At 37.3% G+C, this 66,850-nt stretch overlaps 5 protein-coding genes and 1 long non-coding RNA gene across 7 annotated transcripts; 1 reads left to right on the top strand and 5 right to left on the bottom strand.

Moving 5' to 3' along the window:
- Positions 1-38,879: 38,879 nt before the first annotated feature.
- LOC140886295 (uncharacterized) lies at positions 38,880-40,118 on the bottom strand. The gene is made up of 4 exons (XR_012151506.1): positions 40,018-40,118; positions 39,551-39,652; positions 39,395-39,460; positions 38,880-38,996 (listed from the first exon to the last, which is right to left on the bottom strand). It is a non-coding gene; the product is annotated as an uncharacterized lncRNA (long non-coding RNA).
- Positions 40,119-49,359: 9,241 nt separating this feature from the next.
- Positions 49,360-49,893, bottom strand: LOC140888294 (uncharacterized). Its single transcript, XM_073295978.1, has one exon. The coding sequence runs from the start codon at positions 49,891-49,893 to the stop codon at positions 49,360-49,362; it is 534 nt and encodes a 177-aa protein (XP_073152079.1).
- A 9-nt stretch (positions 49,894-49,902) lies between these two features.
- On the bottom strand, positions 49,903-51,430 carry LOC140888293 (uncharacterized). Its single transcript, XM_073295977.1, has 2 exons — positions 51,382-51,430; positions 49,903-51,155 (listed from the first exon to the last, which is right to left on the bottom strand). Exons 1-2 carry the CDS (start codon positions 51,428-51,430, stop codon positions 49,903-49,905), a joined length of 1,302 nt encoding a protein of 433 aa, XP_073152078.1.
- Positions 51,431-52,088: 658 nt separating this feature from the next.
- On the top strand, positions 52,089-56,250 carry LOC140887187 (protein PLASTID MOVEMENT IMPAIRED 1-RELATED 1). 2 transcript variants are annotated; one of them, XM_073294275.1, is made up of 3 exons: positions 52,089-52,153; positions 52,511-54,869; positions 54,982-56,250. In XM_073294275.1, the coding sequence occupies exons 2-3, from the start codon at positions 52,576-52,578 to the stop codon at positions 56,114-56,116; spliced, it is 3,429 nt and encodes a 1,142-aa protein (XP_073150376.1). In that variant the 5' UTR covers positions 52,089-52,153; positions 52,511-52,575; the 3' UTR covers positions 56,117-56,250. The 2 variants fall into 2 exon arrangements, with proteins under 2 accessions (XP_073150376.1, XP_073150375.1); XM_073294274.1 differs by lacking the exon at positions 52,089-52,153 and adding an exon at positions 52,213-52,378.
- A 70-nt stretch (positions 56,251-56,320) lies between these two features.
- On the bottom strand, positions 56,321-58,083 carry LOC140887188 (ankyrin repeat-containing protein BDA1-like). The gene is made up of 2 exons (XM_073294276.1): positions 57,368-58,083; positions 56,321-57,276 (listed from the first exon to the last, which is right to left on the bottom strand). Exons 1-2 carry the CDS (start codon positions 57,935-57,937, stop codon positions 56,446-56,448), a joined length of 1,401 nt encoding a protein of 466 aa, XP_073150377.1. The 5' UTR covers positions 57,938-58,083; the 3' UTR covers positions 56,321-56,445.
- A 2,266-nt stretch (positions 58,084-60,349) lies between these two features.
- Positions 60,350-64,469, bottom strand: LOC140887189 (PHD finger protein ALFIN-LIKE 5-like). Its single transcript, XM_073294277.1, has 5 exons — positions 64,244-64,469; positions 64,019-64,051; positions 62,755-62,983; positions 61,504-61,639; positions 60,350-60,856 (listed from the first exon to the last, which is right to left on the bottom strand). Exons 1-5 carry the CDS (start codon positions 64,338-64,340, stop codon positions 60,599-60,601), a joined length of 753 nt encoding a protein of 250 aa, XP_073150378.1. The 5' UTR covers positions 64,341-64,469; the 3' UTR covers positions 60,350-60,598.
- Positions 64,470-66,850: the final 2,381 nt, after the last annotated feature.

Below are 66,850 nucleotides of genomic sequence, written 5' to 3'. Positions count from 1 at the left end.
GAAGTCGAATCAGCATGTCAACCTAGTTATGTTTTGCGATCATGTTTAGTCATTCGAACTTCTCGTATATGTTTTGTAAGCAAGAAACGATGTAGGTGCTATTGAATTGAATGTTGCTCTTCCCTAAACCTTTCTTGTATTGTTATTGGAATGTCAAATACTCTTAATGCAAGTGTTTAGGTTTTGATTGAGTTTATTACAGTGCCTTAACCTTTCTGGGCGAGGGGACGGCGCGGGCGCGCGGCCTCTTTGCGAGGTATGAGCGCGGGCGCGCTTCCTTTGGTGCGGGCACGCTGGGTTTTGCGGGGCGTAGGCGCGGGCGCGCTGATGTCAGCGCGGGCGCGCGAGCCTCCTTTTAAAAAAAAATATATATATATATTGGGTTCTTGATTACTTATCGCTTGTTGTCTGATATTAGTTGTTTAGAAACGAGGTCTCACATTAAGTGGTATCAGAGCGTTAAGATTCTTGGTCAAACTAGAGTGAGCGGGTAGATCGAGTCTGCGTGTATTGACTCCTCGCATGTGTTTGATTTATATTAACTGTGTACTTAATTCCATGCGAGCATGCTTTATTATGAGAATTATTGAATTACATGGTTATGTGATTTAATTTATAAAGCATGATCTACTTGAGATATAACTGTTTCTGTTACCGACTGGTATCCGGTATTCCAAGCGGTTGTAAGGGCACTGATTGTAGCGATTGAGATATCTCGTGTCCTAACCTTTGATTATCAGATGGGTCCTCGTCGAGTGATAAACAGAAACACACCACCAGTTATCCCTGCGACTGAGCAAGCTAGCACTGAGGTTGATCAGTTGGATGCTTCAGCGACTCCTATGGAAACCTTGCTGAAGAGGTTTCAGTCGTTCAATCCGCCATTGTTGATGGGTTCAGAAAACCCAGTTGACTGTGAGAGTTGGTTGGATGATATGGATCAGTTTTTTGATTCCATTGACTACACAGATGACCGCCGAATCAGGTTAGTAATTCATCAGCTGCGTGGTGGTGCTAAGAGCTGGTGGATCATGACAAAGAAAGCATTTGAGAGTAGAGGTACAGAGGTTACTTGGACTCTTTTTAAATCTGAGTTTTATAAGCGGTTTTTCCCTATCTCGTATCGTAAGGATAAGAGAGCAGAGTTTGCAAATCTGAGGCAAGAGAATCTGAACATTGAAGAGTACGTGGCTAAGTTCGATAGTCTGTTGCATTTTGCACCGCTAATTGTCGGAGATAAAGAAGCTAAGGCAGATCAGTTCATCAACGGGTTGAACCCCGATGTCTTCACGTTGGTTAACACCAACAGGCCTAACAACTTTGCGGATGCCATGAATTACGCAAAGGGAGCAGAAGCAGGCTTGTGGAGGCAAAGAGGTAATCAGGGGGCACCTCAGTAGCAGAGGCAGTATCAGAACCAACCATCTCAGTATCAGAATCAGCCACCTCAACATCAGAACCAACAACAGAGGTATGAAGGTGGAAGCAGTGGGGGAAACAGAAAGGATCAGTACAAGGCAAGAGGTAAACAGTTCAAGAGACAGGGGAACAGTTCGTCCAGTTCCAGTGGTTCGAAGCAATTTGGTTCAGGACCGAGTTCTGGGTCATCATCCTTGTACTGCAGCAAGTGTGGAGGAAGACACTCACCGGATCAGTGTGTGGGAGTCTCCGGCAATTGTAACACATGTCAGCAACCGGGACACTTCTCTAAAGTGTGCCCTCAACGTAATAGAGATAGAGCTCAGAGTGGGAGTTCATCTAGACCTGCAGCTCAGCCGGAGAGGCAGTCGTCTGCAGTGCACTCTTTCCAACCCCAGCAACAGCAGAACAGACAGGGAGGTAGCTCTAGTGCAAATCAGCCTTCGAGACAGCAAGCACGAGTCTTTGCATTGACAGAGGATCAGGCTCAGGCAGCACCTGACGATGTCATAGCAGGTAACTGTTCGATTTTCGGTCATTCTGCTCATGTCTTGATAGATACAGGTGCTTCCCATTCCTTTATCTCTGAGAAATATGTGTTATTGCATGCTTTGCCAACTGAATTATTGCCTACAGTAGTAGCTGTTACTTCACCTTTGGGTGGAGGAATTGTTTCTGTCCGACTATTCAGGAACTGTGAACTTTGTTTCGAGGGGAATTTGTTAGAATTCAACTGTATTGTGCTTGGGTTGTCAGATTTTGATTTTATTGTCGGTATAGATGCTTTGACCAAGTACAGGGCAACAATTGATTGTTTTCTGAAAGTTGTCAGGTTCAGATCGGAAATGGCAGACGAATGGAAATTCTTTGGTAAGGGTTCTCGATCTAGAATTCCTTTGATTTCAGTGTTATCTATGACTCGTTTGTTACAGAGAGGTGCAGAAGGATTTTTGGTTTATGCGGTTGATGTACTGAAATCTAGCCCAGCTTTGGTTGACTTACCAGTGGTTAGAGATTTTGCTGATGTGTTTCCGGAAGATGTTCCTGGATTGCCACCCATTCGAGAGGTTGAATTCAGCATTGACTTAGTGCCAGGTACTCAACCTATTTCAAAAGCTCCTTATCGTATGACACTTGTTGAATTGAGAGAGTTGAAGGAGCAGCTTGAGGAATTGATTGCCAAGGGATACATCAGACCTAGTGTATCGCCTTGGGGTGCTCCTGTTCTATTCGTTCGGAAGAAGGATGGTTCTATGCGGCTCTGTATCGACTACCGTCAATTGAATCAGGCTACAGTTAAGAACAGGTATCCTTTACCCCGAATAGATGACTTGTTTGATCAACTGCAGGGTTCTTCTGTCTACTCTAAGATTGATCTGAGGTCAGGTTATCATCAGTTGAGAGTGCGAGAGGAAGACGTTCCTAAGACCATATTCAGAACGAGGTATGGTCATTTTGAATTTATAGTCATGCCGTTCGGTTTGACTAACGCTCCAGCGGTTTTTATGGGTTTGATGAACCGTATCTTTCAGCGTTTTTTAGATGAGTTCGTCATTATCTTTATCGATGATATTCTTATCTACTCGAAGAACCGTACTGACCATGCAGAGCACTTGAGGACCGTACTCCAGATTTTACGAGTTGAGCAGTTGTTTGCCAAGCTGTCTAAGTGTGAATTCTGGTTAGATCAAGTTGTCTTTCTCGGTCATATTATTTTTGAAGATGGGATTTTTGTCGATCCCAGCAAGATTGAAGCGGTTATGAATTGGCCTAGACCTACTTCAGTGCCGGAGATCCGAAGCTTCATGGGTTTAGCTGGTTATTACCATCGTTTCATCGAGGGTTTCTCGTCTATTGCCAAGCCTATTACCCAGCTGACTCAGAAGAATGCGCCTTTTGTCTGGACTGCAGATTGTGAGGCTAGCTTTGTTGATCTGAAGAGGAGACTGACCAGTGCTCCAATTCTTTCTATTCCGAAGGGTACTGGAGGTTTCACAGTCTATTGTGATGCTTCTAACCGAGGCTTGGGTTGTGTTCTGGTGCAGCATAAGCATGTGATAGCGTATGCATCGAGGCAGCTGAAACCGCACGAGACTCGTTATCCGGTTCATGATCTTGAACTAGCTGCGATCGCTTTGCTCTGAAGATCTGGCGTCACTATCTTTATGGTGAGTCCTTCGAGATATTTTCTGATCATAAGAGTCTTAAGTACTTGTTTTCTCAAGCAGAGATGAATATGAGACAGAGAAGATGGTTAGATCTGTTGAAGGATTTCGATTGTGAAATCAGGTATTATCCGGGGAAGTCGAATGCAGTTGCAGATGCCTTGAGCCGAAAGCTATGTTCTTTATCTCTTACTACTATTAGTGTTTCTCAGTTGATCGATGATTGTTGCACTTCTGGTTTAGAGTTTGAAACAGATATGGAGACTATCAGAGTGTTTGCTATTCAAGCCGAACCGGAGTTGTTTGTTGCAATCAGAGAAGCACAGAAGTCTGAGCCGAGCATTCAGGTTTCAGTAGAGAAAGTCAGATCTGGGCATCAGTCTGAATTCCAGGTTAGAGATGATGTACTGTATGTGAATAACCGTATTGTTGTGCCTGATATTTCGGATTTGAGGCAGCGTATTCTTCGAGAGGCTCATTGCAGTCGGTTTAGTATTCATCCTGGAGGTCGTAAGATGTACAATGATCTGAAGAACCAGTTCTGGTGGAAGAGAATGAAGAGCGACGTAGCGAGGTTTGTATCTCGTTGTTTGAATTGTCAGCAGGTGAAAGCAGAACGGAAGCGACCAGGAGGTCTGTTGCGCAGTCTATCTGTTCCTGAATGGAAGTGGGATCACATTTCCATGGATTTCGTCATGAAGCTACCACGATCCGTTCGAAGATGCGATGCCATTTGGGTAGTGATCGACCGATTGACGAAGTCTGCGTGTTTTATTCCGTACAGGATGACGTATTGTCATGATCAGATGGCTGAGTTGTATGTTAGCAATGTTGTGAGACTGCATGGTGTGCCGAAGTCGATCGTTTCAGACAGAGATCCTAGATTCACTTCTCACTTCTGGCACAGTCTTCAGGGGGCACTTGGTACTCGATTGCACCTGAGTACAGCTTATCATCCTCAGACCGATGGACAGTCAGAGCGGACTATCCAGACGTTAGAGGATATGCTGCGAGCGGTAGTGCTAGACTTTGGCACTAGTTGGCAGGATTCTTTGCCTCTTGTCGAGTTTTTTTACAACAACAGCTTCCAAGCGAGTATCGGTATGGCGCCTTTTGAGGCTTTGTATGATAAGAAGTGCCGATCTCCGTTGTTTTGGGATGATTTATCCGAGTCACCAGATTTGGGACCGAAGATGCTTAGAGATATGGCAGAGCAGGTTAAGATCATTCAGACCAGAATGAAGTCAGCTCAAGATAGACAGGCGAAGTATGCGAATGTCAGGCGTAGAACTCTGAGTTTTGATCAGGGAGACCGAGTCTTTCTGAAGATTTCACCTTTCAGAGGCACTGTCAGATTCGGTAAAAGAGGGAAGTTATCTCCGAGATTCATCGGGCCGTACGAGATTCTCGAGAAGATAGGCGATCTTGCCTACAGACTTGCACTTCCTCCGTCTTTATCTGGTATTCACGACGTTTTTCACATCTCTATGCTGCGAAAGTATCAACCAGATATTTCTCATATCCTTCAGCCTGACGAAGCCGAGTTAGATGAGACCCTGAGCTACTTTGAGCGACCGATTCAGATCCTTGATCGGAAGGAGAAGCAACTCAGAACCAAGTTGATTCCGTTGGTGAAAGTGCAGTGGAGCCGTCACGGCATAGAGGAAGCGACTTGGGAGACAGAATCTGACATGAGACAGCGTTTTCCAGAGTTATTCAGTTGACGTGAGTTCTTCTTACTGTCTTTAGTTCTTTATTCTAACTTATGAGTTGTGGTTCTTATTGATTTCGAGGACGAAATCTCTTCTTAGTGGGGGAGAATTGTAACGCCCCATTTTTATCTTAAATGAGTTTATTTGAGTTAATCGGAGATTACAGAGTTCACGAGCTTACTCGATTTTGATCAGGGTCCTTTTTGCAAAAATTGGATTTTTCAGGGACTAAAACGCAAATTGTGGATTTTATATATTATCTACTCTTAGAAATTGGTTGACAAAGTCTTCTTCATCCCCTCCAAGCCGTCTCCCTCCATTCTCACGCCTCCAAGCTTTTCCAAGCTTTGGGATTCCAGTCCGAGCACGATCCGGCCGTTGGAATTTATTTCTGAAGGCAGTTTAACGATCACTACAGCGAGAGCTCCGTTATATCGTAAGTTTTTCTACGATCGGATACATTCTAGTTTTTGGTTGTTGTTAGAATCGTTTGAGATTCGAGTATGTTGTTCTCTACAGAGTTCTGATCGTTTATTATCTGTCGGTTTTGAATTAGAGCGACGTTCGGATTTGTTATGATTTTTGGAAGCCATTTTCGAAAATGTGGATTTGAGATTGATGGGTTTGCTTTGTTTCGGTTGTCTTAGAATTTTTATGAGGTTATATCTCTATTGAACTGCTGTCTGCGTTGTCGGTTTGTTCAGTTATAGCCGTTATGCCGTCGGTTTGAGTTTTGGAGATTTGAACCGTTTTTGAAGTTGTTGAACTTGGCTTGTAAGTTGATCATGGTAATTGATCTTTGATTGTATCTGAACAGATTCATTTGGAGTTGTCAATCCCTGTGTTAGCAGCATTTGGTCGTCGAGAATTGGACGAAGAACGGTAAAGAGATTACCTTGAACCATTGCCTTTGTTGTGGATTGTTTAGTTGTTGATTAAAACTTTTGTTGTAGCTTATCCAGAGTTGAAACTACTGCATTGAAAGGTAAAAGCAGTCATCGTAGCGGGATAACATACTCGAGACTGTTGGTTCTCGAGTTTCCCCTTTTTAAATCACATATTGCATTGATACTTGTTCTAGCACGTGAAACTTGTAATTGTTGATTGATTGAGTTTTTGTTATGTGGCTTATGTTTATGTTTCTGTTATGCATTCATCTTGAGCCTACTTTGATTTCAGCGGGCAGAACCGCCCTTTTTGTTAGACGTTTGGGAACTATGATTGAGTGGCCTAGGTTGTAGTATTTCGCCTAGTGCTAGCATACTCATTATGGTTGCTCAAAGTCTAGAGGAGTGGGATACGTGGCACCACCTCGATTGGGAGAGTCGGTGAGTCGTTACGTGATCTCATCCTCGGGATCCCAAAAGCAGAGCAATACTCCCGTGTTTATCAGAATCGATATCCTAGTTTTAAATACATGCATATCATTAACTTCGACTTGAATATGTGGTTTGATAGCATGTTGTATATTCATTACTTGATATGTTGATTTTACTGGGATTATCATTCTCACCGGTTATCCGGCTGTTGCTTTGTTTTGTATGTGCACTTGGCAACAGGAAGGGCAGGATCAAGTCAGCATAGACCTGGTTAGCGTCCAGAGCAAGAGATAGAAGTGAGACTCGTTTAGAAGTCGAATCAGCATGTCAACCTAGTTATGTTTTGCGATCATGTTTAGTCATTCGAACTTCTCGTATATGTTTTGTAAGCAAGAAACGATGTAGGATCTATTGAATTGAATGTTGCTCTTCCCTAAACCTTTCTTGTATTGTTATTGGAATGTCAAATACTCTTAATGCAAATGTTTAGGTTTTGATTGAGTTTATTACAGTGCCTTAACCTTTCTGGGCGAGGGGACGGCGCGGGCGCGCGACCTCTTTGCGAGGTATGAGCGCGGGCGCGCTTCCTTTGGCGCGGGCGCGCTGGGTTTTGCGGGGCGTAGGCACGGGCGCGCTAATGTCAGCGCGGGCGCGCAAGCCTCCTTTTAAAAAAAAAAATATATATTGGGTTCTTGATTACTTATCGCTTGTTGTCTGATTTTAGTTGTTTAGAAACGAGGTCTCACAAATTTTTTTAATGTCAGTACTCATACGCTAAGGATTGGGAAGAGCTGATTAATAGGATGTCCTGAGAATCCTATTAGAGCCCAATCGATTGTATCGAAGATTGATTATTAACTTATTCGATACTAAGTTGCGAGAATAATGTTATGATCGAGTCTTACATAAATGATATATATTGGGTTTTATTATTAAAATGACTGGATGAGACATTATGAACTAAATCGTTTAGATGATATGATTTGAGAAATGTTCGAGGAGAACCTTGATTCCTCTAGAACAAGAGGATGAAATTGATGTTTTTGGAAAATATGATTGAGTTTTGCATGGTACTTGGTACCTTATTGAGATTGTATTTTGGAATTGATGTACTGACCAAGTACATGGCTACATTGGATTGTTTCCACAATGTTTTCAGATTTAGACCAAGGATGACAAACGACTGGAAATTCTATGGTAGGAATTCTAGAGTTAAGATCCCTTTGATTTCAATATTAGCTATGACACGTTTACTGCAGAGAGGTGCCGAGGGATTCTTAGTATATGCAGTAGATGTATTGAAATCTAGCCCAAAATTAGCAAACATTCCAGCTGTGAAAGAATTTGCAGACGTGTTTCCAGATGAAATTCCGGGTTTTCCTCCAACCCGTGAGATTGAATTCAGCATTGAATTGATGTCTGGCACTTTACATATTTCGAAGGCTCCTTACAGAATGGCACCACTGGAACTTAAGGAACTCAAAGAACAACTTGAAAATATGTTAGCCAAGTGATACATTAGACCGAGTGTGTCACCATGGGGTGCTCCAGTGCTATTTGTAATAAAGAAAAATGGGTCGATGAGATTATGTATCGACTAAAGACAATTTAATAAAGCCACGGTAAAGAATAAGTACCCTTTGCCCCGAATAGATGATTTATTTGATCAATTGCAGGGATCCTCTATCTACTCGAAAATTGACTTACGATCTGGATATCATCAATTGAGTGTCAGAGAGGCAGATGTGACCAAGACCGCATTTAGAACCAGGTATGAGGATTTTGAATTCCTGGTTATGCCTTTTGGAGTGACGAATTCTCCTGCTGTGTTCATGGATTTAATGAACAGAATTTTTCAGAAGTATGTTGACGAGTTCGTTGTGATATTTATTGATGATATTCTTATCTATTCAAAAAAATGAGATTGAACATACGGAGCACTTGAGAATTATCTTACAGATTTTGAGAAAAGAACAATTATATTCCAAGATATCCAAGTGCGAGTTTTGGTTGTTCCGAGTTGTATTTCTTGGCCATGTGGTTTCAGGAGAAGGGATTGCATTCGATCCCAGTAAAATTGAGGCAATGATTAACTGTCATAGACCTACTTCTGTTCCTGAAATACATAGTTTTATGGGTTTAGTAGGGTATTATCGCAGATTTATTGAGGAATTTTCTAGCATTGTGAAGCCAATTACCCAATTAACCCAGAAGAATGCTCCGTATGTTTGGACAGATGCTTGTGAGAAAAGCTTTGTTGAGTTGAAGAGGAAACTGACCAGTGCTCCTGTATTTACTATTCCATCAGGTACAGGTGGTTTTGTTGTTTATGGTGATGCGTCTCACAGAGGTTTGGGTTGTGTGTTTATGCAGAGAGGCCATGTGATAGCCTATGCATCAAGACAGTTGAAGCCACACGAGACCCGATATCCCGTACATGATCTTAAGCTGGCAGCCATTGTCTTTGTCTTGAAGATTTGGCGCCATTATTTGTATGGTGAGACCTTTGAAATATTTTCTGATCATAAGAGTTTGAAATATCTATTTTCTCAGGCTAAACTAAACATGAGACAGAGGCGTTGGTTAGACTTGTTGAAAGATTTTGACGGTGAGATTAAGATTATCCAGGAAATTCTAACGCAGCTGCCGATACCCTGAGTAGAAAGGTATGAAATTTGTCTCTGTCTACGATGAGTGTGCCTAGATTTATTGAGAATTGTTGTGCTTCTGGCTTGGATTTTGAGGTAGATATGCAATCGATCAGAATTTTTGCAATCCAAGCAGAACTAGAATTATTGATGAAAATTAAAAAGGCCTAGAATTCTGATCAGAACATCCAGAGTTCAGTTGAGAAAGTTAGATCTGGACAACAGTCAGAATACCAGGTCAGTGATGATGGAATCTTGTTTGTGAATAACCGTATTGTTTTTCCAGATGTTTCAGAATTGAGACAACAGATTCTACGAGAGGCACATTGCAGTAAATTCAGTGTACACCCAGGTGGGAGAAAAATGTATAACAACTTGAAAAGTCAATATTGGGGAAAAATATGAAAGCAGATATGACAGAATTTGTATCCCGATGCCTAAAATGTCAACAAGTGAAAGCAGAAAAAAAGAGACTGGGTGGTCTATTGCACAGTTTAGCAATTCCAGAGTGGAGATAGGATCACATCACTATGAATTTTTTCACGAGACTAACAAGATCCTCGAGAGGATGCGATGCAATCTGGGTAGTCGTTGACAGACTGACTAAGTCTGCTTGCTTTATTCCTTATCATATGACATACCGACATGATCAGATGGCCAGCATTTTCGTCCAAGATGTGGTGAGATTACATAGTGTGCCGAAATTTATTATTTCAGCTCGAGACCCTAGATTTACTTCGCACTTTTGGCACAGTTTGCAAGAAGCTCTTGGTACTCGTTTGCACTTGAGTACAACTCATCATCTTCAGACAGACGGACAGTCAGAGCGGACTATCCAAACTTTGGAGAATATGCTGAGAGCTGTGGTACTAAATTTTGGTACCAGCTGGCAAGATTCGTTGCCACTAGTTGAATTTTCCTATAATAATAGCTATCAGGCGAGCATTGATATGGCTCCTTTTGAAGCGTTATATGGTAGGAAATGTAGATCTCCGTTGTTTTGGGATAATCTTTCAGAAGTACCAGTGACTGTGCCAGATATGATCAGGGAGATGTCAGATAAGGTAAAGTTGATTCAGTCTATAATGAGAGCAGCACAGGACAGACAAGCCAAGTATGTCAATATCAGACGCAGGCCCTTGAATTTTGAGCAAGGCGACCGTGTATTTTTTAAGGTATCTTCTTTCTGAGGTGCAGTTCGTTTTGGAAAGAGAGATAAGTTATCACCAAGATACATTGGGTCATATGAGGTTCTAGACAGAGTTGATGACATAGCATACAGATTATCTCTCCCTCCAGCTCAATCAGATATTCTTGACGTATTCCATGTGTCTATGTTAAAGAAGTATCAACCAGATCCCTCTCACGTACTTCAACCAGATGAGGCAGAACTGGATGAAACTTTGAGCTAGTTTGAACGACCGATAAAGATTATGGATAGAAAAGATAAGAAGCTCATAAATAAGTCGATTCTTTTGGTTAAAGTACAGCGGAGCAGACACGGCGTTGAAGAAGCAACTTGGGAATTAGAGAAGGATATGAGACAGAAGTACCTTGAACTTTTTGTATGAGATTTGTTGCATTGTAATTCAGTCCAATGTAATTTCTTGGGATGTACTTGAGATTTCGAGGATGAAATTTTTTATTAGAGGGGAAGAATTGTAACGCCCCAAAAAATACCCAATTAAATCATTTATGAGAATTGGAATTAAATTTCTAAGTTTCATAAATTAAAGGACTGAAATTGAAGTTTAGAGATAATCATGGACTAGATTGCAATTTTGGAAAAGATCAAGGACTAAAATGTAAATATGGGTTGACCTATTAATTGCATCAATTATTAAGATTATATGCATGTGATATGTATTCACCCCATTTTCAGAAGAAAAACCGTGAGGGAGAGAGAAATTCATAGCCAAGGCTTTTCAAGCTTTTCAAGCCCCGATCCAAGGAAATCCAACCGATAGAATTTTGATTTGAGCATGGTTTTGCGATCCTCGCAATAAGAGCTACGTTTCTACCTAAGTATGATTAAAGTCTACCAAGTTATAATTTTGAGATGTTGTTGGATTCGGGTTTTTATGGTATAAATATGTTCTTGAGATAATGGAGATGGTATATCTAAGACAGTTTGAGAAAATACCATCGTTTGAACATGTTTTTGATTTTTGAAGTATTTTCTGAATTTTTGGAAATTTTGGATGATGGATTTCAAAATTTAAGGATGATTTTTGATGATGGTATTATGATGGAATTGTAATAATATTGATGTTAAGAATTTTGGAAATACTCGATTTTTAGACGTTATGCCGTCAGGTTGAATTTTGAAGAAATTGTTAAATGATTATTTTAGCAAGGATGGCAAGGAATGATATTGAAAAATAATGTTGTCCATTTCAGATTTTGAATTGGAATTTATTGAATTGGAATCGCAAGAAATCGAGTTGTTTAGAGTTAGATCAAGATTGAGATTGATTATTGTTCGAAATGCGATTTTTGGATCGAACAAGAAATTGATATGAATTTCATATGAATGTAGCTTTCAAGACTTTAGCATTTCCGGACTTGGAATTGAGGTATGTATAGGCAATGAAGAGCTTGGGATTAAATCCTCGAGAAGATTTGAGATTCTCGAGCCCAATAAATCACACACTTATTTGTTATATTATTTGAATTATATGAATTGATTGAATAGCAGGAAATTATTAATTTGATTTTTATTCGATGCTTATCGATATATGATTCATGCTAATGATTTGATATATGAGATGAGATGCTCAGATTGAGCAGAGATTTTGATATATTGAATTTAATCATCTCATTCATATTGAGCCAGACTTTGTTCAGATTTGATGGCAGACTTGCCTAGATTGCAGCGAACGTTTGGGTCTATATTTGAGTGACATGGAATGTAGAGCAACTTCCATGACCAGAATACTCTATATAGGAGTGCTGAAGTCCGGGGTTGAGAAGCTCAACGTCCACCCCGATTGGGAGAGTAGGTGGTGACGTTGTGTTTTCTTTTCCCTTGGGATCCCTAAGATCAAGATTGAGACTGAATCAGAGAACTGATAACCCCACATTCTTGAGCATGCATTTCTTCCATGCATTATCCATTTGAGATTACTTATGGATTTATATTGATATCTTCGAAATGTTTAAATGCTCTTTGTTTCTGTCATTCATACTGAGTTTTTATACTCATCGGTTTTCCAGCTGTTGCTTTGTCTTGTGTGTGTGCATTGCAACAGGTGGTTCGGGGTCAAGCTTTAGAGAACCTTAAAGATTTGACATGAGAGTAGAAGTTGAGCTCGGGTCTAGCAGACGAATAATTTTAAATATATATTGAAAACATGTTGAATTTTGGAGCTACAATCATTGTCCAAGCCCAGATGGAGCTACAATCTCATTTAACCCGCAGACTTAGCTATGAAAAATTGGTTAGGATTTCAACCATTTTCCACGCCCGGATGGAACTGTAATTTTAAAAAATTAGTCGTTTACCCCATGGAATCCGCATAATTAGTCAAAAACAAGGAATTAGGATTTCAATTCCTCGCTCGTAACCCGGATGGAGTCAACTTAAACAACCAAAATCAATTTTCAAAAACTTTAAAGGTATGCCCAAGATTATACATGTAATGTCTAAAATCATCAAGAATCCAAAGACACTATCATGATTAACAAACATCTATTGCAGTGCAATGGTCAAACAAACACAGGCTTCATCACTTACATCGCTACACTACACCGGTCTAACATGCGTGCTTAATAGTATTCACGAGGCAACCGACAGCTTTTCATGTGCAATCTAAAGCAAAAATTTAGCAAAAATTTTCCAACACAAATTTTATTTTCCACTCAATCATCATTGGCTAACATATTTCATTCAACTTGCACCGACAATACAAACAACACATGATATGCATGATTACGACGAAACATAAAAACTAAACAACTAAACCGAATGATATGCAACAGAATGAACACAAAACACGACAACTAATACTAAACACACACCCCCCCCCCCCATACTTATCTAAAGCATTGCCCTCAATGCTTCAGAATACAAACAATGACAACAGAAACAAAATGCAAATGAAACAACAAAAAGTGAAACAAGAAGACTCCCCTGGTGAATAATCTTCGTCCTCGTCGTCTGGAATGGAAGGATCTTGCGGTGCCACCTGAGAAAACTGGGCCGGCATGTCAGATTGGAAAGGGAATGGAGGTGGATAATGAGGTGCCGCTCGGAAGCCCGAAGTATCAAGTCCCAACTGCATCGCCATGTTGCGCATCATGTCTTCCACATTCTATAGATGAGTGGAAGTGGCATGAAAATAATCCATGGCATAGTGGTTGAAAGCGGAGCTCTCAACGGCCAAGTCCTGAGCGGTGCGGCGAGGAGGGGTGGTCTGAGGCGGTGGTCAACTGCTAGAGGAGCTCCCAACATGATGCTGACCGCTATAAAATTCCAAATTGCGCTTCGCTTGCTTGGAAGTGGCAAGCTTCTCATCCACGGTCTTGAAAGGCGGAAGCCACTCCTCATCAGGACTAAACTGCACACCCGCCTGGCGACAAAGTTCTATGATGGTGTGGGAAAATTAGAGGCCCACCATCGGAGTCCGCATCGAATAAAGAATGGAATTGTGGACAAGAGTGCCCACATCAACCGGCCACCGCTTCGTGATAGCATACACAAGAATCGCCCTATCAGCCTGCATTTCAACTGTGTCGAGCACTGGTAAAAGTCTCCGGGCTATGAAAGCATACCATAACGCCGGCTCAAGTTTCAGAAATCGCTTCGAAAAATGAGTGAACCGGAGGGGATCGTGCCACTGAACACCTGAATAACAACTTTCAAAATCAAATTATAGTCCGGATTCACCTTAAAATTCCTAAATTGACTACCATCCACAGCAGGAGTATCAAATAACCTATTCAAGGTTTCAGCATCAAACGACACAAGTTTTCCTCGGACAAACACTTTAGAGTCCTCTCGGGCAGGGGCATTAGCATAAAATTCTAGAACCACCGGAACAATGGCGGGTTCGGGCACTTTGCAAAAGACATTCCATTTTCTCTTATTTATCCCCAAGGCCACAAAATCATTACAATCCAAAGACAAACCACGCTCAGCAATAGAATTGCGATTGAGTCGAGCATGTTCGTACCTTTCTTGGGCTTCCCGAGAGACGAACCGATGGGATAGTTCTACGGAGGAAGAGGCGCTAGCAACGATAGGGCCAGACGAACGGAATCGCTTGGCTGGCATGGTGGTGGTCGGCCGGAAAAGAGGTAGTGGTGGGCGGCGGTCGATGGTGGTGAGTAGAGGCGTGGCGGTAAGGAGTGCGAAATATGAGGATTCTGACAGAAATTGGCGGATCCGAACTTGAATTGCGACGATAAACTCCAAAGATCTGCAAAATACGGGCAATTGTCAAGAATTTATGGAGGAATTAGAGAGTAGGGAATTGGGGATTTAGGGTTTATGGGAGAGGAGAGGGAAGAAAAGAGAAGAGAATGGGAGAAAAGAAAAGAAAAGAAGAGAAGCCCGTTTTTTTCTGTCTGCGTTACTTGCGCGCGCGCGAGACTATATTTACGGGTCTCTTTGTGCTTGTACTGCGCGAGCGCGAGGTATGAGCTCGCGCGCGCGTGTTCCCGTTTGCGTTCCTATGGATGAAGAGCCTGCACGCGCACAAGGAGGGGTCCTCGTGCGTGCGCAGTGCAAAAACACAGCAGCTTCCGGCCTGCAAAATAAAACCAAACAAAAACTTAAACATTAAAAACGAAAAAAAAACCAAAAACAAAACTAAAATAAAAATGAAAACCATAAAAATAAACACTGGGTTGCCTCCCAGAGAAAGCTTAATTTATAGTCTATAGCTCGACTGTACCTCTCTTTTTAATTTATCGGGTCTTGCAAGTCGACGGTGGTCTGTGTTTGATCCACGATACCACCTCGATAAACTTTTATCCTTTGCCCATTAACTTTGAATGCTCCTGTGGCAGGACTATAAATTTATACCGCACCATACGACATCACTTGCTTGATAGTAAATGGTCCTGACCATCTTGAACGCAGCTTTTCTGGCATGAGCCTCAAACGTGAGTTATATAATAAAATAGTTTGGCCTGCCTCGAACTCACGTGAGACAATGCGCTGATCATGCCATTTCTTGGTTTTTTCTTTGTAAATTCTGGCATTTTCATAGGCATCCAACCTAAGCTCCTCAAGTTCATTCAACTGTAGCAAACGTTTTTCACCTATAGCCTGCACATCAAAATTCAGAAATTTAGTAGCCCATAGTGCTTTATGCTCAAGTTCAACAAGAAGATGACACGCTTTGCCATATAACAACCTAAAGGGAGAAGTTCCTATAGGTGTTTTAAAAGCAGTACGATAGGCCCATAACGCATCATCTAATTTATTCGACCACTCTTTCCTGTTTGAATTCACAGTTTTTTCCAAAATTCTTTTCAACTCCCTATTAGAAATCTCAAATTGCCCACTAGTCTGGGGATGATAAGGTGTTGCCACCTTGTGAGTGACCCCATATTTTGTCAAAAGTGTATCAAATTGCTGATTACAAAAGTGGGTTTCTCCATCACTAATTATGGCTCTAGGGGTACCATATCTAGAAAATATGAATTTTTTCAAAAACTTCACAACCACCCTAGAGTCATTTGTCCTACATGAAAGTGCTTCAACCCACTTAGACACATAATCGACTACAGCCAAGATATATTTGTTTTCTTCAGATGCAGGAAACGGTCCCATAAAATCTATACCCCATACATCAAAAACTTCACAAACAAGAATATTATTTAGGGGCATCTCATGTCTCCTAAAAATATTACCAATTTTCTGACAAGCATCACAAGTAATCACATAGGCATAAGCATCTTTAAACAATGAAGACCAATAAAATCCCGACTGAAGTACTTTAGCAGCGGTACGACCCGCGCCGAAGTGACCTCCAGTCGGACCTGTGTGACAATGTGAGAGTATATATTTTACCTCTTCCGCTGGAATACACCTACGAATGATACCATTTGCACAGATCTTAAACAGAAAAAGATCTTCCCACAAAAAATATTTTAACTCTGAGAAAAATTTCTTTTTCTGTTGATAAGTTAAATGCGAGGGAAGAAACTTACTTGACAGATAGTTAACGATGTCTGTATACCATGGTAGTTTCGTTACCTCAAACAACTGCTCTTCTGGAAAATCATCATGAATTATTTGCGTTTCAGCTCCTTGATTTTCCAAGCGTGAAAGGTGGTCTGCAACTTGATTCTCTGATCCCTTCCTGTCAATAATTTTCAGATCAAACTCTTGTAATAATAAAACCCAACGAATTAACCTGTATTTAGCATCCTTTTTGCTCATCAAATACTTCAACGTCGAATGATCTGTGTGAACGATGACTTTCCTTCCCACCAAATAAGATTTGAATTTATCCAAGGCAAACATTACTGCGAGAAGTTCTTTTTCGATGGTTGCATAATTCAGTTGGGCGGCTGACAGGGTGATACTGGCGTAGTAAATCACATGAAGTACTTTGTACCTCTTTTGTCCAAGCACGGCTCCCAATGAAGTGTCACTGGCATCACACATCAACTCAAATGGTAAATCCCAGTTAGATGCTACTATCACTGGTGCAGTTATCAATTTCTGCTTCAAAATCTGAAAAGCCTGTAAACACTCAGCAGAAAAATTAAAAGGCACCTCTTTGATTAACAGATTAGTAAGTGGCTTAGCAATAGAAGAAAAATCCTTAATAAATCTCCTATAAAAACCCGCATGCCCAAGAAAACTCCGAATTCCTTTCAAATTCGTGGGAGGTGGAAGTTTTTCAATTACTTCAAGTTTTGCTCTGTCCACCTCCACACCTACCTCAGACACTTTATGTCCCAAAAAAAATGCCCTCTCTCACCATAAAGTGGCATTTTTCCCAATTCAACACAAGATTACTCTCCTCACATCTCTGCAACACCTTTTTCAGATTAAATAAACATGCATCAAACGACGATCCAACCACAGAGAAATCATCCATAAACACTTCAATAAATTTTTCAACCATATCATGAAAAATAGTCATCATACACCGCTGAAAAGTGGCAGGGGCATTACACAAACCAAACGGCATCCGTTTATATGCAAAAGTACCATAAAGACATGTTAAAGTGGTTTTTGGTCCTCAAGTGCTATAGGAATTTGCATATATCCGGAATAACCATCCAAAAAATAATAAAATGCATGCCCTGCAAGTCTCTCAACCATCTGATCAATAAAGGGAAGGGGGAAGTGATCCTTACAGGTGACATCATTCAATTTCCTATAATCAATACAAACCCGCCACCCCGTAACAGTTCTAGTAGGAATCAATTCATTATTTGCATTTGCGATTACAGTCATCCCTCTCTTTTTAGGCACTACTTGAATTGGACTCACCCATTCACTATCAGATATAGGATAGATAATACATGCATCAAGGAGCTTGATTACCTCCTTTTTCACTACTTCTTGCATAGTCGGGTTGAGTCGCCTGTGTGGTTGAGTAGATGTCTTGTGCTCCGCTTCCATCAATATTTTGTGCATGCACATGGTTGGACTAATCCCCTTGATATCGGCCAAGCTCCATCCGATGGCTCTTACGTGTTCTCGAATCACCCCCAACAGTTTTTCCTCCTCACAACCTGTCAATGAAGATGAACAAATTACTGGCAGTTTATCATTTTTTAATAAATACAAATATTTCAAATGAGAAGGGAGTGGTTTCAGTTCAAGAGTAGGGGGTTCCTCGGTGGATGGCTTCAATGGTTTTGGAGTATGGTTAAGTTCCCACATCTTGGTATTGATGAGTCTGTCAAAGGGCAAACTCCAATCCAAATACCGTGATACTTCATGAACTTCCTCACTAACATGTTCTTCATAAGTTGTACCTGTCAAACATATTTCTAATGGATCTACGGACAACTGTTCCTACAGAGAACACTCAACCAAATCATCAGTAATATCAATTCTGAAACAATCAGAATTGTCTGCAGGATATCGAATGCCCTGAAAAACATTAAATATAACTTTCTCATCATTCATACGCAACATCAACTCTCCCTTATGCACATCAATCAATGCTTTTCCAGTGGCTAAGAATGGTCTACCCAAAATAAGAGGTATCTCACGATCCTCTTTCATATCAAGCACAACAAAGTCCACTGGAAATATGAACTTATCAACCTTAACTAACACATCCTCTACAATCCCCCTTGGATATTTTATAGATCTGTCAGCTAATTGCAAGGAGATAGTAGTTGTCTTTACTTCACCAATTCCTAGCTTTTCAAAACATGAATAAGGCATAAGATTAATACTTGCACCTAAATCACATAAATCCTTGTTAAAAAATGATTTTCCAATAGTGCATGGAATTGAAAAGCTACCGAGATCCTTAAGTTTTGGAGGGAGTTTATTTTGTAAAATAGCAGAACATTCCTCCGACAACTTCACATTTTCAAAATCCACAAGTTTTCTTTTGTTAGAAAAAATCTCTTTCACAAATTTTGCATAATTGGGCATTTGAGCCAAAGCGTCTGCAAAGGGAATATTAATATGAAGCTTTTTGAAAATCTCTAAGAATCTTGCAAATTGATTATCCAATTGTAGTTTCTTTGCTCTTTGGGGGAAGTGAAGTTTACTCAAATAAATATTCTCATTAATAATTGGGTGAGAGGACTTACCTTTCTTGCCCATAGGCGTCGAGTCTGACTGCTTTGGTGCTTCCTCTAGCCCTTTTTCCTTGATTAGTTCACTTGCTTCCTCATCCTCAGTATTCTTCTCCACAATATCTGCTTGCAATCTAGTCACCGCTAGAATATCATTGACATCATTGGGATTCCTCTCAGTATTGCTAGGAAACGATCGTGCTGGCCTAGTTGACATCTGTGTTGCTATCTGGCTCATCTGTGTTTCTAAATTCTGCAACATTGCCTCCTGATTTTGTAGACGATTCTCAGTACCAGCTACATATTTCATCATGATTTCTTCAAAGAAGGGCTTCTTCTCGACTGGCTTCGATGTATTAGCTGTAAGATCTGCAGCTTTCCATGAGAAGTTTGGATGGTTCTTCCAGCCAGGATTGTAAGTATTGCTGTAGGGATTGTACTGTTGTCTCCCTTGATTCCCCATAAAATTCGCTGCATCAACTTCAAATACTTGCTGTTCGTCAGGTTGTTGACTTTGCACTTGATTGGCTGAAGATGTCTGCATAACTGTCATCTGATGAGTAAGAGCATCGATCTTGGCATTCAGTGTTGTTAGTGCATCAAATTCTAGTACTCCAGCCTTTCTCTCCTTTTTAGCATCTGGTCATCCAATGTTGCTTTCAGCCATATTTCCAATGATTTCCCATGCTTCCGTCGGTGTCTTCCTGAATAGGCTTCCGTTAGTTGCGGCATCCAACATGGATCGAACAGATTGATCAGCCCCATTGTAGAAAGTCTGAGTCTGCTGGCTCTGAGTAAGATTATGTTGAGGACACATCCTCAATATCTTTTTGAATCGAGTCCAAGCAGCATGTAAAGATTCAGCTTCCTTCCGCCTGAATGAGATGATATCGGAGAACAGTTTTGCCATCTTCGTGGGAGGAAAATATTTATTCAGAAAAGTCTGAACAAGTTGGTTCCATGTAGTGATTGAACCAGCAGACAGATCATCTAGCCACTCAGCAGATTCTCCTTGTAGAGAGAATGTGAATAACCGTAGTCGCACTGCATCAGATATTACCCCATTCACCTTGAATGTGTCGCAGATCGACAGAAAACGCTCCAGATGAGCGTAGGGGTCTTCCACAGATGTGCCCCCAAATCTAGCTTGCAGTTGGATCAACTGAATAGTAAAGGGTTTCAGCTCAAAATTATTCGCCTCAACAGTGGGGCGAACTATGCTAGATCCATAGCCTTCAGTTGGCGGACGGATAATATCCCAAATAGTACGGTTGTCTGTCATCTCTATTTCAGATTCAGATTCTGACTCTAGTTCAAGATTGATAGATTTCTTGGCTTTTCGGATCCTGCTAAGAGTGCGTTCGATCTCCAAATCAAGTGGTACTAATTTCCTTGATCGAATGCTATGCATGCACAATAGAAGGTACCTGAAAATCACCAAGAAATTATAGTCAAAATTTAAGAAAATAAATAAGGTCTAATCTCAAGCGAAATAAAAATTCTGATATCAAACAGTCCCCGACAACGACGCCAAAAACTTGACCGGCTAAATCGGTATGATTAAAAATCAACTGGCAAGCGTACCAGGTCAAATTATAGATAGTGAATAAAATTCAAATGTCGAACCCACAGGGACTGTATAATTATGACTACTAGAATATATTTATTTTTACTTAATCTAGACTAATCAAAAATAGCGATTCAGATTTTAAACTAAAAATTAAGATTGCAACTAAAATTAAATTAATTAAAATGCAGCAGAAATTTGGATTAATTCAAATATGGGAAAAAGTTCGATCAAGGACTCACGTAGGTACCAGACAATTCATGTAACAAGAAGTCGATCTAAGACATCAGACTTAATCCTAATTCACGGGAATTTTCCTAATTTGTTCGAAGGACTTTTTCTAGAACAATCAAACCTATTCAAATATTGATGAACTAATCTTTCGTAATTCTAATCAAATTTGAATGCATGAATAACTGTGAAAATTCAGTAAACACCTAAACCGCATAATGAAACCGAATTCTATTTCTAGTCGGTTTTACACTATGTTGATTATCGAAGTGATCAAAATCGAAACCTCCTCTGTCGAATTGGAATCAATTAACATGCAAGCAAATAACTGGCCAGAAAATTCACAAGACAAATATAAATTCGATAAACAATAAAATCAAATCAAGTCTGAAAATCTCAAATAAACAAATCAAGTTTTATACATAAATTGTCTGACCCAATCACGTGGCCTTGATCGAATAAAAACTACTACTCACTAATAAAAATAATTAATTAAAACAAAGTCTAAAATCATAAACTAAAGAAATACGAGAGTAGAATAAAAACTGGAGAAATTTGTTCAGCAGCCGCCGTAAGCTTCGCGCGTACTCAAAAAGACAAAAAGTTCTCAAAAATATTAATAAACTTCTATTTATAGGTTCCTCGGCAATTAGAATCCTCGTTGACCTATAAATCTCGAATACCACGCATACAACACGCGCGCGCGCGCCCTTTTGAAAAACAGTGATCTCTCAAACGCCTCGCGCGCGCAAGGAAGAAGCTCTCGCGCGCGAGGAAGAAGCTCGCGCGTGCGCGGCTTCCTTGCAACTCTCTGGTCATATTTTTTTTGCGCGCGCGGGGCAGGAGCTCGCCCGCGCGCGCCTTGGCTTGAATGTCTTTGGGAATTGCTTCTGCGCACGCGCGAGAAGTAGACCTCGCGCGCGCGTGCCTTGTCCGCACAGAAAGTTCCGAAATTTCTTATTTTCCTACAAAATTCAACCAGGAGAGTGTAATGCATGCAAATAAAATAAAATACTAACAAAACTCACGAAAATAAAATAAAAGCATGCGAAACAAATATAAAATAACACAAAAATAATGCATACTAAACACAATTATCAAGTACCATTTGAGATTCAATCGGTTGGGTATATCACACACTTGTCTATATCACCGCAGCCTTGGTCTCTGTCATCACGGTAGCTCCTGGTGTCAGATCATATTGAGAGTGTAGGGCTGAGCAACCTTATTAGAATGATTATCTCGAAGAGAATACATGCTCAATATGATATATGCACATGTAGCATATGTATAAAACATTAAAACATATATCATGTCATATATATACATGCAACATATAAGCATGCATACTGATCGAGCTCTTATAATACAAATAATTCAAAAATTAAATCTCTCAAAGCTGCTCGATATTACAGCAAATGTATGTGTCAAGTTTTAATATAATGTAATAAGTACGAGTATCGTTCCACATAGATTGATTTACGACAAACTTACCTCAAGTACAATTCTTTAGTTAGCTAAAACGATAAGTGAATAAACTAATAAATTATATTGAAATTTAAATAAAATGATGAAACAAAGACAATATAAATAAATTAAACTCAATTCATAAAAAAACGATTATTAGGATCTCGGTCTACCTGTCTCTTAATCTTCTCTAATGATTTAATTCAAATCTTAAGTCATGATTTTGAAGGGATTTCCTAATCTATCAATATACTCTGTCGAGCTATATTATTCTAATTGAAAAAATGTAGTAACCAAGTGTCCTTGTGTTATTTAACAATTGCAATCGTATTAACGAACCGTGGAATTTCCTAACTTTCGATCCATTGGACTATGACTATCAACATGTACTCAACCTCATATGTCTATACAAGTTTTAGATCCATGGTTATGGTACTCTATCATGTTATAAAATCTCATTTCGCTCTCAATTATAACACATAAAATCAATTCGAAGTTGACCACGCTCCAAAGATTCAATAAACAGACTAACATAATCAAGTATGCTCAAGAAATATAAAATTCAATCTTAAAACAAAAATAATGTCAAACATGTTCCGGGATGGTATCCCCTAAATCCAAACAAACAAACTTAAACTAATTAGAAAAGAAGAAAATCTCTTCTCTATGGTTCTTGTTCCTTCTTGAGTTTTTTTCATGGGCGGTCATTTTTGTGCGCTAAGGCGCAACTTCTTCTGCCTCTACACATAATTTTTTGTGAAAGGGCTCAGGGTCCGTGCAGGTTCTGGGTGTGGTCAGTGTCTGGTCCATACAGGGTGTGGAATGGGTCCGGGTATTTGTTTTCGTAGCAATTTTCCGGACAATTTTTTACGAAGCAGCACATATCATATTCCAGAACCGACACAAGGTTTGGGAAATTATTTCCGATAATTTATTTGTCTTATTTCTTATGATTCCTCCTCATTTTTTGGAAAAATTTCAATGTGATATCGTAGTATTTGATTTTTTCTTCCATTTCAAGCTTTATCCAAATTTTAGTAAAACCTTGATTTCATATTTTTGCCTCTTTCTCCTATAAGAAAAATCAATTCAAGTGAGTTGTGACACATATACAAAGACTGAAATAAATGAATAAAATACGGACTCGGCACAATAAAATCATGCAATAATGGACTCAAAAAGCATTTAGGCATGTAAAATCAACAGTTATCACATACTCGCTGGATATCTCAATCAGTACTTACGTACATCTACCATACAGGTTGAGTGCATACAATGTCTATGGTTCGAGCCTACATTTAAGTGATTATCATATCACTATAAGTCTATTACACGTAAAAGCTTTAACAAAGCTAATATCTACTGGACAACTATTTTCGAACTGTCCTAACTCACGATCGGATGGTTTGATCCCCCATTTGTCCGTGCAGTTTTGTAATCTTAGTAATCTACATGGCCTAACTTCAATAGGACGTTTTGATCTATGTTCGGTGCTTCTGAACTCAACATCGGTGGATCAGTACTTTTCGAATGATTTGAACTCAAATCATTTGATTTCAAACTCTAATGATCCCTTAAATAATTTTTAACATTTTAATGGCCTAAAATGGTAATAAGGTCACTACAAAAGAGCTGAAAATTTGAAATGGATATTAATAAATACCGTTCTTTAAATTCAAAATAATTGATTATGATTATTAGATATAAAATGATGAAATTTTTATATTGATCTATATCATATTAATTATACAAAAATGTAAGGAAATAATGATAATGTTTTTTTACAAATAGATCTTACTAAAATATATATAAAAATATAATTTTCTTTCGTTGAAAAAAAATAATACAAGTTACGTGTAAGAAATAATGATGATAAAATAGGGAGATTTTTCTATTTACTGAGATAATTAATTTTGAGTGTTGTAATTGATATTGTTGAGTGGAACAATCGAAATGTGGTGTTTGAGCTGAAATATAGTTTAAGATATTTAAGTTTCACTTACGATAAGATATAATTACTTCGGTTCTACAATTGATATCAAATTTAAGATCATGTGTTCGATTGTCGCCAATAACAAAAATTGTAACAAAGTATATTTTTTTAAATAAAAAGAAAAAGAAAAAGAGAGAGAATACGACCCCTTATTGCCGTTTCGAGTATATTTGTTTATTATTTCGATTTGAAAAATATTCCTTTCTTTGTGCTTATGTTTATCCCTCTTACCCTCTTTTTATTTATTTTATATTATTTTTAATGATATTAATCCAAATTTTTTAATCTTAATTTAATGATATATAATGACCAATTTTTTTTATAAAAATAATATACGATTGCTTTTGAATGGATCCATTGTCATATCACTAGGTGCACAAACCTGTTGCAACTATATGAGTTAATAATTGGCATTTTATAATTTATTATTTCACGAGATCCATATGAGGCCAACCCTGCCAAATAATTGGTCCCATAAATAGGTATGATATTTGATTTATAAGCAATGCTACATATATAAAAAAATTTGTACAACAAATCTTACAACACAATGTAAAAATTATATATATCAAAATCTCACGATAAATTGAATACAAAATCTTACGATAAAATAGCAAATCTCACGATATAATTGTTGTAAATATCGTTGTACACGATATTTGTTGTACCTTTAGCATTATTCTTGATTTATAGAACATTGAATCACATTCAAATCATTTCAAAAAAATCCTTCGAAGGAATTTCAATATAAAAAAAAAATCATTGTCTTCTAATTACTCTATATTTATGATGAGGGTAGGCGCATATTTTAATAAAATTTAAGATTTAATCATATTTACACGCAAATATAGAAAAGATTTGGTCTCGAGTAAGACTTAATTATATACCGAGGTGAGCAGAAACTAGAGTAGATCGAACCAAACCTTTGGCGTTTGGATTGACTTTAAAATTAACCAAACCGTAGGTTTGGTTCAAAGTTTTGAAAAAAAAATAATCCAAATCAAACGAACTCAATTGATATTTTTTTTATATGTATACAATATCTTTAAGTATATAAATACAAATTATTTGATCATTATGAGAAATCGATTATGTTATTATGTATCCAGTATCTTATTTTTATAAATTTCAAGCTTTCTAATTATTTAAACTGAAGTAAAATGGCTAGAAATATGTATATTTCTTTTTCGGAGTATGTATGATAAAGGATGATGGTGACAAATTTTTTTTGGAAGTTGAAGTATTTCATTTTGAGCGTATATATTTTGATATGGGAAAACTAGCTAAAATGGTCTTGTAAATTTGCCAATTTTGTATTTTGTTTATATAAGTTAAGTTATGTTTTGGTTTTTAGTTTTTTCATCATTGAGGGTTGACATGACATGAGAAAATACTGAGTGATAGCTAAAAATGTTTATGTGGCACTGAAAAATGATAATGTGTCAATCGATATATCAACACTCAAAGAAAAAAATGACTAAAAACCAAAACATAACCTAACTCACAAGACCAAAACTCAAAATTGAATACTTACGGGACTTAAAACCCAAAATGAGCAAACTAACATAATTATTTTGGCTATTATCCAATTTTAAAAACTAAATTATGTTTATAATTATTCAAAACATTTTTTTGGAAGTTGAAGTATTTTCATTTGAGAGTATATAGTTTGATATGAAATCCGTGATGTCATAGTCATACATTATGATGTATTGAAGTTGAATAATTTAATATTTTTATGAATTATCTATTTATTGTAGCTAGTTTTAAAAACTAAATTAGGTTTGTAATAAGGGGAAATTGCCTTTAAATCCCAATTAGAAACTTAAAGTTGTTTGTCAGTCCCTCATTCAGAATTTCTCCCTTCCAGCTCCCTGACACAAGCCTGCCATTTGTTTGGACTCCTTAATTGAAGTGAAATTATGAAATTACCCTCAAATAATATGAAAACTCACTAATACCCATTGACCAATAAATATTTATTTAATATCTCTTTTTCTCTCTTTCCAATGCAACGTTTTCCCAATTTTCTTTTTACTTGAATCCTTCATTAACAGCTAAATCAACGACGATCAATATATTTGTGTCGATGTTTTGTGCAATAAACTGGGGCAAAATGAGTTTAAAGCGAAGAATCGTTAGATTTTGAACATCTTCGCGAAGAACCAACATCAAAACAACAAGTTCAAGGTAATTTTTTCTGAAAAATTAAAAAAAATTTAGATGCAATTTCATCTGGATGATTGGGTTTTTTTCTGTTCCAATTGAGTGATTCTTTGAGTATTTTGTATGTTGCGTTGTGGTTATGTTGAAGTTCCGTACATCATGTGAATTATACAAATTTGATGAACAACATTTAGATTTTACATATATAAGTGGGTCTGTGGTTTATCTCAACCAATTATGTATTGATTATCTAAAATTTTTAATTGTTCTCGATTATAATGATTTCATTGTCAATTTTCATAGTTTAGTACTGTGTTATAAATATTATGTGGATATTCCTTGTAATATTCAAATCAGTTGCCTAAAAGTGTGATCTAATTATTATTTTTGTTATTGTGGAATGCGTTATAAATAAAACCCCGATCTTTATTTTTTAGTCTTATTGTATTAATTGTGATTATTTTTCTTGTCTAAATTATTTATTTATTTTATTTTATTAATTGTTCGAAATTCTTGAATGATTATGCAGACGTTCGTTTCACTCGAAATCCTTCAATAATATTTTAAGGTTCATAAATTATTTTTTAATTATTTATTTTCATGTGTTTATCTCTATTTTTATGTTTTTGTTCTTGAATTTGTTATGTGGTTTCTGTTTATATTGTTTGTCGTTTCAGTTGAATAATTATTTATTTGAAATGATTGAGTGATGATGGTAAATCATTTATTTTGGTTTTTGAATTTTTTTTGAAGCTGCTTGTTAATTCATTTTGTAATTTCATTGGAGTAGCTCGTGAAACATAAGAAATTAGTACAAATAAAAATACAGTGAAGATGGATACTAATCGAGCTTGTGTTGTTGCGAGTATATTATCTGAAGAAATGAGTATATCATCTGATGAACATGCATCGCTGGAAAACAAGTTTGAATGATTTTTATTGTATGGTTATGCTTTTGGGGTTGCTGTAAGTACGGAATTATTAATTATTAGGAAGACATTTTGTAAACTTAATGTAGTTCAATCTGTTATTTAAGCTTAAATAAAATCAATTTTTATGTGTGTTCTGTATTTTTTGTACAAAAATTTAAGATAATAGTACATAACTTGTATAATTTCGTATAATTCTTCGTCTTTCCAAGTTGATAAATTGTTTTACTAAGATTGAATATATATGCCAACCGGCTAAAATAAATTAGGTTCGAATTTTTCTGAATTCAGAATAAATCCAAAATAATTTGGAACAAATTCGGATGAATCGTCATCCAATTCATGAATTTTGGTCATCTTATGTCATGTGTATTATTTGAAAATATATAAGTGAATACATCATTCATTATTTAGTGAGATCACGTGTAACAATATTATTCATTGCTCAATATTTACAATTGTGTAATTAGGTGTATCAAATTTGTAAGACGCCACGTGTATTTGAACTTCATTATTAAAATATCATACATAATATTTGGATCTGACACAAAACATGAGCAAGAAGAGTACATATGCGACTTAATTAAATATATAATGTTCTAATTTTTGGGATAAAATTGTGAGTCACAAAGATCGACCTTGACAAATAAAATTAAATTAGATTTGAATTGTCCATGATTTTGAATAATTCCAAATATATTTGGAATAATCTTGGAAATTTATCGCACAAGTATATATGAAATAGGAACGATGTACTCATTCTTTGCACACAGACAAATATGTTATGATTTGGTACTTAACACACATCGTGATCCTTATGATGAGTTTTCATTGTCATTTGAATAGTCACTCAATTCCATTAGTGTTGGTTATCTAATGTCATGTGCACTACTTTGACAAATATATAAGGAAAATTCTTTGTTCATTGTTTAATTAGATCACAACTTGTGATATCATTCATTGTATAATGTCTACCATTGCATAATTAAATATATTTCTAAAGCTCAAATAATGAGGGGTAGGTGGTTGTCAAAGTTTTTGATTGGTCAATGTCCACTAGGAGAGTGTGATTCTCATGGCCCAAAATGTTTGTCTTACAATCGGAACACATTGTTCTCAATTCAATAATATTTATCTCATATATGCGTACTAGTTGTGCTCGATCTCGCACTCACATGTTCTGAAAGATGAGTGGAATTAGAGTAAAAGATATTCTTCAAAGATGAGAAAACATCATATTAAACAAGTTACGAATTTGGATTTTGAAAAATATACCCCTATTGTATACATTGGGTGGTAATGGACATCCACAAATGGTGCTCTCATTGGGTCATTATCAATGTTTTCCTCCTACACCTTAGACAAAAGTGGGGCAAGTGTAGTGACCCGTAATTAATCGAGGTAATTAAGGTAATTAATTACTAAAATGTACCTAAATAGTCCAAGGTAGACCGGACGGTCCGAAGAGGAGTTCGGAGGATCCGAAGTGGATCGGAAGCTCCGATCGGACTCAGTGTGCACGTCATGGCTTACGTCAGCAAGGTGACGTCATGGCTGACGTAATATCGGGCGATCGGAAGCTCCGAAGAGGGGTTCGGAGGCTCCGAACTGTGTCTATAAATAGGGGATCCGAAATTCATTTTTCTTCGCACCAGTTCCTCTCTTCTCTCTGATTCCTAAGCCTTCTAACTCAGATCTAGGGAGATCTAGGCATCCTATCGGTAATCCGGAAGTGGCTTAGTGATCTAGGCGTCGTCGCGGAGCTATGGCCTAGTTTTGAGGCTATCGACAGCAAAGGGCTAACGACGGACGCAGGTATGGCTTTGGCATCCTAAAAATATTTAGGAGTATGCTTTAGCTTAGTTAAGGCTTTTAGAGCTTTATTGTTGATGCATGGATATTTGCATTGTAGTAGCAGTAGACTGGACTAGTAGGCTTGGAGTATAGGCCAGTGGAGCTAGGTTTGTCCAGCAGTGTTAGAGGTACGTAAGTACTGACCGAGATAGCCGACATGATATATTTGCATGTATGTTGCATGAGCATGTGCTATATTTTTATCATATTTTATCGCCTTAGCACATGCATGATTTTACGTATGACTGCATCCGGAGAGATGTGAGTCATTGACAGTCTCCATAGGGAACTATGATCTCATTTTGGACTCGAGTCAGGTATGACAGTTTCCATATGGGGCTTGTATCCTGTTTTGGATTCGAGTCAGGATGGGGTTGGCTCAGCCCAGATATGGAGTATATGAGTACCCCGCGGAGTCGCTCTCTAGCCGGTAGTGTATATTCTCGGCACCATGAGCAAGTGTTTTCACTTGAGTTTTAAATCATCTGTGTGCGCATATTTGTATTTATATCATTGCTTCGTATTGAGCGTTCTAGCTAACGTCTCTATGTTTGGGTATTCGTTGTGTACCTTGTGGCGGGGCAGGTTTGAGGCTGGACGGTCCAGGCGGCTCTCAACAGGATTGAGCTTGGGAGGGTGTGAGGTTGTAGAGGGTAGGGATTTATTTACCTTGAACCTTCGATTTGGTTGTATAACAGTACTTATACACTTGTGATATCGTCGGTTGTACTCTGCCGATTGGAATTGTTGTATTTTAATTATCCGCACTTTACGCTTTAAGCTTTTATTGCGTGCGCTTTTACTGTAACTCTGATTAGGTAGTGGATCAGGGTTGGGTCACTACACTTTATAAATAGGGAATCCGAAATTCATTTTTCTTCGCACCAATTCCTCTCTTCTCTCTGATTCCTAAGCCTTCTAACTCAGATCTAGGGAGATCTAGGCATCCTATCGGTAATCCGGAATGGCTTAGTGATCTAGGCGTCGTCGCGAAGCTATGGCCTAGTTTTGAGTCTATTGACAGCAAAGGGCTAACGACGGACGCAGGTATAGCTTTGGCATCCTAAAAATATTTAGGAGTATGCTTTAGCTTAGTTAAGGCTTTTAGAGCTTTATTATTGATGCATGGATATTTGCATTGTAGTAGCAGTAGACTGGACTAGTAGGCTTGGAGTATAGGCCATTGGAGCTAGGTTTGTCCAGCAGTGTTAGAGGTACATAAGTACTGACCGAGATAGCCGGCATGATATATTTGCATGTATGTTGCATGAGCATGCGCTATATTTTTATCATGTTTTATCGCCTTAGAACATGCATGATTTTACGTATGACTGCATCTGGAGAGATGTGAGTCATTGACAGTCTCCATAGGGAACTATGATCTCATTTTGGACTCGAGTCAGGTATGACAGTTTCCATATGGGGCTTGTATCCTGTTTTGGATTCGAGTCAGGATGGGGTTGGCTCAGCCCTGATATGGAGTATACGAGTAGGTTTGAGGCTTGACGGTCCAGGCGGCTCTCAGCAGGATTGAGCTTGGGAGGGTGTGAGGTTGTAGAGGGTAGGGATTTATTTACCCTAAACCTTCGATTTGGTTGTATAACAGTACTTATACACTTGTGATATCGTCGGTTGTATTCTGCCGATTGGATTTGTTGTATTTTAATTATCCGCACTTTACGCTTTAAGCTTTTATTGCGTGCGCTTTTACTGTAACTCTGATTAGGTAGTGGATCAGGGTTGGGTCACTACACTTTTGGTATCAGAGCACGCATTGCACTGGGAATATCGTAAAGCAGATTAAGTAATTATCTGTTCTTATGCAACAGATGGCAGATTACGATGAGAGCCACGATAGCGGAAGCGGCGATCGTTGGGGCGATCCAGATGATCGTAGACGTCATCGTGGTCAGACAGAGGAGCGCAAGCGAGTGAGTATGCGCAGATTCAAGGAGGTTAGCCCGAAGCCTTTGACTGGAGGTGAGACAGCTGAAGAGGCGGAGGATTGGCTTGAGAGGATGGAGCAGTGCTTCCAGGAGTTCCGTTGCACGGCTGAGGATAGGATGGAGATTCTTGCCTTTATGCTTGAGGGCAGAGCAAGGAAGTGGTGGAGATCTACTTCCGCATCATTCATAGCAGCTAGAGGTGCAGCTACTTGGGTTGAGTTTCGTACTGCTTATCAGAGACTGTATTTTCCTCCAGCTCTTCGTTAGGCGAAAGCCAGTGAGTTGTTGAGTTTGCGACAGGGGATGATGACGATCGAGGAGTTCCAGCAGAAGTTCTTTGATCTGCTACCTTTTTGTCCTCATGTTGCTGATAGTTCTATGGCAAAGTTTGATCATTTCCTTCAAGGGTTGAACCCTGATATTCATCGGATGGTTGCTGTGGGCGGCGATGGGACTTACGAGGATTTGGTGGACCGTTGTCGCCAGGCTGAGGACAGTATTCGGAAGAACGGGGGACTTTACTCTTCTTCTTTCAGGTCAGCGAGTGCTAGTGCTTTGGGCCCTAGGGGGCAGTCCTTCAAGAAGCTAGGAGGTACTTCTTCTTCTTCCTCTGGATCTGGTGGAGTGCATAACTTTGGTGGTCAAAGGCCGAACCGTTGTCGTCAGTGCAGACGCAGACATCCGCCAGGGCAGTGCAGTCGATCGACCAGTGCATGTTTCCAGTGTGGCCAGGAGGGTCACATGAAGAGAGATTGTCCTATGCTGATTGGGGCAGTGAGTGGTTCCGGAGGTTCTCAGGCATCTGTTCAGCCACCTCAGTACCAGCAGCCACCTTTCCAGCAGCAGTATTCGCAACAGCGCCAGCAGCCGCAGGAGTCTCAGAGACAGCCTACTCAGACTCCTTCTCGGGGTCATTCTTCTTTGAGGCCACGTGCGTAGGGTCAGGTCTTTGCGCTTAATCAGGAACAGGCAGAGGCTGACAGTGATCGGATGATCGCAGGTACCTGTATTTTGTGTGGTTTTCCTGCATTTGTTTTGATTGATACCGGTGCATCGCATTCTTTTGTCTCAGCACGTTTTGCTAAGAAGTATAGATTGCCATTTATTCCTTTAGACGTGTTGCTAGTGGTTTCTACTCCTATGGAGAGCGAGGTTTTAGCCAAGCGTCTAGTTGTGGGTTGTGTTTTGGATTTCGAGGGACATCAGCTTAGTGCTAACCTGATGATTCTAGCAATAGTGGATTTCGATTGCATCATTGGGATAGATGTCTTAACTACCTACCGAGCGATAGTGGATTGCTATCAGAGGTTTGTTCAGTTTCGTCCAGAGGATGACGAGTCATGGTATTTCTATGGTGAGGGAGCGCGACCCCCGATGCCAGTGGTTTCAGCTCTGAAGGCCCGGCGTGCTTTAGAGTCTGGCGGGGAAGGATACCTTATCTACGCCATTGACGCATCCTTAGGAGAGCCAGATATCCGAGAGATACCAGTGTTTTGTGACTTTCCAGATGTATTTCCAGAGGAGATTCCAGGTTTGCCACCAGTAAGGGAGATTGAGTTTGGCATTGAGTTAGTGCCAGGGACTGCACCGATTTCAAGAACTTCTTACCGATTGGCACCATCAGAAATTAAAGAGCTGCACAAGCAATTGCAAGATCTTCTTGATAAGGGTTATATTCAACCTAGTGTTTCGCCGTGGGGAGCCCCAGTACTGTTTGTCAAGAAGAAGGATGGGTCGATGTGGTTATGTATTGACTACCGTCAGTTGAATCAGGTGACAGTGAAGAATAAGTATCCTCTTTCACGGATAGATGATCTCTTTGATCAGTTGCAGGGTACTTCTGTCTATTCGAAGATTGATCTTCGGTCTGGGTATCATCAGTTGCGAGTTCGACAGGAGGATGTTCCTAAGACAGCATTTCGTACGCGGTATGGACACTATGAGTTTCTAGTGATGCCGTTTGGTATGACGAATGCTCCAGCTGTTTTTATGGATCTGATGAACAGAGTTTTCCGCGACTTTCTGGATAAGTTCGTGGTGGTGTTCATCGATGACATTTTGGTGTATTCTCGCAGCATGGATGAACATGCCTACCATCTCTATACTGTACTGCAGGTCTTGAGGGAGAGACATTAGTACGCGAAGCTGAGTAAGTGTGACTTCTGAATTGACCGAGTTGTGTTCCTTGGTCATGTCATTTCTCAGGAGGGCGTATCTGTTGATCCTAGCAAGACAGAGGCTATTTTGAATTGGTCACGTCCGACTACAGCTTCTGAGATTCGTAGTTTCCTTGGTTTAGCAATATCGTCATTTTTTGGATAATTTCTCTCAGATAGCTAAGCCTTTGACTCAGTTGACGAAGAAAAACGTTTCTTTTGTTTGGTCTGATGCTTGTGAAGATAGTTTTCGTGAGTTGAGATGTCGTCTGAAGACAGCTCCAGTTCTTGCTTTACCGTCTGGATCAGGTGGTTTTGTAGTCTTCACTGATGCTTCTCTCCAGGGTTTGGGGTGTGTGTTGACTCAGAATGGCCACGTGATCGCTTATGCCTCCAGACAGCTGAAGACTCACGAGGAGAACTATCCCGTACATGATTTAGAGCTTGCAGCCATTGTCTTTGCTCTTAAGATATGGCGTCACTATTTGTACGGAGAACGATTTGAGATCTTCACCGATCATAAGAGTTTAAAGTATCCGTTCACTCAGGCTGAGTTGAACATGCGGCAGCGTCGTTGGATGGATCTGTTGAAGGATTACGATTGTGAGATCAAGTACCATCCAGTTTCTTCAAATCCTGTTGCTGATGCGCTTAGTCGCAAAGTCTATGCGAGTTCCCTTCATATCAATTCGGTACGGAAGGCAGTGGAAGAGTGTTGTTCTTCAGGATTCACATTCCATCATAAGAAAGAACAGCAAGGGATTCGTGTTTCTTCTTTGCTTGCAGAGCCAGCGTTGTATCGACGAATTCGAGAAGCTCAGAATTCTGATCTGAAGACGCAGAATTTAACCCGTTTGGCTGAGGGTGATAATAATTTTGGTTTCCATTTGCAGGGAGACGGTCTGTTGTGTCTTTCTGGTCGAGTTGTGGTACCCGAGGATTTTAATTTGAGGGATGAGATCTTATCGCAAGCTCACCGCAGTCGATTCTCTGTACATCCAGGCAGCATGAAGATGTATAAGGATCTTCGCACTCGATTTTGGTGGAAAGGGATGAAGCGCAGTATCTATCAGTTTGTGTCCCGATGTCTTGTGTGTCAGCAAGTCAAGGCAGAGTTTAGACGACCCGGAGGGTTACTTCACAGCTTAGAGATTCCTGAATGGAAGTGGGAGCATGTGACGATGGACTTTGTCACCCACTTGCCTATGTCTTCCAGGAATTGTGATGCTCTTTGGGTTGTCGTGGATCGGTTGTCGAAGTCAGCGCATTTTCTTCCCTATAACCGCGATTACACCTTTGATAGGATGACGCAAATGTATGTGCGGGAGATTGTTCGATTGCATGGGATTCCGTTGAGCATTGTCAGCGATAGATATCCGAGGTTCACCTCAAGATTTTGGGGTAGTTTCCAGCGAGCCCTTGGTACTACTTTGAGCTTGAGTATGGCTTATCATCCAGAGACGGACGGACAGTCGGAGCGTACTATTCGCACTCTAGAGGATATGCTTCGCACGATGGTGATGGATTTTGGTCCAGCGTGGCATGATCATTTACCCTTGGTGGAGTTCGCCTACAACAATAGTTTCCATCGCAGCATTGACATGGCACCATTTGAGGCTCTTTATGGAAGTCGTTGTCGTACATCTTTGTTTTGGGACGAGGTTGGCGTGCGTCAGGTTGAGGGTCCTCAAATGATTCAGCAAATGATTAGTGCAGTAGAGTTGATCCGACGTAGAATTAAGGCGGCCCAGGATCGACAGGATAGCTACGCGAACACTCACCGGAGGCCGTTACACTTTGAGGTGGGAGAACATGTTTTCTTGCGTGTGTCACCTTTCCGGAAGGTGATGAGGTTTGGTCGCAAGGGTAAGCTGACACCTAGATTTATTGGTCCTTTCGAGATTCTCGAGAAGGTTGGGGATGTGGCTTATCGTCTGACCTTGCCACCCGATCTTTCGGAGATCCACAATGTGTTCCACGTGTGCTTGTTAAGGCAGTATGTGGCGGACGAGTCGCATATTTTGCATCCGACCGAGGTAAAGGTAGATCGGGATCTATCGTATGTGAAGAAACCCCTGCGGATTCTTGACAGGAAGAACAAGGTACTTCGTAACAAGCGTATACCGTTGGTGATGGTACAGTGGCAACGCAGAGGGATAGAGGAAGCTACTTGGGAGTTGGAGAGCCGGATTTTAGCCGAGCACCCCGAGTTATTTTGAGATTTTGTATTTCATTATATCAAGCTGTACTTGTTCAGTTGTAATAAGATTATTTGGTTGAATATTCCTATTTTTCTCTAAGACTTAAATTTCGAGGACGAAATTTCTTAAGTGGGGGAGAATGTAGTGAACCGCAACTAATCGAGGTAATTAAGGTAATTAATTACTAAAATGTACCTAAATAATCCAAGGTAGACCGGACGGTCCGAAGAGGAGTTCGGAGGATCCGAAGTGGATCGGAAGCTCTGGTCGAGATCGGAAGCTCCGTCGGCGAGATCGGAAGCTCCAATCGGACTCAGTGTACACGTCATTGCTTATGTCAGCAAGGTGACGTCATGGTTGACGTAATATCGGGCGATCGGAAGCTCCGAAGAGGGGTTCGGAGGCTCCGAACTGTGTCTATAAATAGGGGATCCGAAATTCATTTTTCTTCGCACCAATTCCTCTCTTCTCTCTGATTCCTAAGCCTTCTAACTCAGATCTAGGGAGATCTAGGTGTCCTATCGATAATCCGAAAGTGGCTTAGTGATCTAGGCGTCATCGCGGAGCTATGGCCTAATTTTGAGGCTATCGACAGCAAAGGGCTAACGACGGACGCAGGTATAGCTTTGGCATCCTAAAAATATTTAGGAGTATGCTTTAGCTTAGTTAAGGCTTTTAGAGATTTATTGTTGATGCATGGATATTTGCATTGTAGTAGCAACAGACTGGACTAGTAGGCTTGGAGTATAGGCCAGTGGAGCTAGGTTTGTCCAGCAGTGTTAGAGGTACGTAAGTACTGACCGAGATAGCCGGCATGATATATTTGCATGTATGTTGCATGAGCATGTGCTATATTTTTATCATGTTTTATCGCCTTAGCACATGCATGATTTTACGTATGACTGCATCCGGAGAGATGTGAGTCATTGACAGTCTCCATAGGGAACTATGATCTTATTTTGGACTCGAGTCAGGTATGACAGTTTCCATATGGGGCTTGTATCCTGTTTTAGATTCGGGTCAGGATGGAATTGGCTCAGCCCTGATATGGAGTATACGAGTACCCCGCGGAGTCGCTTTCTAGCTGGTACTGTATATTCTCGGCGCCATGAGCAAGTGTTTTCACTTGAGTTTTAAATCATTTGTGTGCGCATATTTGTATTTATATCATTGCTTCGTATTGAGCGTTCTAGCTCACGCCCCTGTGTTTGGGTATTCGTTGTGTACCTTGTGGCGGGGCAGGTTTGAGGCTGGACGGTCCAGGAGGCTCTCAACAGGATTGAGCTTGGGAGGGTGTGAGGTTGTAGAGGGTAGGGATTTATTTACCCTGAACCTTCGATTTGGTTGTATAACAATACTTATACACTTGTGATATCATCGGTTGTATTCTACCGATTGGATTTGTTGTATTTTAATTATCCGCACTTTACGCTTTAAGCTTTTATTGCATGCGCTTTTACTGTAACTCTGATTAGGTAGTGGATCAAGGTTGGGTCACTACAACAAGACACATTACTAGACAAACACTTGGGTGATAGTTCTACCAATCTCTAGGGATTGAAAACTCGTCTCCACTTGTGTCATGTTGTGTATTATATGATATTGGTGCATGTTAACATGAGCATGACTCTGTGTACCGCAAATCAAAAAGATTATTCTGCATAATTATGAGATAGTTCCTAATACATGACATTTTGATCCAAAGCCACTTTCACTAGGAGAGTGTGATTCTCGTGTCCCATAATGTTTGTCCTACAATCGGAACACATTGTTCTCGATTCAATAATACTTATCTCATCTATGCGTACTAGTTGTGCTCGATCTCGCACTCACATGTTCTCAAAGATGAGTGAAATTAGAGTAAATGATAGTCCTCAAAGATGAGAAAACATCATATTAAACAAGTTACGAGTTTGGATTTTGAAAAATATACACCTATTGTATACATTGGGTGGCAATGGGCATCCACAAATGGTGCTCTCATTGGGTCATGATCAATGTCTTCCTCCTACACCTTAGACAAGAGTGGGGCAAGACATATTACTATACAAACACTTGGATGATGGTTCTACCAATTTCAAGGGATTGAAAACTTCTCTTCACTTGTGTCATGCAGTGTATTATAGGATATTGATGCATGCTAACATGGGCATGCCTTCTTGTTCCGCAAATCAAAAAGATTATTCTACATAATTTTGAGATTGTTTCTAATACATGATATTTTGATCCAAAGCCACTTTCACTAGGAGAGTGTGATACTCATGTCTCACAATGTTTGTCCTACATTCGGAACACATTGTTCTCGATTCAATAATATTTATCCATTCTCTGCATACTAGTTGTGCTCGATCGTGCACTCACATGTTCTGAAATATGAGTGGAATTAGAGTAAATGATAGTCCTCAAAGATGAGAAAACATCATATTAAACAAGTTACGAGTTTAAATTTTGGAAAATATACACCTATTGTATATAATGGATGGCAATGGACATCCATAAATGGTGCTCTCATTGGGTCATGATCAATGTCTTCCTCCTACATCTTAGACAAGAGTGGGGCAAGACATATTACTAGACAAACACTTGGATGATGATTCTACCAATTTCAAGAGATTTAAAACTTCTCTCCACTTGTGTCATACAGTGTATTATAGGATATTGGTGCATGTTAACATGGGCATGCCTTCTTGTTCCGCAAATCAAAAAGATTATTCTACATAATTCTGAGATTGTTTCTAATACATGATATTTTGATCCAAAGCCACTTTCACTAGGAGAGTGTGATACTCACGTCTCACAATGTTTGTCCTACATTCGAAACACATTCACTACAACAAAAAAGGCAAACGACAACGGATATTATCCATTGTCGTAGGGGGTCAAAAACCGTTGTAATTGACAGTGTTGTAAAAAGTCTGATCTACGACAACGGTTTTCAATCCGTTGTCATTTCCTTCAACGGCAACAGATTTGCCTTCAACGACAACGGTTTTTATCCGTCGTCGTTGCCTTCAACGAAAACAGATATTATCCGTTGTCTTTTCTCTCAACGACAACGGATATTAACGGTTGTCTTTTAACGGATTTTTAATAACACAGTCATTTACAACGGTTTTAAAATGACAAAAACAATGGATTTTATCCGTTGTCATTTCTCAAATAAAAAACCAAAAAAATTAAATTTTAATATACAAATTTTTAATATTATAAATAAATCAAAATTTAAAATTTTTACAATAAAATTTAATATACAATTTTTTAATATTACAAATCAATAAAAATTCTAATTCTAATCCAATTCCAAGATAGAGATCTTTATTGTCGGTGACTATTCCGATTCTTTCTTGACACCGGCTGTGCTTTTGTTTTATCCGTTGTCGGAACGGAATTCATACTCTGAAGCAGTACGGATATTAGGCAAGAAATCGACAGCATCCACCACAAATACTACTCCAGCTGTTTGAGGTAATAACTCATCTAATTTTGGGTTGAAGCTATGAATGGCCAGGAACATCAACAACATGAATAGGGAAAGAGATCTTTAGTCAGGGATCAAACAAAAAAATGTACATCTGTAGTAAAGTAACAACACTTTATAATCATTAATCACCCTATCTACTTCTTCAAATACATGCAGCCATCTGGTTGGTAATATGAGTATGTTTTTCCAATAGAAATACAAATGCATAAATCAAACAAAACATTGAGCAATTGATTACAGCAATTGCCAATATAATCATTATCATGAAATTATTTAACCATTGTTACTGTCCACCACGTGTTCAGTTTAAAAATGAAATGATGCTCTGTTTGACCAATTTATTTCATATTTAACTGGCTATTTAAAACACAGAGATGCAGTTATTAACAACACAATGATTTCATAGCTTACCAACTGAAGAATGACCTTCACAGCACCTTTTCCATCATTAAGGGCCCCATCAATTTCATCAATAATCTACAAGAATAGTCCAAATTTTGTTTCAGATAATGCCAATATCACTAGACGAATTAGTGAGATAACAAAATTTGCACATTTTGAACCTACCAAACACTTAGGCTTTGAATCAGCAACAACATAGTTCATTTGAACCACATAAATAATTTTAGCTTCAATGGCTGCCGATGAACGATCATCACTGGCATTAATCTGCCACAGGAATAAATGTGCTATAGCATTAGATATATAGATACCATATGAATCACAACTTGTATGCATGAACGGACAAACACAACTCAACAATTTACTCAAAGGCCAAAATTTTGGTGTTTGAGTACCATGGAGTCTATTTTAGCGATAAAATGGAAAAGTTACTCTACAAAATTTACAAAATTGGATCTGACAACAGAGATTGGAGAAGTATGTCCCAACACCTAATATTATATTTACTCAATTTGTTCTGTATTGGTGCTCCACAATGACAAGACTTTTTCTCTTCAAATATTTCATTAACAGCAACTTTAATTTCTTTAGTACTTAAATTATATGGAAGAAGATGTGAATCATATTCATACCAACACCACAAGCAGCTTCAAAATCAGCAACTTCAAAGCTATCAGAACCAGTAGCAGCAAAAAATGAGAAAGCAGCGTCCAATTGAGTAGGATAATTAACCTGCACAAGAAGTAGGAAATTTTTTTTTCCCACAGGAAACTGAAAATATTTTTAAAAAATCGACATTTTGGACATATGGCTGCAAATATGAAGGATTACAGAGAGACAAAATACAAACCTTTGATGAGAAGATATATTTACAGTGTGGGTCGATGAATAAGAGCATTTGTTGGGAATTTTGTATCAACCTGCCAATAAAAAAAGTTAACTTTGTTCAATTGGTTAACCAAGATTAGCCCATGTACGTGGATAAATTCAGATGCACTAGTTCAAAGATTAACATATTATAAATGATACTCTAACAAATACCGTGTAAAGTAGATTCCCAACAGCACGATCACAACATCAGTTACAGCTGCCAGATAAACAGTTTCCAGATCAGATATAAATTTTTCATCTTAATCCATCAATTTTAGAAATTATAAAAACACTACAAATATCCCCCGGGTGATAAACCAGAGCCATACATATTAACAGAGTAAATCAATTTTCTAGCCAAAAGCATGTTTCTGCACGTATTTAACATTAAGTTCCATTGAAAATATCCAATATCAAAGTTTATAACCCCTCAACAAGTACCACACATATTTCTAATTTGAAAGAATCTTTATACTAAAAAAGAATGAATCAAAAATAAATAAAGATGCTAAAAGAAAAATAATGCATGCATAACTTAAGTTGGTTGCCTATGAAATAATCTGAGGTACCCTTTTGAGATGATAAAAGAAATGATAAACATGAAGTGATTTAAAAAATCATACATGAATGATGGGTTGGTTGCATGAGAAATAATCAAACCCAAGGTTCCAAATATCCTTTACTTTATATCAAGTTTAACTCATAATGCTATGCAAGATAACTGATCAATTCTCCGAGTGCAAAACACTGTTCCAAATTTAAAACCAATAAAATAACATCCACCATTAAAAATCCAACAAGTCACATGAATCCACATGCATCAATTTCACTCTGAAAACACAAACATAATCCAATCAAGTAGAATTTCTACGGTAAATTTTGCCAGAAAACATTCCAAAAGATTATTAAATTTTCAGAAACGACAGCAAAAACCAACATATAGCATACTCATGCCCGGAGATTAACTGAAATTACTTCTATTCGTGCAAACAAAGTTCTCTATATATATACTCATGCCCAAAAATTTTCCTCTGCAAAATATATAAAAAATAAAGTGATGCTAACAAACATCAAACATACTCACTAAACATTGTTTTTTAACATATAAATTTATCTGGATTAGGAAGAGGCTTGTAGAAGAAATACCATAGTACAGCTGTAGTAGTTGTCAATCCTTTTGAAAGTCAATCATGCTAATGACTTACCAATTCTGCTAGAGTCACAGGGCCTTCAAGATTTTTGAAGCTGTTGTTTCTCTGTTATAAGAATTCCAAAAATATAGATATCACATTTGACAGAAAGTACCTCGTTTCGCATACTCAGGAGACATGTATCTGCTGTCAAATACTAGTTTTAGTCGTTATAAACATTTGTAAATTCCAGATCAGATACAACATAAATAAAAAATATAAAATTCAAATAATAATTTTCCAGATCTGAAAATCTATATTTTCTATAATTTCACCAAAAATATTTGTCGATCTATTCTCATAAATCAACAAAATCAACAGACCAACATGAATTCGTATACTTTCACAATTAAATATACAAGAAAATAAACAATACATATTTGATTAACATACTTTTTCACATGCAAATTACAAAAACTCACATATTCATGTATCTAATTAAAAAATAACAAAATAAAAAAATATCAAATAGGAAAAACCAAAACAAATAGAAATACACACTTACATCAAAATTATGATTTACTTGTATCAACTATCACCAAAAAGAAATCCAATCAGTCTCAAATTAATATTCCTGCGTACAAATCAAACAATAAAAAGGGAATGAAAAATCTCTTCTGAAAACGATTCCGTAAGACTATATCTGTGAAACACCTATCTTAAAGATGAGAAAACATCATATTAAACAAGTTACGAGTTTGGATTTTGGAAAATATACCCCTATTGTATACATTGGGTGGCAATAGACATCCACAAATGATGCTCTCATTGGGTCATGATCAATGCCTTCCTCCTACACCTTAGACAAGAGTGGACAAGACACATTACTGGACAAATACTTGGGTGATAGTTCTACCAATCTCTAGGGATTGAAAAATTATCTCCACTTATGTCCTGTTGTATATTATATGATATTGGTGCATGTTAACATGAACATGCATCCTTGTTCCGTAAATCAAAAAGATTATTCTGCATAATTCTGAGATTATTCCTAATACATGACATTTTGATCCAAAACCAAAATGTAGATGATGAATATATTATTCATTGTTCAAAGAGATCACATGTGATGATATAATTCATTGTCTAATATATACGATTGCATAATTAGATGTACTTCTAAACTTTTACATTCATTGAATATGATATTTAGACATCAATTAACCGAAAAAAACAACACTATATTTGAACTTCATTATTATAAAAATATGTGTGCTCTTGGGGTCTGGCACAACATATGAGCAAAAAGAGTACAAATGTGGCTTAGTTGCGCATATAATGTTATATTTTTTAAGGATAAAATTTTGGGTTACTAAGGTAGTCCTTGCCTAGTAAAAGTAAATTAATTAGGTTCAAATTTTTCACGATTTGGCTAATCAATGCATAAATAATGAAATTCATATACTAGCATCGTCTTACAAATTTAGCTAGTCAATGCATAAATATTGTTTGAATTTAGAAATACATCTAATCACGTAATTGAAAATTTTGAGCAATGAATAATATTGTTATACATGATCTCATTGAATAATGAAAAAGATTTATTCTCTTATATATTTGCCAAAATAATACACATGACATAAGATGACCAACACTCATGTAATTGGATGATGATTCTCAGATTGTTCCAAATTAATTTGGATTTATTCCAAATTCAGAAGAATTCGAACCTAATTTATTTTAGTTGGTTGACATGTTCATCTTAGTAAGATTACTCGAATATATATTTATATGTTCCATCATAAAATTTATATATATATATATATATATATATATATATATATATTCGATCATAAATGTTTTTACTTGGTTGACATATTCAGTCTTAGTAAAACAATTTATCCACCTAGAAAGAGGAAGAACTATGTTAAATTATACAAATTATGTACTATTATCTTAAATTTTTGTACCAGAAATACAGAACACACGTACAAATTAGTTTCACTGAAGTTAAATAACAAATTGAATCACCTTGAGTTTACAACATGTTTTGCTACTAATTAATTATTGTCATACTTACATCAACCCCAAAAGCATAACCATATAATAAAAATAACTCAAAATTATTTTCCAGCGATCCATGTTCAACATATAATATAGTCATGTCTTCAGATAACATACTCGCAGCAACACAAGTTCGATTAGTGTCCATCTTCACTGCTTTTTTTATTTTTCCTTATTTTTTCTGTGTCACGGGCTACTCCAATGAAATCACAATATGGATTAACAAATAGATTAAAAAACATTCAAGAACCAAAATAAAGTTTAAGAAAAATTGGATTTACCATAATCACTTAATCATTTCAAATGAATACTTATTCCAGTAAAACATCCAACAATATAAACAAAACCATATAAAAATTCATGAACGAAAACATAAAAATAGAGATAAACACATGAAAATAAATAACTAAGAATAATCTATGAACTTTAAAATACAATTGAAGGATTTAGAGTAAAAAAATGCACTGTGAGAACCAAATAAATAAATGAGTATGTTTTTTTTTATCAAATTAAATAACAAAACGCTCGCAATTGTCGATAACGAAATCAAAGTCAAGCATTTATAACAAAATTTATGAACTTCTGAATAATTATTTAACGATTTTGAACAATTAATCAAAGGAAACAAACAAATAATTTAAAAAATAAAGTGATTACGTATAATCAACACTAGAACACTACAAATTTGGGACAAAGGGACACAATCGAGAATTACAAAAAAAAAAAAAAAAAAAAAACCTACCAAAAATCAACACCAAAACGCAGAAACCTTCAAATACTTGCAAAAAAACGATATTAAATCGATTTCCAAGATGAAAACATATTTTGAAAAAAAATCATCAAATATTTTTTGGGTTTCATATCTGTCTTCACCTACGACCATTTATAAATTTCATTCTCAACCCAATCAATAACAAGAATAACATTCAATACAATAAGATTAAAAAATGAAGATCGGGGCTTTATTCATAACACATTCCACAACAACAAAAATAATAACAAGATCATACTTTTAGACAGCTGATTTGAATATTACAAGGAATATCCACATAATATTTATAATCAAGTACTAAACTATGAAAATTGACAATAAAATCATTATAATCGAGAACAATTACAAATTTCAGATAATCAATATACAATTGGTTGAGATGAACCACATACCCACTTATATATGTAAAACCTAAATGTTGTCCATCAAATTTCTATAATTCAAGCGATGTAAAAAACTTCAACATAACCACAACACAACACAACACAACACAAAACCCTCAAAGAAGCACTCAATTGGAAAAGAAAAAAAAAACCAACCATCCAGATGAAATTGCATCTAAAAATTTCTTAATTTCTCAGAAAAAAATATACCTTAAACTTGTTGTTTTGATGTTGGTTCTTCGCAAAAATGTTCAAAATCTAACGATTCTTCGCTTTAAACTCATTTCACCCCAATTTGGTGCACAAAACATCGACACAAATATATTGATTGTCGTTGATTTAGCCATTAATGAAGTATTCAAGTGGAAAGAAAACTGGAAAAACGTTGCATTGGAAAGAGAGAAGAAGAGATATTAAATAAATATTTATTGGTCAATGGGTATTAGTGGATTTTCATATTATTTGAGGGTAATTTCATAATTTCACCTCAATTGGGGAGTCAAAACAAATGGCAGGCTTGTGTCAGGGAGCTGGAAGATAGAAACTCTGAATTAGGGACTGACAAATAACTTCATGTTTCTAATTGGGATTTAAAGGCAATTTCCCATTGTAATTATTCAAATGCATTGAAACGGGCCCCTTTCATTAAATGGCATCCGGTCAAATTAAAAATAAATTAACTTCTCCCTATATTCCTCAAAAAATTTTTTTTTGATCCTCCCCGTTGCATTTTCAGACACGGAGGGTTAAAAATTTTGACCACTCCCCTATCCCTAATTCTTCCCATCGATGAATTGATGCTGCATTTTTTCCTCAAAAGAGGTGCATGGGCTTAAAGGTGCTCAGGGATCATGAAGGAAAGTATGTTAGTTGCCAATCTAAGATAAATCTAAGGTTTATCCAACGTGAAAAGAGGAGAAGTTATGGCACTATGCGAAGCAGTCGCTTGGATCCGTGTAATAAGTCTCCACCAAGTGATATTTGGGATGAATGTTTGGTTAGTTCTGAAGAGTATTAACTACTCGAAGAAAGATGAATCTAAATTTTGGATCCCTAACAGATGAGTGTCGAATTATTTTGCAACAAGAATATTATTTTTATTTTGAATTTATGAGTCGATTAACAAACGGGATTGCTCATATTTTAGCGAAAGAGTTCCGTTCTTATACTAATCCTCCCCACTAGTCGATTCTACGGTTGTACCAAATCATATTGATGATCTTGTAGCTCGTGAAACATACATTTCATAATAAAATTTATTTGTTTTAACTAATAAACCATTTGGACGAAAAATAAAATCGATCATTCACAGCTAGGGATGGCAATGGGGCGGGGCGGGGACGGGTTTGCCAACCCCATCCCCGTCCCCGAATCAAAAACCCATCCCCGGTTCTACATATTCGGGGAATCCCCGTCCCCGAACCCGTGGGGACTAAACCCCCATCCCCAAACCCGAACCCGAACCCATTGTAGATATGAAAATGAGATTGTGATGGGGTGGATCCCCGAACCCGTGGGAAAATCCCCAAACCCGTCCCCGTAGACATCAAACTTAAATTATTTAATTTTCCAACAATTATCTTTTACATTCCAAAAATCATTAATATTACATTTTTGTGTACTGCCTTAGAAAATGCTCAAACTCTAACTCTAAAATTTTGACAAATATTCATAAATTCTTGATTTATATAAAAAATTTGAGACATTCCAAGTCTCAAATATAAAATAATTCAACTTAGTGATTCAAATATCTTTAACATATATACGCTGAAAATTCTAAATAAATTCAAGAAAAATTTATTATATGATGATGAGTGTGTGTCTTTTATTATTATTATTATTATTATTATTATTATTATTATTATTATTATTATTATTATTATTATTATTTATTTATTTTCGGGGATATCGGGGCGGGTTCGGGGGTGGGGATAGCATCCCCATACCCGCCTCACTCCACTTCGGGGATTTTAAAAAAATCCCCGAACCCGAAACTCTCCCCCGAACCCGTCCCCATTTCGGGTTTTCCCCGCGGGGACCCGAACCCGCGGGAAAAATTGTCATCCCTATTCACAGCCACCAAAATCTTAATATAGATACTATTGATTTAGTTCAAGTTTTTATCATAAGTCGAACCAATTCAATTTTGATCCCTTCATATTATAATTTTATAACACACACCCCACCAATAATAATAATAATAATTTAAATATCTCAAACCCATTAAGGTAGGCGGCTAAATTTAAAGTTTGGGGATATGGCCGAAGTACAGTGGCAACACGCTCCAAAAAGTATGCAAAATGGTTTTAAAATTCGATTCAAATTTCATGATTTTTTTAAAGAAATTTACAACTAAAAATGGAATCGCTTTAAATAAATGTTCACAAATGTTTTTTCACCTCATTTGATAGTTATTCTGTGAAAATTTGATGCTACTCTTCGGATAGCTATTCGAAAGATGCATCAATATAATTGATTTTAGGTCATTCGATGTTGGTAGACACGGGCAATACTCATCTACCAACATCGAGCCTTCCATTATTTTGTTCAAATATATTATAAATACCCGAAAATAATTTGTTCATAATCTAAGATAATTTGTTAAGCGTCTCTCATTATATTCATAAATGTCAAATGATCGCACAACTCAACAAAAATAAATATTTTAAAATAATAATTATTAAATTTTATTTAACCTACCAAAAAATATTATATAAAATTGGGAAAAAACCCATTTGCGTCCTGTAATTTTACTTGTTTTCTATTTTAGTCCTGTAACTTATCAAATTTTTATATTAGTCTTCTAACTTTTAAATTTTGATTATTTTGGTCCTACTTCACCGGAATATTTAATTTTGACCGGAATTTGTTGACTAAGCCGATGATGTGGCAAAAAAATTGGAAAAGTTTCAATTTTAAAAAAAAATCATCACACGTCACCTATCTTTAACATTATTAAACCAATTAATAAATAATAAAATATTAAAAAATATCATTCAAAAATGAAGGTGAAAAACACGACTTCTGCCCAAATCAAGATCCCCAACTACTGATATCGCTTAATCCCTCGATAAACCCTAAGCGATGAAGACACTGGGTGGCCCATTCACAATGAACAAAAAATAATTCTCACAATAAAATTGCAATGAGGAATCAGCCATTGAAGGATGCTATACAACCCCCCACTAACTACAGTTTGTTTCGTTTCCAAATTTGCATTATTCTGTTAATTTTGTTCACATTAGATTTTTTTATTTGATTTGTTCTGAAAGTTTTGGCATAACACATTTGTGAGTCATTGTTCTAATATGAGAATGATGGGTCTACTTATTTTAAAATTAATAATTTGTCTTTGTGAATTAAGATTACATCCCTTTTGACGGTTCATGTTCACATTCTAGTTGCCACATTTACTCATCTGCTCTATTTTAATGCATGCTTTTTTGGCCTACTCAGTGTATTATTACTTTTATCTGCACATTTTTTCTTTATATATATTTTTATTTTATGAAACTTGTGTGCAGATTGGACGAAAGAGAATGAGAGTGATGGAAGAAAAGGTAGACTTTGATGATGCTGGGAATGAACAGAATGAAAGTGATGATAAAAGTGATTTTGATGAAATCTTGTATAGTGATTAATCTTGTGAGGAAGATGATTTAAACTAGGAAGATTTTGTTTTTGTGTTATGTTGAATATTGTACAAACTTAGAATATTTCATTTTTCGTGTATTTTATATAATCAATTTGGTGGTTTGTGTACTGATTTAAAAAAAAAATTGATTCATTGTCCAATGAATATACTTACATTTCTGTTAGACAAGTTCATAGTAGTATTCCTTTTTAAAATTAAAAGCTTGTAGGTTGTAGCAGCAATGTATAAAAGGAGAAAATATGATTGCCTATATTTCTGATGAAAACCATAATCATTAAAGAAAAAACTTGGAATGAAATATGCAAGCAGGTACAAAATAATGTTAATGAGAATTTAAAACATGATAAAAAGAACAGGGCATGCTCCATTTAATTAAGCACGAGGACTTGCAACAAGATACATGCTTTTGGACATAAAACATGACTTCTCCCTTGCAGCAAGATACATGCTCCAAAATGTATTACTTATTTCATTGTTTCAAGCAAAATATAAAACACAAACAAACACATTTCTGATCACTTTCAAGGCTAATTTACGAACATAAGGAGTTAGGTCATCAAAACACATTTATAAAAAAATACTTCAAGTTCACAAAATTGATGAAAACAGTCCCATAAATTCATTCTTCGGTCCCTTTTCCATTTCCTTGATCTTCACCTTTATTTGCTGCACGTTTAACTTCTGCTATAGTTGAAGAGAGGCTGGAAAATGACACGAACTTTTTTCCTCCTTTTATGATTGGCTTAGAAGTTGTGCATGATTTTGTGATGCAATTTTCAATGCTTTGAATGAAACACCCTCCAAGGAAAGGATCAGGTTCCTGATATTCACTTGTACAAGATTTTGGCATTCTTGGAATTGTTGATACATTGATGGAGGAGCTGCCACTGGTTGCTCAACTTGTTGAACATGAACTTCATCACTGCCTTATTATCATTATTAAACAAACATTCATGTCATTATTAAAATACTATCAGAATAAAAAAAAGTTATGCTATGAAGTTCATAAAATAAAGTAACCACAAGTTTGTTTTTGTTTCTTTTGATGGGTGCTGCTTTCGAACCACCCCATGTGTCTTCTTGGAATGATGTCTTTCTCCTCACTTATGTGTGAACTCATAGTAATCTAAACGTTGTGCATCAATGGCACTTAAGGTATGCTTGCAAGGGATTCCACTAAGATCCCATTTTCTACAGCCACATGTTCCATTTTTTAAATCAACACTATATTGTCTCCCCTCGTGACAAGAAACTTGGTAATGAAAATTATCAGACTTAATCGGAATACAATCTCCAAGTTCGGCAAAGTTTTGGTCTATCACTTTCTGAATTTTGGGACAAAAAGAACCTGTCCATCGCTGCTCAGCTGTATCCCTATTAACTTGCATCCTATTCATTAGATATTCAATTATCCACTCGCACATTGATAATATTGGCTTGTCCCTTGCCTCCAAGATACTGCTGTTGAAAGATTCACATCCATTGTTGAGTAGCATGTCACATTTTGAAAAGTCAGTAAAGTGTGACCTACTCCATTGGTTTGGTGTCTTATCATTAAACCAATCTGCTGCACATTCATCGAGATCCCTCATTTCTTTCACATTCCTTCCAAATTCATTAACTGTTGTGGCCATTGCACATTTTCATAAAGCACATTTAAAAGCTTGACCTCGAAACCCAGCATTTTTGAGATTGGAATGAAGGTGTCTAACACAAAACCTATGATCAGCATTAGGAAAAATTTCATTAAAGGCTTGTATTAACCCCTTTTGTTTATATGACATAAATGTCCACTCATAATCCCTCTCAATATTCAAATCCATCTTAAGTAAAGTGAGAAACCAACCCCATGTATCCCTTGACTCGCTATTCACAACAGCAAAAGAAATAGGGAAATTGTTATTGTTAGGGTCAACACCTACAGCAGACAATAATACTCCCCCATAAGGACCTTTAAGATGACATCCATCTACTCCAATGAAATGCCTACAACCTGCTCGAAAACCAACTTTTAATGCTTGCAAGCATAAGTAAAACCTATCAAATCGATTCTCACAATTTGAGTCGTCTGTGCCTATTATAACTGTACTTCCCGGGTTGGTTCTTTTTATTTCTTCTGCAAAGTCCCAAAGCAATGAGTATTGATCACGTGCCACACCTTCAACTAATAAAATAGCTTTCTTCTTAGCCTTATAAGCTTGATGTTTCGAAACATGACATTTTATTTCCTTCATGACATCAGTCCTAAAACCTTTCACATTTCTCTTAGGGTCAGATCTAAATTTGCTTTCGTACTTCATGGACAACCATCCGGACTTTAAGTTTTTCACATGAAAATATGGTGCACAAGTGTGTTTAGGCTCGTATATCCTAACTTGAAAAGTGCACTCATCTTGTAGCTTCAATGCATGAAGCTTCCACCCACATTCCATATTAGCACACTTAGCATACAATCTAATCTTGTCATTTTTTGTTATGTTAATGCTCCTCTGAGTTTTTATGGCATGTGAGTGAACTGCATGCCTCAACTCTTTTTTTGTGCTAAATAGCATCCCCATCTCAAAAGTTGGATCATATAATTCTACAGGATTGAAAACAGGAAAACTCTCATCATCGGACCCATTATCACGTATGATCAAATCATCATCACTATGACCCATTTTCTTCTGAACAAACATGATATCCCAAGATTTACTTAGCTCCCCTTGTGATTCAAATTCCTTCCTAAACCACTCACTTTCATTGTCAATGTTTTCATTGAAAAGTTTGTCATCTTCACAAGATTCATCACCATACAAGCTTTCATCAAAATCACTTTCATCGTCACTTTCGTCCTGCTCATCCCCAGCATCAAAGTTTACCCTTTCCCCATCACTCTCATCCTCACTCGTCCAATCTGCACACAAGTTTTATAAAAGACAAAAATTATTAAATTTAAAATAAGTAGACCCATCATTCTCCTATTATTTATTTTCATTTTTTAGAAGAAAAAAAATGACACACAAATGTCTTATGCGAAAACCTTGAGGTATACAAGCTACCAAAATTTCAGAACAAACCAAATAAACAAATCTAATGTAAACAAATTAGCATAATAATGCAAATTTAGAAATAAAACATACTGTAGTTAGACAGGGGCTGTATAGCATCCTCCAATGGCTGATTTCTCATTGTAATTTTTTTGTGAGAATTAATTTTTGTTCTTTGTGTATGGGCCACCCAGTGTCTTCATCGTCTAGGGTTTATCGAGGGATTAGGCTATATCAGTGGTTTGGGATTTTGATTTGGGCAAAAGTCGTGTTTTCACCTTCATTTTTGAATGAGCTTTTTAATATTTTAATATTTTATTATCTGGTTTAATAATGTCAAAAATAGGTGACGTGTGATGATTTCTTTTAAATTGAAAGTTTCCCAATCTTTTTTGCCACATCATCGGCTTAGTCAGCAAATTTCGGTCAAAATTAAACATTCCGATGAAATAGGACCAAAATAACTAAAATTTAAAAGTTGAAAGACTAATATAAAAATTTGATAAGTTACAGGACTAAAAAAGAAAACAAGTAAAGTTAGAGGACGAAAATAGCTTTTTTCCCTATAAAATTTTACCACTAAGTGATATTATTTAAGAGAACATGTCTAAATTGAATTTTAAAAATCAAAACATGTTTAAATTTTAGTAATAAATGTCAGTGGCCATCACAATCATGATTCGTGCCAAATTTAATAAATAAAATGTGGCACAAAGTGAGAAAATTGAATAGTTGAGAGGCTAAAATGAAAATACTGATTTATTCCGTCCATGTTTAAATTTTGAATTCAATCCTGTCACGCCAAGAGGGAGAGAGAGACAATCTGAGAGCGGAAGAATCGGCCGAAGTTTCGTATGATTTTCTTGTAAGATACCTAAATTTTTCCACTCTTTCCTATTTATTCCTCGATTATCTTGAATTTATTGGTGTTTTTTGCATGTGAAATTGGAATGCGGTGGTTAATTAGCGTTTGTGGATTAATTTAATCTATCCGGACGGTAAAACCTATGACTTTGATGTCGAGATTTTTCGTTTCGAGTTTTCTTCGTGTTTTCTGAAGTCGAATTCCCCAAACGAAAACCATTTTAAGGTATCCAAAGAGCTGGCTTTGTTTTAGTCTACCCAGACGCGTTCAAATTTTAGCATTTTCGATCTGAAACTGGTGCTGCTGACTAATTTTTGGGTTTTTAGTGATTTAATTTTGGGGGGTGTTGTTTCGCAGGTGATTTTGGAAGGATTTGCCGTGTTGGGAAAGTTGTGCTGGAATTTGAAGTTATTGAGAAGATAATGTTGTCCAAAGCCAATGATAGGAAGAGCGCTTTTGAGAATTCCGGAGGGGGTAAGTTTCTTAATGACCTTGAAACGTTAAATAAAGCCCTGCATGCGGATAAAAAACTGCAGAGGCTGGCCTCTTCCACGGCCAGTAGCCGATCCAAGTCCGTGGGGAAATCCAATTTGCCAGATTCAAGGGTGAAGCCAGGGGATGTTAAGAATAACGGTAAAGATTCTTTTGAGAAAGAGAAGAGGTCTCTTTGGAGTTGGAAGGGTCTAAAGGCCTTGACTCAGGTTCGAAACCGCCGGTTCAGTTGTTGTTTCTCGCTCATAATCCACTCCATTGAGGGATTACCAGTGTTCTTTGACGATGTTTCTCTTGTTGTTTATTGGAAGAGGCGGGATGATGAGCTGATGACTCGTCCTATTAGGGTTCACCAAGGAGTAGCTGAATTTGAGGAACAGTTGACACATCGTTGCTCTGTTTATGGTAGTAGGAGTGGTCCCCACCATTCAGCAAAGTATGAGGCGAAGCATTTCTTGCTGTATGCTTCTGTGTGTGATGCCCCAGATCTTGATTTGGGGAAGCATCGAATCGATTTGACTAGGCTGCTTCCTCTAACATTGGAGGACTTGGAAGAGGAGAAGAGCTCAGGGAAGTGGACAACCAGTTTCAAGTTATCAGGTAAAGCTAAAGGTGCAATGGTAAATGTCAGTTTCGGTTATGTTGTGATTGGGAATAATGGTACTGGGCCAGCTAGCAACAGTTATGTTCCTGAGATCCAAGACTGGCAGCAGAATAGTAGGACAACAAAAAGCCTGAGCCATTTTGATGAAATGGATGAGCTTAGCATTCGGCATACAAGAAGTCTTCCTTCCAGGTCATCTTCTTCAAACCGTTCTGCAGAAGATATAAAGGATTTACATGAGGTTTTACCTATATCAAGGTCGGAATTGTCTGATTCAGTTAACATACTTTATCAAAAACTTGATGAAGAGATATCTGATGCTTTAGTTGGAAATAAGTTATCTCCTGATCCTTCACTCATCGATGATCATAAAATGGGTTCATTTACTACTCCTGATGCTGCTGAGAAGATTTCTGATACTGAGTGTGAAATAAATGAGTTTTCTGTCATAGAGAAAGGGGTAGAAGAGTTTGCTGAAGAAGAAGAGGTGAAACATGAAGATGATTCATCTAAGGTTACTCAAGTTCATGGAGGAGGTCTTGAAACTGTCAATACTATTGAATTCCCCGTTGATGAGAATGCCCCCCTACATCCCAGAGCTGTAGAAATTGCTTCTCACAAAGGCGAACTATCTGTGAGCAACTGCAACTATAAAGCGGCAGAGAGTGACACATGCACCAAAGAGTCACTGATGAAAGAATTGGAGTCAGCACTAATTTGTGCCTCTGATTTGGTGAATGAAGGATTTGATTCTCAAGAAGATGAAAGCTATGCTTTTCACCCAACTAATAGCATGGATGATTATAATAATAGTAGAGAACGAAGGAAAGGAAAATCACTTAGCTTGGATGATGTTTCTAAATTGGTGGCCAGTGATTTCTTTGACATGTTGGGTATAGAGCATAGTCCGGTTGGTTTGAGTTCTGAAAGTGAGCCTGAGTCTCCAAGAGAACGCTTACTGCGGCAATTTGAAAAGGATTCTCTTGCCAATGGAGGTTTACTCAACTTCAATATTGACAATGATCCAAACGAACAATTTTTTGATGCTCACTCAGAATCTATCTGGGGAACCATATCTGAGGATCTCCATCACTCACAGTCACAGATGTGTGAAGGCTTTGATAATATATCTATGGTGGAAACAGATGCATTCAGAAATCAAACAAAGGCATCAAGGTTGGAGGATTTGGAGACTGAAGCTTTGATGCGCGAGTGGGGCTTTAATGAGAAGGCATTTCAACATTCTCCACCAAGTGCCTCGGGAGGCTTCGGCAGTCCAATTAACTTACTCCCCGAAGATCCTCAGCTGCTGCCTCCCATTGCTGAAGGTTTGGGTCCCTTTCTTCAGACTAAAAATGGTGGATTTTTGCGCTCTATGAATCCTACGTTGTTTCAGAATTCCAAAACCGGAGGAGGCTTGATTATGCAGGTGTCTAGTCCTGTGGTTGTGCCTGCCGAAATGGGTTCTGGTGTGATGGAAATACTTCAGGGTTTGGCATCTATCGGAATTGAGAAGCTCTCCATGCAGGCAAGTAAATTGATGCCCTTAGAAGATATAACAGGGAAGACGATGCAACAAATAGCATGGGAAGCTTTGCCGAGTTTGGATGGTCCCGAGAGGTTTGTTTTCGGCCACTATTGCGGCATTGCCTGTGACCTTTCTATGTATTGTTTTCCTCATAACTAGTTCTTGGTAGCTTAGTTGTTAAATTATGCGTTTTTCTTGTTTCAGGCAAGCTTTACCGCAGCACGAATCTGAAATTATGCAATATATACCGAATGAGAAAACGAGTGTAAAAGGTATATCCTCCAGCCGGAAATCAAGCAAACTTGATACTGTCAAGGGTGATGCAGAATATGTCTCTTTGGAGGACCTTGCTCCTTTGGCTATGGATAAAATTGAAGCCCTTTCGATCGAGGGTTTGCGCATACAATCTGGTTTATCAGATGAAGATGCACCTTCAAATATTAGCTCACAGTCTATTGGTGAATTTTCCGCCCTGAAGGGAAAAACAGGCCATGCTGATGGCTCCATGGGTCTTGATGGTACCGGTGGATTGAAACTGCTGGATGTTAAAGATAGTGGTGAAGCTGTTGATGGATTAATGGGTCTAGCGCTTACACTTGATGAGTGGATGAAGTTGGATTCTGGTGAAATCGATGATGATGATCTTGTTAGTGAACGAACCTCTAAAATACTAGCAGCGCATCATGCTACTTCACTGGACATGTTTCGGGGACGATCTAAGGGAGAGAAGAGGCGTGGCAAGGGTAGGAAGTATGGATTGTTGGGAAATAATTTTACCGTTGCATTGATGGTACAGCTACGTGATCCTCTGCGAGACTATGAGCCAGTTGGCACTCCAATGCTTGCTCTCATTCAAGTGGAGAGGTTGTTCGTCCCACCAAAGCCTAAATTCTATAGCACGGTTTCTGTACTAAGAAACTCCAGTGAAGAAGAAGAAGAGGAGACCAAGGTTGGCAAGAAGGAAGACATTCTTGAACAGCCTAAAGAGGACACCATTGCCGAAGAACTCGTACCCCAATTCAAGATCACTGAAGTGCATGTTGCGGGTTTAAAGACCGAACCTGGTAAAAAGAAGTTATGGGGTTCAACAAATCAGCAACAGTCAGGGTCCCGTTGGTTGCTTGCCAATGGAATGGGTAAGAAGAACAAGCACCCGATGCTGAAGTCAAAAACAGTCGCCAAATCATCTAGCTCTGCTGCACCTATGACAAAACCAACATCTCAGCCTGGAGACGCTCTATGGAGCGTCTCTTCGCCTGTTCAAGGAGCCGGAGCTAAATGGAAAGAACATGTTGCACAAAAGCGACATATTCGCAATCCAAACGTTGTTTTTTCTTGATTGAACTGTGAAACTACGCTAGGATTGTAAGAAAGGCGAAGTTTATGTTGTATGGTTGGTTTTTTGTTGTGATCTAAACCAAGCTGTACATGTTATTTTGATGTCTTCTACTGAATAAAAAACAGTAGTTTAAATCTGTACTTTTGCACAAGCGCACATTTTTTTTTTTCAGATAGAATGAAAGTATACATCGATTATCAACAATAAACCAACAAAGGTAAAAATATAGCCAACATAATTAGGTGTCCAGACCAAATTCCCATGATCCCACGTCAAAATTTTGGATAAAATTCATTCAAAGATCCACACAGAAGCATCTTATTCAAGCATCATTCCTCATCTTGATCATCCACAACACTTGCAGAACGTGTCTCCCTTTCTTTAATCAATCCATACTTTCTTAGAACCCACAAATTCAAACGAATAATATTTCCTGCAAATACTACCACCATGAGCGTCAACCATGTCAATACCGATATTTCAGTAACCTTATGCAGAGTCCTCTCAAGGTAAGCCGGTGACATGTACCTAAGGGTCACGAAGTACGTCCCCACTTGAGCCGTAATAGCGGTCCACATGATCACCATTTGAATCCACATCCAATGTCTCCGTTTCATAGGAAGCCCGCTAACAAGGAGTAGGATTATACTCAAGGATGCAAGAAAAGCTACGGTGTTCAAAATCATGAATATGCCATAGGTTTCGGGTTGGTTATAAGCCATCACAGATTGCCCCACCGAGTGAGACTTTTTTACTTGATTTCCATTATGGTCTGCCACATAGTCGTCTTGCCAAACGCCCCCTGGTGGGGTTAGCCCGGCCTGAAAGGCCACGGTTGCGATTAAAGATGCCACCACCATCAATGCACTCCTCTTCCTCCCGAGCCAGTCCACGTGCTTATGCTTTGCAACTGGTTTATTTGCATTGCTTTGATCGGAAGACGGTTTTCTGGTCATCTGCCTCACTTTTTCTGGTATCCATTCATCGGTGATCAGATTCAAATCTTTAAAACTCAAAGCTCCCGCCTTGATAAGTGCGTGTTCGATATCCATATCTCTGAGGTCTCGGGGACTTTGCCTCAAAACATCCATTGGTGTCAATCCATTCTTGTTCAAAGCATTCACTTCTAATCCATTCCATGTAAGTAAATGGTTGATTATCTGCAAGAAAATGATTTCAAAACACCGTTATCTCCCACGAAACTAATCGAAAAAACTCGACGAGATCGTTGAAGTAAACAAACATCAGTACCTCAATGTTCTTCTTAGAGACTGCAATATGCAAAGCAGAGTTCCCCTCAAAATCCTTCCAATTAAGAAACTCACCATTTCTACACATAAACTCAGCCAAGAACTTCAACTCCTCCAGCCTGTTCCATCTCACACACAGATGCAAACACGTCTCCCCTCGACCCGTCAGCAACCGGGCACACTCGGGCTTGACCCGGACCATGGCAGCAACCGCCGCCGCCCTCCCCTTGATCGCCGCCGTATGCAACGGATTCCTCCCATCGGAATTTCTCACCAAGCAAACCTCAGCATCAGCACGAAGCAGCTCCTCGACGATGCCCACGTTCCCCTTCGCCGCCGCCAGGTGCAGCGGCGAGCATCCGCTGGAGTCCAGCTCTGATGCTAGCTCCGGCTTCCTGATCAGCAATTCTTTCACGAAGCTTAGGTGGCCCAACGTTGAAGCAACGTGGAGGGGCGTTTCGGAGATGCACGAGACGATGATCCTGTCCAAAATCAAAGAATCTTGTTTCAAGATTTGCCGCAAGGATTCCAGGTCTCCTTGTATAGCTGCCTCTGATAATCTTTTCTCCATCTGCTTCTAATAAAAACTATCAGAATTCAGAACCCGAACAAAAAGCTAGAAGTATAATCTGGCGAGCATGAACACTTGGGATTTGTATCCAAATTTCGATTCTTGTTCATCTGAAATCTGGTTTCGTTCTTGAATTGTATTGATAGACAGTAGACAGGTGGTTTGAGACGTACATCATAAAAACACTTTTTTTTTTTTTTTTTTTTTAAGTTAATAAGTTGTTTGGACGATAAAATAAATGCTTAAAAATTATTTTTTAAAGTTAAAATTAGAGTTTTTTCAAAAGTCAAAAATTATAGCTTAAAAAAGCATTTTTTTAAAAAAAGTCTACCAAATCCAAACAGCACTGTAGTCTTGGGCGAGTTGCTTTGGACATTTTTTTTCCTTTTAGTATAAGAAAAGTATTTATTTTAGGATTGAAAAGTAAATTTTATTTATAATTTATAAAATTGTCATATTTAGGGTGTTTGGTAGAGCTTTTAAAATTTAATGCTTTTTTTGGCTTCTACGTTTTTGTTTAAAGTATAAAATTACAAAATTAAAAAATTTATTTATATATATATATTGCATTTTCATACATTTTTGTACATATATTGTATATTTATACAAAAATTTTCATTTTTTATATTTTCATTTTTACTAATCTTATATATTTTTTCAAGTATTCATCTTATAAAAAATAAAATATTTTTGATACAAAATTCATAATGTAAAATAATATATAAACTCATTTTTTATAGTGTGAGTATCAAAAATTAAATAATCAAATAAGGGTAAGATTGTCATTTAGTTAAAAAATTAAGTTTGGAAACAATTATTCTCCAAACATTAAATTTTAGCTTGTATTAGCTTTCAACTTCTATTTCTAAATACTCTCTACTTTAGCTTCTCATAAACTTCAAAATAATCTCTACTAGAATCACTTTTAAATAAGTAAAAGCTCCCCAAAACTACCTCAAAACAGTTATAAGATGCATCTCGTTCACAAATATTTTCTAAGTTTATCAAGATAATACTTTGAGTTATAATTATTTCACCTTATATAGAGAGTGATGATTGGTTTACCTGTTATATACATGAGATTTACGAAAAACATAACATAAAATAACATAACATAACGTGCAAGTGTCTTCTTTTGTGGTTGGACTATTGATGCTGTTGAAAGAAACAGTGTCTGCCTCTAGAAGAAAAACTCTGAAAGTCCACTTTCTTTCGAGGCTTCTTTCCAAGATATGACCAGACATATTCTATGGCATATAAATGAAATTCACATTGTTTATGGCCACAAAACATAAGTCAAATTATGAAATTCATATTCAGATTATTTGTAATCCATATATGACGACAATTAAACGATTAAGATTTCCACATGAAATTGAAACAAGAAACATTATAAAGGGTATTTTTTGACAAGATTATAGAGGGAATTTTTAGGTTTTGAGAAAAGTGAAAACCAGTATCGAACTTCCTAACATCAGTGATTTAAAAAACTCTTATGAGACGATCTCATGAAATTTTGTGAGACGAATCTTTTATTTTTATTTGATACATGAAAATGTATTGTTTTTTTTTTATGTCAAATGTATTATTTATTATAGATATAAGTCAGATCGACTTGTCATGCGGCTATAGATTCATAGATTGTCTCACGATAGAGCTGCTAACTTAGTAAAAATAGGTTGGATGTTTGATTTGGTCGGAAAGACTTATTTCGAGAACAGTGCATTTAAAGTCTGTTAAATTTGAATAGAATAGTTCAAATTTAGAGCTTGAAATCACAATACATGAGATTAAAAATTATATATCAATTTTTTTCAAAAAAACAATCAAATATTCAATGGAGATTTTCACCAAAATGACACACACAAATCACAATTATGTCCATAAAGCAACCTCATCCAAAAACAGCGCCTACTAAAAACCAAAACCCATTCACCAAGAATATAATGGACCGTCTCTCTCAACAATACCAAGATATTAGAGACAAAATACAATGGACCGTCTCTCTCAACATTTTAAAAATAATTTCCTTCTCCACTTATATTTTGCCCAAGGAATGTCACATATTTTTAATTTTTGTTCAGAAGTTAGATTTCAAAGTATTTGCACAAATAAGCTTGTGCAATTTTTTCTTTTGCAGTTAAACAAAATATAACTTTTTAGGAAACTTTTTTTTTTGTGAAAGGTCATATTTGCATTTAATCCCTTTTTCAAACGATCCCAATCATAGACCACATTACTTCAGACAGTTAAAAAAACAAACATTCGTCAAACCTTTTTTTCGAAAACTCTTAAACCACCGCCAAAGGAAAGGTGTAATTTTTTTTAAAAAAAATAAAATGTTTGACAAAGGTTGTCCGTTATCCTTCGGAAAAACAAGAGGATAGATGTTTAACAGAGACAGGAGATTGCTACAGAACCCGATAAATTAACATTAAAGATATAAGTTACATACTTTTTTCCATCTCTACATTGAACAATTAGACTGAAAAACAAGACTTTTAGAAGAGTAGCTAAACCATCCAAATAACCACAAGAAGCAAACCATTGTACCTACCAAATACCTGACATGAGAAAGGAAGATTGGACCAACTACAAGTTTAGCTGTGCCAACGAAGATACAGTTGAAAGAAAGGGGAATCGAGCATGTTTTGGCCCTTATCAAGGGCGCGATCTTTTGTTACTACATGTTGGGCATTTGTACTGCTTGATGTGCTCAGCTCTTGCAGGAGTGATCTTCACACACTTGCCATGGAACCATCTCTCGCATAAGTCACAGCAGATCCAGAATTCGTCAGAGGCATAGTTCTCTCCACATGCACCACACAAGGTTTCACCGTGCTCCTCTTCATCTTCTTCTACTTCATCCAATCCATCATCCCCGTCCTCATCCTTTACTTCTTCTTTAGAGATTTTGGGCTAAGATTCAGAAAATCATTAGTTTCATTAGATATAATCATCGAAATGGTCGAACACCAGGAGGAAGAGCACACGGGTTAAAGAAAGATTAATGAGGGCGAAAATATTGTTTTCGATTAATATACATGAACTTCAATAACAAAATCCCATGGTATATTATACTACCAGGTAAAATGACTATTTCAATGATAGTATCTTCAAATAACAGCACGCAAAGCAATGTGTTAGCCTACGATTAAGAAAAGCGACACCATGCCAACAGTTTCCAAATAATTCAAAAACCCAATATGAAACAGAAAGCTGGGTTGCTGGAGCTTAGTTTGTCATGCTTTTAACCTCTAAGAGGATGCAGTAAACATTATAGATACATCAGAGCATGCTTTAAATGATGCGCACTTGTATGCAAATTACTCAAACTTCATAATCATGAATGCACAGTTCAGAGGGGAGGAGCTTTGCCAGGAAAGTAATAGGAAATCAGTTTCCTGCATACATAGCAAATTTCATCAATGGCCTGGCCAAATCTAGACTCGTTACATGGTTCTAATATACAAAATATAGAGAAATATTGTAAACATAAAAATTAAAATGGATGCTATGAAAAATTCCATATTTTCATAACAGCATGCATATGATGACTTTTATACCACTTTTGGGTTTGGCTTAGATTTATTGCCAGTATGGTTTGAGACAGATGGTTTGTCCTTCACTTGCTTCTTTGCAGCTCCTGTCACAACTTCGAATATTGTCGGGAGATCATTTATCATATTGAACAGTCGTTTTCTGCATCCAGAGACAAATAAAAATAAAACTAAAGGCAAAAGAGCAAACAAACCAACAACGATCTGAAAGTTACAGCTCACAATTGACATCGCAGGTCAATTACTCAAAATTAGTTAGAAAGAGGAATTAGCATAGATGGCATCCCGTACTAACTTAGGACCCACCCAAATGTATAGTTATTTACGGTGCAAGGGGCACTAAGGCGTAATGGTGTCATGGAACCTTAAGCGCAAGAGCCTTAGGTGCAAGGCATCATCACAGTGAGACACACCAAGCATATCCTCTTTTAGAATGTGTATTTATGAAGTGCATATTACGACAATATTAATAGCAACAAAAATTATATTTTCACACGCTATTGAATAATGACATAAATCAAAAGCTAATTAATAATTTGAGATAAATAGAAAATAACTTCGACCATCTTGCGGTTGATAATGATGAGGCACCAAATTATATTTTTCTAAGTCTTCGGTGCAAATACAGAGGTATTATGTAAATTAATTTCAATTGTCAGGTGGGAACTAAATGCAGATTGGGGAATTAATTGCAGCCTGTAGGTTTTGGGAAGGGAGAATTAATCATAAGGTTTCAGGGTTTAGGAAAGGCTTGTAAATCACGATTATGGTGAATGTGTACTGCACTTAAGCTTGTTTTAACAATAAACAAGTATCAGGCTGGGCCTTAGGGTTTTATTTAACTTAAAACATTGCATTTTACACATTTTTTTACCAGAGATGCCTGAAACATGCCTCACTGTGCTTCAGCCGCAACTTGCCCCCGTGAAAGGCGCGAGCTTAAGCATGCCTTTCCTAAAGATTGCGCCCAGGACACCTCATAGGCGCACCGGCTGCGCACCGCACCTTTTACAACTACGCCCAAACTATTTAAATGTTAACTGACCATATCTTAGAACCTCTTTCTTGAATTATGGGACCTAAGACATAATTACAAAGTACATACCATAATTGGCCTTGTGTATAAGCCAATCCACATATACATATAATGTAGAAAATGAAAGAGAAGACAAAAGAGTAATATGGTCCAATATATCAAGCATATAATTTATGTCAAATAACAACCTTCATGAATTTAAAAGTTTAACCAAAACCTACCTGTCAGCTTTATCAAAACCATATCTAGCACCAATATAGAAAGTGACGGATAGCAGCCACGCGTCACTGTGAACAGCAACAAGAGCCAACCAGTCTTTCTCTTGCATACCATCCCTGGCAAAATTTATACCTAGGGCAGGTTCGGGAAGCTCAGGAGGAACCTCCTCAGCAGGTAAATTAACTTCCCATAGTTCATTAGGAAATCCATAAAGGCAAAGATTTTCTTTCTCTGCATAATTTCCAAGTCAACAGATACCATATCATTCAGATTACAGATACAAATACAAATACTTTCCAGCAGCAGTATTTAAATCAAATATTTAATAGAGCATCACACACGCAATCCACAATGTTGAAGATAAACAATCGAGAAAATCTAGGTATTCTAATTGATAGTGATTAAGTATATATACACCACTAACCAACTAGCGCGCACTGTTTTATTCTAATGAACTTGCATCCCACTAAACATAACTAACTAATATATATTAACTGATATATCAATGAAGTTTAACACACAACAAATACCTGCTAATCAGGAATAAACAACTGTATGGAGGAGTAATGCCAATTTGGAGGAAAAAATTTCCGAAACGAGGACAATAACGAACTTGCATCCCACAAAACATAACTAACTAATATATATTAACTAATATATCAATGAAGTTTAGCACACGAAAGATACCTGCTAATCGGGAATAAACAACTGTATGGAGAAGATATGACAATTGGGAGGAAAAAATCTCCGAAACGAGGACAATAACACGTGGCAGAAATGAAGTGACTCATGAACATGCATTTATGTAGCAGTAATTACTTGAGTCGAGAATAAACATAATGAAAAAAATATATTGATAAGGAAGCCTAGAACCGTTTGTCACGGAGTATCCTGAAAATTCCTAGATGCAAACCCAAGTCAAACTTTTTATTCACCGCCATCCAGTAACACAATTCGCCACATTCTTAAAGCCGCGCCCAACCTTCATCTCCCATCACTTGAGCAAGACAATTTTGATCTTATCCACGAAGTACAGACCCAAAACCCTAATTGAAGTGATAGTCGTCCATAAAACCAACCAAACACACACACAAACCACTAAACTAATTACACCAAAAGAACTCCCCAAAATGCAAAAAAAAATCACAAGCGACCAAAAGAAAACGAAAATTTGAGGTCATGCAAGCGCAGAAAAATAGCGGGCAAAAAGAAACATACAAACAACAGGACCATCAAGAAAATACAGTAAAAAAGAGCCCATCTCACCGGGATCGCACTGCTGGAAAAAATCTCCGACGTCTGAAAAAGGGGGAAAAAAGCAATAAGTAAACCCCCAAGTTTAGTCATAAGAACTGAAAAAGGAACAAGAGCAATTGAACGAGCAAAAACCCTAAACCATAAAAACCGCGACCAGAGAGCAAAATTACACACACCACGCAGCCCACCACACACAAAATCGTACAAAAAGGGCGAATGGAGAAGAAACGATACCAGTGGTTAGAGCTTTGATCAAGCCATTCCGCCGGCCTTTGAACTCTCTGAAAACATCCTCAACCGTGCGAGGAAGATTATGCGCGCCTCCGTCCATGGCAGCTCCGTACACGCACAGACACACTGGGGTGTGTGTGTTGTTTCGCCAATCCTTTCAAAAATGAGCGAGGATCCAGGCCGGGAGAGAGAGGATAGAAAAAGGGGGAAATTAAGGGGGCATGACTGATATTTTATCCATTCTGTGGGGGCTTTTATAGTATGACTTGATAAGGACCTCCCAAAACTATCGAGAAAAAGGCCACAAATGATTTACTTGCACAATCAATCAAGTTCCCGCATATATTTGAAAATTACTTTCTAAAATTTATGTTTTATATTTTTATGTACTGTTTTGTTCGTGAATGAAACGATGAAAGATGTATATAGAGCGAAAGCTAAGAAACTAGAATACAATAAAAGAAAATATCAATATCATACATGTTTTAGATAAAATCATATTTCAAGCGTCTCACTTGAGATCTTCATTTAAATATGCCGCCAAATGGAGTTTTCGCACTCGGCTTTACAGTGGTTTTATCATCTATGGATGATCATCATTCAGTTTCACTCAGTTTATTTTTTTCTTCCTAACAATCGATTAATATACTTGGATAAAATAATGATACATGATACTAATCTTTTGTAAAACTCTAGTCAAACATAAAAAAAAATAAGAATGTGTAGTCCGTCGATGTCTTATCTCCTACACCAAGTGGTGTATTAGTTTATTTTCATTTGCTAAAAGCAAGGCTATAAAAAATGCTAAATGTGATGAAATGTTGAAACCAAATTTCAAGTTTTATATATTTAAACAGGTTTAGTAAGAGTTTTAACGTAAAAAAAAATTTAATTTTTTATTAAAATTTTAATTATCTTCTACCAATAAATTGACCAAAAAACATACATATTTTATATATGAAAAACTTAAGAGTAGTACACAAATTCTCATATTTTTAAAACACAAAAATCTGAAATTTGAAATGAAGGGTTTTGATGGATGATGGTGGATGAGATTTTATTTTTGTGTTGAAGAGAAGATTTTTATTTTTATTTTCCCCTTTTTTTTGACTTTTTAATTTACAGAAATTGAAAGGGTTTTAATTTTGAATAAATTAATTTAATTTTTGGGAAAAAAAAAATGTTGCACTTAATTGCGATTAATCTCATTCAAGGTAATTAATGCAGTCAATTTACAGTTGACCTTTTCCCATTTTTTTTGCCTAATCATCATATTTGGATATGTTTCGCGTTTAATCACGTTTATTTTGCGTTTAATCATGATATTTGATAAAATACTGGTTAAAAGATATCATAAAAATTTATTTTAGCAAACTTATATCATATTCATAAATATCATATCTCACTAAAATATTTATTTATTTATCTATATTTTTTATATTTTAAATAATCATGGTACTTTCCGATCAGAAAATATTATTTAAAGAAAACTTAAAATAATAAAATATTATTGTATTTAAATTTCATTCTCATTTCTAAATATTTTAAGTTTACTATAATCACTAGATTTTTGTATTAAAAAATTATTGTAAGTGCAATATAAATGGGGAAAATTTTCGGGTTGTCTCAAATATTTTGGATCTTTCCCAGTTCAGTCCCAAATAAATTTAATAAGTAGATTTAGTCTCCAAACATTTTATTTTTTTTCTTAATTCAAATTTTTTTCAATTGGACTGTTAATACTTAATACAGATGGGATAACGCGGATACACACTTCGATCCTATAGTGACACGTCTCGAATCACTTATTATCATAAATTTAAGCATGCAATTAAATTAAATAGTAACACAATCAAAGATAACTGTGAAAACTTAAACAAATTTCTAATATGATAGAATGCAACCAGGACAATGAACTGGAAACCAAGTAAAATCAATAATTATCAATGTTCTACGGCCTCTTTTTCTTGCTAAGGGCGTCGCCATATTAATCGCCCACATAGGCGGGTTGAAATCCGCCTAGGCGGATCTTTATAATTTAAAAAAATTAATTAAGAAAGAAAATAAAAGAGAGAGGAACGAGAAGTCGAGCTAGAAACATTAGAAGTTGAAACAGAAGGAAGAAACTCTGCAGAATGAGGGGGGAGAGCAAACTTGTGCTTCAATCTTCAATTCTTCATACTTCGTCGTCGTTCGTCGCCCCTTTCGCGTCATCGTCGTCCGCCATCATCCCCCGCCAGTCATAGCTCCAAATCTGAGTTGTGATTTGTGTAGAGAAAAGAAGCCTTTAGATTTGAGTGTGTAATTTTTTAAGGGGAAATATTTGACTTTTGAGAGAGATTGATTTAATGAGCTAAACACCTTTAATTATGTATTCTTTTTCTATTAATTTCTCGAATGCCCTAAAAGCTCCCTTATCCTATTGTTACAAACCACAGCAACACCCCTCACCTTATTATTATTATTATAATAATAATAATAATAATAATAATAATAATAATAATTATTATTATTATTATTATTATTAATTATTATTATTATTATTTTATAAGAATGTCATACAAAACATAAGACATAAAATTATGTTTTTATAGAAAAACTCATGAATAT

This window comes from Henckelia pumila, chromosome 3 (assembly GCF_033568475.1).
Source record: "Henckelia pumila isolate YLH828 chromosome 3, ASM3356847v2, whole genome shotgun sequence".
NCBI lineage: Eukaryota > Viridiplantae > Streptophyta > Magnoliopsida > Lamiales > Gesneriaceae > Henckelia > Henckelia pumila.
This window is presented reverse-complemented; position numbering and strand designations above follow the sequence as displayed.

Excerpts from the sequence above, each read along its gene's own strand:
- LOC140887187 (XM_073294275.1), top strand. The coding sequence starts at position 52,576 with ATGTTGTCCAAAGCCAATGATAGGAAGAGCGCTTTTGAGAATTCCGGA. Across the intron at positions 54,870-54,981 it reads AGTTTGGATGGTCCCGAGAG|GCAAGCTTTACCGCAGCACG; the intron begins GTTTGTTTTCGG and ends TTCTTGTTTCAG.
- LOC140888294 (XM_073295978.1), bottom strand. The coding sequence starts at position 49,893 with ATGGCCACAACAGTTAATGAATTTGGAAGGAATGTGAAAGAAATGAGG.
- LOC140887188 (XM_073294276.1), bottom strand. The coding sequence starts at position 57,937 with ATGGAGAAAAGATTATCAGAGGCAGCTATACAAGGAGACCTGGAATCC. Across the intron at positions 57,277-57,367 it reads TCTCTAAGAAGAACATTGAG|ATAATCAACCATTTACTTAC; the intron begins GTACTGATGTTT and ends ATTTTCTTGCAG.
- LOC140887189 (XM_073294277.1), bottom strand. The coding sequence starts at position 64,340 with ATGGACGGAGGCGCGCATAATCTTCCTCGCACGGTTGAGGATGTTTTC. Across the intron at positions 62,984-64,018 it reads TTTCCAGCAGTGCGATCCCG|AGAAAGAAAATCTTTGCCTT; the intron begins GTGAGATGGGCT and ends GAAATTATGCAG. Across the intron at positions 60,857-61,503 it reads CTAAGCCAAACCCAAAAGTG|CCCAAAATCTCTAAAGAAGA; the intron begins GTATAAAAGTCA and ends TCTGAATCTTAG.
- LOC140888293 (XM_073295977.1), bottom strand. The coding sequence starts at position 51,430 with ATGAGAAATCAGCCATTGGAGGATGCTATACAGCCCCTGTCTAACTAC. Across the intron at positions 51,156-51,381 it reads ACAGCCCCTGTCTAACTACA|ATTGGACGAGTGAGGATGAG; the intron begins GTATGTTTTATT and ends ACTTGTGTGCAG.